The 72,089-nt window shown below is 35.2% G+C and overlaps 2 protein-coding genes, 2 long non-coding RNA genes and 1 pseudogene across 5 annotated transcripts in view; 2 read left to right on the top strand and 3 right to left on the bottom strand.

Annotated features, from left to right (window-relative positions):
* The first annotated feature begins 37,752 nt into the window (after positions 1 to 37,752).
* On the top strand, positions 37,753 to 41,521 carry LOC145005648 (O-fucosyltransferase family protein). 2 transcript variants are annotated; one of them, XM_078964763.1, is made up of 10 exons: positions 37,753 to 38,085; positions 39,141 to 39,218; positions 39,325 to 39,424; positions 39,544 to 39,614; positions 39,727 to 39,815; positions 39,920 to 40,040; positions 40,136 to 40,279; positions 40,359 to 40,699; positions 40,786 to 41,026; positions 41,138 to 41,521. In XM_078964763.1, exons 2-10 carry the CDS (start codon positions 39,174 to 39,176, stop codon positions 41,450 to 41,452), a joined length of 1,467 nt encoding a protein of 488 aa, XP_078820889.1. In that variant the 5' UTR covers positions 37,753 to 38,085; positions 39,141 to 39,173; the 3' UTR covers positions 41,453 to 41,521. The 2 variants fall into 2 exon arrangements, with proteins under 2 accessions (XP_078820889.1, XP_078820888.1); XM_078964762.1 differs by lacking the exon at positions 37,753 to 38,085 and adding an exon at positions 38,097 to 38,833.
* A 79-nt stretch (positions 41,522 to 41,600) lies between these two features.
* Positions 41,601 to 45,977, bottom strand: LOC145005649 (Xanthine/uracil permease family protein). The gene is made up of 14 exons (XM_078964764.1): positions 45,461 to 45,977; positions 45,259 to 45,356; positions 44,993 to 45,169; positions 44,788 to 44,888; positions 44,638 to 44,713; positions 44,185 to 44,244; positions 43,900 to 44,084; positions 43,718 to 43,814; positions 43,454 to 43,540; positions 43,279 to 43,337; positions 43,087 to 43,178; positions 42,918 to 42,995; positions 42,689 to 42,849; positions 41,601 to 42,027 (listed from the first exon to the last, which is right to left on the bottom strand). The coding sequence occupies exons 1-14, from the start codon at positions 45,552 to 45,554 to the stop codon at positions 41,815 to 41,817; spliced, it is 1,578 nt and encodes a 525-aa protein (XP_078820890.1). The 5' UTR covers positions 45,555 to 45,977; the 3' UTR covers positions 41,601 to 41,814.
* An 8,564-nt stretch (positions 45,978 to 54,541) lies between these two features.
* Positions 54,542 to 55,675, bottom strand: LOC145004127 (uncharacterized). The gene is made up of 3 exons (XR_013662279.1): positions 55,492 to 55,675; positions 55,220 to 55,287; positions 54,542 to 54,598 (listed from the first exon to the last, which is right to left on the bottom strand). It is a non-coding gene; the product is annotated as an uncharacterized LOC145004127 (long non-coding RNA).
* A 12,823-nt stretch (positions 55,676 to 68,498) lies between these two features.
* LOC145004969 (CBL-interacting serine/threonine-protein kinase 12 pseudogene) lies at positions 68,499 to 70,204 on the top strand (annotated as a pseudogene).
* Positions 70,205 to 71,520: 1,316 nt separating this feature from the next.
* Positions 71,521 to 72,089, bottom strand: part of LOC145004970 (uncharacterized) — a 3,868-nt gene continuing 3,299 nt past the window's right edge. Inside the window, exons 2-3 of the long non-coding RNA XR_013662474.1 lie at positions 71,777 to 72,060; positions 71,521 to 71,690 (exon numbers count right to left, since the gene is read on the bottom strand). This is a non-coding gene — a long non-coding RNA (uncharacterized LOC145004970). The remainder of the gene's footprint in view (positions 71,691 to 71,776; positions 72,061 to 72,089) is intronic.

Raw genomic sequence — 72,089 nt, 5'->3', positions numbered from 1 at the left:
TCCTCACCACTGGAGCCTCTGCCTTGCCCTGCCGGCCATCTGTGATCCGCAGGGTCACTGGAGCTAGCGCCTTTACCGGCGCTGAAGCTGTCAACTAGGGGCAATTGCCCTTCTTGTGGCCCCTCTGGTTGCAGTGGAAACACAGCAACTCCGATGTCTAAATAACTGCTGCCGGAGCAGTGCAATCCCTACTAAAGTGCCCAGTCTTGCCGTACTTGTAGCAGCCTGATGATCCCATCCTGCACACCCCCTCGTGCGGCCTGCCGCATTTCCTGCAACGGCCCAGTCCTGACTAGGCTTTCGGCCTACCATCTGATCCCTTGGGCTTCTTCCCTAAAGCCCCTCCTGCCTATCCCTCCTCTGACTCCCGTTTCCGGATATGCTCCAAATCTATCTCCCTCTCCCTTGCCCTGGCAATCATGGAGTCCAGGGTGGGGCAAGCTGAAAAACTAACGTGCTCCCGGATATCAACCCGGAGCATGTCATGATAGCGGGTCCTCCTCATGTCCTCATCAACCGCATATTGGGGCACTAACAGTGCCCTCTCTCGGAACTTGACGGTGATCTCTGCCACAGTCTCAGTCGTCTGCCTTATATCCAAAAATTCCTGGCCAGCTGTTGAAGCTCGACAGCCGGCGCAAACTCTGCCCTGAACCTGGTCACAAAGTCCGACCAGGTCATAGCCTCGATAGCTGAGGCTCCCAAAGAGTCACCTACTGACTCCCACCAATCTCAAGCTCAGTCTCGTAAACACCCTGCTGCATACCTCACCTTCCACCCCTCAGGGCAGAAGCTAGTCAACTGCGCAGACTCGATGTTTGCAATCCACCGCCTGGCAACAATGGGGTCCTTCATCCCGTGGAAATCCGGCGCACCGCTGCCCCTGAAGTCCTTAAAGGACAGCGTGCAAGATCCCGACTGGCCAGATGCCATGTCGCTCATGAACGCCCTGCGGCGATCCTCCATCAACTCGATGATCCCTTCCTTGATCGACCCGAAGATGATGGGGGTCGACTCAAGGATACCTATGGTGATCTCTGACGCGATGAACTCGCGTAGCCTCTCATCTACTGGCTCGGAACCTGATCCGGAACCCGATCCCTCTCCTGAACTGCCAACTGCTGGTCTCGGGCGTAGTACCACCATTCTGAAATACAAAGAAATAACAACCGTTAGCGACACTGATGCCCCTGGAGGGATCCCACCCACTACTAGTTCCCTAGTCTTATCTTAGCCTTCCTCGGTTCGGGTACAGATCCTCTGCTTTCACTAGTACGGGCCCATACTTCCCCAAGGACCGCCTCGACTCGACCAGGTCCCTTCCCCTACTGCTGATCACTGTTACTCATTATCCTAGGCTTACCCTAGGATACCTCTAACTCCACCCAACCCAGTCCTCAGCTACTGAAGGCCTCTTGGTGATGCCAATTAACTATTACCTGAATACAATCACATGTGCTGAGGCTCGGATAATCCTTCGAGTAAGGGAATCATCTCTACAACGGTTAAGACTCAAACAAGAGCTACACAATAGAGTCAAATCCAACACTCTGAGATTATTCAACCCTGAACATGTGACTTAAACGTATTCACCTAATAGTTAACTCCCATCACTTCAAGACCCACATCGCACAAAGCAAACAACATTTGGACGTAAGAAAACAATCTCAAGCAACTCTATCCTCGAAGAGAGAACTGAACTAGCATACAATGCTAAACTTGTACTATCAGGAATAACCTAAACAGGCTACCCTACTGCTGTCTACTCAGCTCTAGCATGCAGCTCTTTCATATACTAAAGCACATAAAGCAGGCACATAAGGCATCACTCCTAGATCCTTAGTCCTATTCTAGCATGCTGTTCTACAGAAACTGATAAACATAAATAAACTTGTATGGGTGCATTGGGGAATACTTACTTGAGCTTGGACGGTCGTGCACATCACACACATTGTTCTTTCTAAAAACCCTTTACTTAACACTTTTAGAAAACATTTTCTCTTTCCAAAATCTTTTAATCCCTCGATTTGAGTTCAAACACCCCCGAAGGTGTGTCCGAATCCCTCAAACCAAGGCTTTGATACCAACTTGTAACAACCCAATTTTCACGTCGAAAAATTTCGTTTTTAAAACATTATTTTAGAAAATGTTAATAAATAAAAACATTGTTTGAACAAACTACATCACAACATAAACCATGTTCAAAAGTCAAGTTATACAACCAATCGAAATATCAGAGTATAAATCCCAGAGAAATCTAGTAAATGCGGAAACCAGTGTGTGTGCATAATGTGCCGCTACCGAGCCAACTCCTTCCCCTTCGATGAAAAGGTACCTGAAACCAAAACTGTAAACTGTAAGCACAAAGCTTAGTGAGTTGCCCTATCGTACCACATACCATACAACACATATCATACATGCTGCCAGGCTATTCTGGGGTGCCTGACTACCCGGTACGGCTATTCTAGCGTGTCGTCCTACCCGTGTCAAGCCATTCTGGGGTGTTGACCTACCCGTGTCAAGCCATTCTGGGGTGCTGACCTACCCATGTCGAGCTATTCTGGGGTGCTGACCTACCCATGTCAAGCTATTATGGGGTGTCGACTACCCTTCGGTCCTAACAACCGAACCTCGGAGACTATTTCACCCCCTACTACTACCATCACATATATCATAACACAAACGTAATATCAGACATATCTAGGGTGTCTTAAAGGTCCAAATCCGAAAGATTTTATGCTACTAGGATGTCTTAAAGGTCTTTAAGAGGTCCCACCCTCAATAGGGACCTCAATCACCTCAACCACAAAGATTTTATGCTACTAGGATGTCTTAAAGGTCCAAATCCGAAGTCCTTGCAGAACATTAACCATAAACACATAGAGATTTAGGTTCTTAGGGCTTAAAACCTCTTCTTAGGTACAAGAAAGGGGGTTTAATGAACTAAAGGTCAAGGTAGGAACTTTTCTACCTGAATAGAAGCCCTTTACAGAGTATATTCCGGATCTTCTTCCCTTCTTGCACTCTTCAACCTTCTCTTTCTTCTCCCAAGCTCCAAACCACCTTCAAAATGCTAAAAATCACCCACAAGGACACAAAGGGGGCTAGGGTTTCGTTCTACAGATCTCTGGGAGTGTTAGGGTAGTGGAGGTTGGGTTAGATCATTTAAATAGGGTGCAAACACCCGGATTAGGGTTTTAGTCCATACTGGGTCTACTCGCCAAGTCCCACGACCCTACTCGCCGAGTAGCCAGAGTTGAACCCGAGTCTAGACCTGCTTCTACTCGGCGAGTTAGTCCTTCAACTCGCCGAGTCCAAGGTTACAATGCAATACATAAGGAGAGTTGATAATCAAGAATACATACCAGGAACCAGGTGCTACACTTCACATGATTGAGAATATAAAACTTCATTGACCGGAAGGTTTACAGAACTCATTGTATTTCCACACTTCAGAGCATCAAGTTCTTCAATTACATCAGCAAGACTAAGATGATTGAGATCTTTTGTCTTCTTGATGATAGCCACGTTCATATCCCACGATTTCGGAAGTTAATTTAGCAGCTTTTTGGTTATCTCGGACTTAGTCAAGAAGATCCCAACTATATTCATCTCAGTAGTAAGTGTAGTAAATCGCTGCAATTGAGTTTCAAGGGTTTCTCCAGGGATATAATCGAACATGTTGAATTTTTGTGTTAACATATCCTGACGACTCTCTTTCATGTTTTCAACTCCTTCGTAGACCTTAAAATCAATTAAAAAGCACAACTAAAAACCAAAATCAAACTTAAAAGTCAAACCCTTTGATTATAAACCTTAAAAGTCAAATTTAAAAAGTTAAACTCAAAAGTCAAACTTAAAAGTCAAATTTAAAAAGTTAAACTCAAAAGTCAAACGTGAAAAGTCAAACTTAAAAGTTAAACATAAAAGTCAAACTTAAAAGTCAAACCAAAAAGCTAAATTTAAAAATTTAAAAGTTAAACGAAAAAGTCAAAGTTTAAAGTCAAATATCAAACTTGGAAGTCAAAGTCAAAATTTAAGGTCACAAGTTAAAATAAAAGTAAAAAAAATTAAAATATAATTTTGTTTATTAATTTTAATTAATTAATATTTATTTATTTATTATTATTTTTTTTATTATTTTGGATGAAAAAAAATTTAGAATTAAAAGGAATTGAATTTTGGGCTGAAAGTGTAAAAAATGTGAAACTTGAAGCGAAAAAGACGGTTTATAGCTTAAATTTCGAAGGGAAGACACAAGGAATTTGTTAGCCGAGTTGGATAAGCCGCACACTTATAACCTGGAGGTTGCGGGTTCGAAACCCGCCACCCTCAAAATTGCGTCCTAAGTTTTTTTAAATGCGAAGCGAGGCTGCTGCTTGCGAGGGCTCCTTCTGTCCGCGAACCGAGGTCCTAGGTGCGAGGCCGTAAACCACTGAGGTCGAGGCCGCAAACTCCAAGCCGTGAACCTCGGGCCGCAAGCTCCGGACCGTATACTCCGATTCCGGCCGTAAGCTCCTCGGAAACCCTAGATGCTGCCGCCACCCCCTCGCTGGTTACGACTAAAAACACCATTTTTTGCTCCAAAACTCGATCAAAAACCCTTTTTTATGAAAAACACGAAGAACAAACCCCCCCCCCCCTTATTTTTCAGAGATCTGTCCAAAAATGCAAGAATATTTCGAAAATAAGATCAAATAATGCCCCAAATCTGACAAAATTGACTAAAACAACTTGGCTCTGATAATTGTAAGTCCCTAATTTGCCTGTGTATCTGACATCATCCGTTTGATTGGGATTCCGCACCATCAAACGGATTTGATTGATACACAAGCAAATTAGGGACTTACATAAACTATACATATCATAGTTTAAATGATTGTTAACGTAAAATCTTGATAAAGTAAAACCGCGTATTGAAAACTCAAACTATATCTATTATAGTTTGTATGTTATGTACTTGATTTGTATATTGTTTCTGAAAACTATGCAATTATATGTATTTGTTTAGCAGAAATTGTCTCTTATGCTCCGCATAATACAAAAGGGATAAAAAAAAAATATTTGTATATTTTGCCAAACTCGTTGGACTGTATCAATTGCATAAGTTTTAATCTTGTTTGAAAACCTTTGGTTTTTAGTTCACAAAATCATTTGTATTTGGGTTGTATCCCCCCTCCCCCCTCAAAACATATAAAACCATAAAAGCATAGGGGTATGAACTCACTGTTGTTGTGTGAAAACGTCGATGAAGATCCTTGGGTTGTTGTATGTGGCACTTAACTGAATCCTAATATCAACAAATACACAAATGCATCTAAATTAGCGATTTTGTTATATAAAGTGTTGGGAAAACACTTACTTTAGGTTAAGAAATGTTATCGGGACTTGATTGGATCGAGAAAATGAGTTTTTCACTACTTAAGAGGTGTGTCCGGCCGTGAACAGGAGTTTACGGCTGAACAGGCAATGTACGACCGTAAACAAGGTGTACGGCCGTGAACTCTTCTTTGAAGGGTATATGGCTCGTGCAATTTTGAAGGGTGTACGGTTGTACACTCAAGAACAAGAGTGTTCGATTTTGAAGAAAGCCTGTTCCAGATGCTCCCAATCGACCCCAAATGACGATTTTTGATGTTTTTCGAAAGAAAAGAGGTGCTTTTAGTGTGTACGGTCAAGGGTTCTAGAGAGAGAATAAGAGAGTTTTCGGTCAAGAGGGTCCAAATGAGGGTGGGGATCCTGTATTTATAGGCAGGGGGTATGGTCGGTGGTGGGGTCCACCTTACACCAATCGTAAACGGGTGTGCGGTCGTACACGGGTGTACGGCTGTACACAGGTGTGCAGTCGTACACTCACTTAGGCTGAAAACTGTTTTGTTTTTCAAGGACTTCGAGTTTTCACATGATTTGGTTCCGACTTACTTATATAAATTTAATCGTATAAAACTAGATGATTTCCTAAACCATGAAGTTTTGACGGAAACTTAATAAAATTCAAATTTTATTAACGGAATTTGGATAACGGAAATGGAAAAAGTTTCGGGTTGTCACAAGAACCCTCTCGACACACCTCTTAAACATCTCAATCTCTCTCTCCCTGATCGAGCTAGTCCATCCCGAGGCAGTCTTCGAAGTTACAAGCCTTAAATCTACCCTACATCAATGAATCATGCTACTAAGGTGAGTTCACGGCCCCGCTTTTACTGTTTTAAAATGTTTATGGGGTGGGAGGAATAAAAGTTATAAAACTATATAAATGATTTTTACAGAAATTGTTATTATTTTTAATATATCGGTAGTCTATACAAATGCATTAAACATTAGGATAATATTATGCCAAGTAGTTACCATGCCTAAACTTTAGGAATGATATTATGCTTAGTCGTTATACTACCCAAAACTATATTGAAAGAATATACCTAGTCGTTATGTTGATCTATACCCTATGATAACATAGTATTTAGTCATTATGCTAGCTAAACTTAAGGATAAGTATTGTACTTAGTTGTTACTCTGCCCTAATATCCTATCAAAGAATATCAACACAAATAATAATAATAATAATAATAATAATAATAATAATAATAATAATAATAATAATATATCATTGATTTACATAATCAGTCCCCGTTAATTTAATTAGTCTCTTTTGATCACTAAATTAAATCTTGATCAATACTAATTAAATAATATGCTTTCAAATTAATATCTTAGAGCTTATAATATATTAATAAATCATAAATAACCTCTTACTCAAATATCAATCCTCAAATTGTCCTGGTGACATGCAACCCGAAATTGACCAGGCTACTCTCGGGTCAAGTACATACCAATTATAGTTATGGGCTTAGACACCTAATTCAACAATCTCCTACTTGGATAACTCTAATAACTATTATAGCAAGTACGACTCCAAAATCCTGACTAGAAATCGTAACTCTTAAAAGCTGTTGTCGAACTCTAACCTAGTCAATGGCGTGTCCATTACATAAGCGATCATATATTCCTCCATTCTAGATATCGTATGAATTGAGACATGGATTATAATCATTCTCTCTGTTCATGTGTTTTTCCTGATTTCCAATTCATGACAACCGACTAATTGAACAAATCAAATCATTCCAGGTTTGGCCAAGCGCTTAGGGTTGTCATTACTAAATCATCAAGGGGCCCACATATTTCGCTTTTATCCCACATTGGGTAAAAAGAATGGATAAACTTCAATTCATATGCTTGCTCTATTTACTCATCAAATCACACACAGTGATACGTTTTATAACACTAAGTTATCGGTGTGTTTACATATCATCAATGTTCAACCAACTTGTAAACTGCAAATATATGTCTCTGTTTCAAGAATATAAGATATTATCGTCTCACAATCACTCGTGATAAAATCCATGAATTGATTCATATGAGCGTGAGTTTAATCCAATACTCGAATCTTATTCCAGGAGTACTCATGAACACTGCAACAAACTTGTGATGTGTCTAAAATACCTAGACAATCTAAAGTCAGATTCATGACAGCCTTGCCTCAATACCTACTTCCAAAGTATGATCGACTGTGGATAGTTTGAATAATCTTATTATTCTGGAATTCAAAACATGCAAAGCGAAACACATGAATAATCAAATCCAATATGGTCTCAGAACTTATGAATATAAATAAAACACATTTTATTTAATCGCCATATTGATTACACATTATTCATTGTATAATGTTTCGATTAATCAACTTAATACTTGAATTAAAACAATAGTTATCCCATGCTACAAGCATGCACACTATGTTTGCCTATGGTCATTTCTTTGTGAAATAGATCAATTGAAAACATTTCAATGATGCTCATTTCACAATTCCGAATCTTTATCCCCAGCGTAAGAATGAAATCCTTGCCACTATTAGAATGTGTTAGGTTCTAACATTTATGCAATGATCCTTTTGTAATTACAAAGTATTCCACCAGAGATTGATAACAAAACAATTCTATGGAAGCGAAGTCTCAAATTCAAAGTACATTCCTCTGAACATCCTTCTTGCATAAAAGTTTCTAACCAACACATAGATTCTTTATATCCAACTCCCATAACGACTTATTATTAATAGAACCCTATCTATTCATAATAATTTCAATATGGTCCATTCATTACCATACTTCCAACTACAGGAAACCAATCCTTAGCGAACCTTATATCGTCCTTGATAGTTGTTTAACCACTTTAGTTATATCCGGTTCTGATCCTTTTTCCTTCTTAACGGCCTAGGCATTTGGAAAATTCAGAACACATAAATATTATAGCATATGTAATCGATCCTATGCCCAAAGCATATGGGATACGATCCATAATGTCTCACATAAAGACGTGATGTTTTACCAATCTCTTGCTATAATATTTCCATATATAGAACTTCCTTATGTTGAACCATTCCAACATAACATTCATATACATCCTTGATTAAATATGATTAAAATCTCACAATCTAAGCTTTTAGATTTGAAATGAAATATAATTTCCTCTCTCTCTCTCTCTCTCTCTCTCTCTCTCTCTCTCTTAATTATAGCAAAACAACTTTTCAAACTCTACAACTTTGTGAATTGAAACTTCTGTTTTTTATTAATTAATATTGCTAACTTGCAACACTTACCATAATAATTCTGCTCCCACTAGCATAATAATTATTATCTTACTAGCATAAAACTTATGCTCCCACTAGCTTTGACATGTACCCAAAAATAAGTTGGACTTCTAGAAATCAATACTTATTGATTTCCTAACCAAACTTCATATTTCTGATACGTGGTGCTTCAAAAAGTCTTTTCCATACTTCTCAAGCTCATACAACTTTTAGATTAAATAGCACAAGTGCATGTTTGAACCTTTCAGAACTTAAACTAATAAGTCCCGAATGTTCAAACTATTTGCTAATTTCTCACAATTCAAACTATGAAAGGGGATGTCGTAATCAAACTCGAATTTGAGAATGCATTTATCACAACTGCTAACTCTAATCCTTTAAAATCTACTTAGTGAGAGTGTTTCCTCATAATCATTTTCATGAACTGGAGAGAAACCTTATGACACTTAGATTTTATGGTGTATGTGTTCCTATCCATGTGAATTTTTCATAACCATGATCACAAGACAAGGTTAGTGACAAATCCAAAGTCATATGAACTGAACTTGATCAATCTTAATTTCTTGCCACCTAGCAGTTCAAGGGCCTACCATTGCTTCCAAGTTGTTATGCAAATAATTGAGAACTCACATGCATAGTCAACTTAACTGGAATTGCCACAGAAACAAGAATATGTCAACACGATAGGTTACAAACCTTAAGTCGTGTGCTAGTGATTAATATTGGTTTACCCTTGATTAGTTCTTGAAACTTTTCAAGATCTTTAAGACTCTCACTGACCTCTTGACATATAAGATTATCTTGTTAAGAAACATTCTTGAAAAACAAATATTTAAGAGTTAGTTGGGTTTCTTATCAAGACAAACACTTTGCACAATTAGTATTAGTATGACCCTAAGATTTCTGGAACAAAGTATGACTCATCTTCTTGATTTAACCATTTCAATCAATTAATGATTCCTCTTCTTAGTCATACTTGTGCACTAATATATCCTTAGAGGATCAATTGTGATATGGTTCCATAATCACTAAGATGCTCATAAAACATGATACTCAAGTACTCTCCCTTCTATTCAAATTGGAGAAATTTTTATTGTTCTGTCTAATTTGATTCTTCTCATTCGTTCTACTATACATTGAAACTTTTTCAATTATTCAGAATTATACTTAATCTTGTAAGTATAACCATATTTACTAAACTTTTAGTAAATCATGACGAATAGTCTTATTGTTCTTTATGGTTGACCTGACCAGCACACAACCAAGTGTAACTGATCCCCTAGTCCTTCACTTGACTCACATATACATGTGACCAATGAATTAGTCTAAATTTCCCAAAGACGAAGGTTCTCATTCATCACACAATACAAGTTGCATGATACCAAGTTTCTATCCAGCTGAAACTTGGGTGATGGGAATCTTTCCTTATTTGGTAAATTATGACACTACCACAAACAAAAGAATCAAATCCATTTTCTAATATTGCTATCAGTTGAAACATATAAACAACAATTTTCACAAATTCCATTGTAAGGAAATTAAAATGAAATAAAATCAAAAATTTTCTTTTATTTATAAAACTGCGGAAAAACATTTTCTTATAATGCAAATACAAATGAAAACTATGTTGTTATTGTTGGATTAGTGTCTAAGGCTGTAACCATATTTGGTAACTACTTGACCCGGTTGTGCATGGTCCTTTTAGGTTGCCTTCACTAAAGCAACTTGACTGGAGAAATAGATGAAGAGAGAGGTTATTATGATTTATTAATATGTTATAAGAATAATATATTAAAGGAGAAATCATATTTGTTTAATTAATATTGGTCAATAATTAATTAGGAATTAATTTTGTGATCAAGTGTAATTAATTAAACTAGAGGGGCTGAATTGTAATTATGTGAAGGTTGCAAAGTAGGGCAATGATTATCCTTGTTAAAGGGTGGACGATTTCAAGGATAAGGATATCCTTAAAATCGTCCAAGGTCCAAGATCCAAGGGATAAGGGCTTTTCAAGGCTTATATTATGGTTGCTTGGTGGGCAAGTAACTAGATAAGGATAAGGACTGAAACCCTAATCCTAACCCTATATAAAGATCCCTAGGCCTTCAAGAAATCGTCCCACGTATTCTCTGGAGATACCCATGCCGATTTTGTTCCTCCTCTCTCTCTATATAGTTTCTCCAATTGCTTGTGGTGTTTGTGAGCCATTAGAGGCATTACATTTGTGGTGCTTGCTTTCAAGACAAAGGGTTTGGAGATTTTAGTTGTTATTACAATATAACAACAAGAGGTATGTGATCTAACCTTTTATGTGAATTTCGAAAATAGCATTGTACATTAGGGTTTTATTCTTGTGTTCATAATGTTGAATATCTAATAGTGAAGACATAGATCCAAAGCTAGGGTTTCATGTACAAATAGGATTGTTTGTATAAAACCCATCAGTGGTATCAGAGCCATTGGTTTACTTGTTTTCAATTAGTATATTCAAATGTATGAACTTGACAAATTAGGGTTTATAGCCAATAAACCCTAGGAGGCTATAGATTTCGAGATTAGGGTTTCCTAACACTAATTTACGAAAAATATCATGAAAGGTTTTATGAATCCTTTCCTTGATCCAAGATTTCGAAATCTAGGGTTTGCAAACCCTTAGATTTCGAAATTAACCTCCTTCCCCAAGATAAAATCCTAAATTTTAGGGATTTGGATAATCTCATATCTTGTAATTATCCTTTAATTGTTAAATATGGTAATTGAAGATTTTGCGTTATCATATCCCTATTTTCGAGATTTAGAGAGGGATTCAATGGATTAGGATATTTTCAATGTATAAATGGTAATTATCCTCATGGTTTAATAAATCCCTTGTGATATAATAATTCAAATTAATTGTTTAATTTATGGTAATTATTAAATCAAGAGAGTTTTAATATTTAAAGTTTTAATTTAAATTGTATTAAATTTCGAAAATTTTAAATTGAAGATTAAAACCCTAGTATTTTGAAATGTTTAAAATACACCCTATACTATTATATTATTACAAGTTTGATAAATATAAATATGTATAATTAAAAAATGCTAGTCTTACCGTTAGTAGGCCTCATTCACGAAGCCGGTCTATAAGGTGGGTATAAGGTTGGTGCCTATAAAATGGCGCTTAATGGGTGTACACTCACACCGACCGCTTGCTTGACTGGTGGAGGGTCGTTAGCCGAACGGGTAGGATAGGGCAACTCTATCTCCTCATTAAAAGTATAATGTTAAAATACAAAGTAACTACATGTTTTTCAAATTCCCAATCTTAGTTACTTTAGGAAAGGTGAATTGATGCGATTCCATGAAAGTTACACTTTGCACCCTTGCTAAGAAGTTAGTGGAGCGTGTGTGGTTAACCGACACACTAATTGGTTCTAAGTAAAGGTGGCAAAGGGTGATTCATTGTTTATCATATTTCGGTGGAGCGTGTGTGGTTGACCGGCACATCGAATAGGTGATCGTAACAATGAAGGCACCGTGTAGATTTGCATGGTTATTCACACCCACTTTGTGATCCTCGGCATCCCAGTCACAAACGAGCATATTGAGATTTAAACATGCCATTGAAAGGTTCAATGAATCTCCAAGAAAAATCTAGGAATTCTTAATACATTTAAAACCTAAGCCTATGTTTTTCATGATGAAGAATTAGTGAATCGTCATTCACTTACCTCCAAATTATTTGCGTATGGGATTACGGCATCCCTTTTCTAATATGTAAATAATGTTGTTGGGTCCTAGCCCTAATTTTTCATTTTGGGTGTTTAATTAGGGATTCAATTCTAATCAACTTTGTCCTTTCTATTTGTAGATGTCAAACGCAAACAACGTTGCTGCTAACTCATTCACATTAATGAGTCTTTGCCAAAAGGTGACTTTTGATGGAACGAACTTTAGCGAATGGATAAGATACATTCGCACTATTGCGCGCTACGAGGACAAAGAGTACGTCCTCGACGAAAAGCTTGAGAAGATCAATCCAGAAGTCACCACTCACGCCGAAATGACTGTCTTTGAGACCCACAAACGTGATGCAACGAAAGTACATTGCATCATGATAGCCACCATGAACCAAGAATTCCAAAAGTCCTATGAGGACATGTATCCGTATGAAATGCATCAAGACTTAATGGAGAGGTATCATCAAAGCGCGAGGCAAGAGCGCTATGAGATCATTACGAATATGATCACCGCTAAGATGGGAAGTGGAGAATCTCTTACCGTGCACTTGCAAAAGATGTAGAGATATGTCGATCGTCTTCGCAAATTAAATGTTAACTTTGGGGAGGATTTGGCTATTGAAATTGTTCTTCACTCCTTGCCTTCATGATACAACCAATTCAGGATGACCTACCACATGAACAAGGAAGAGGTCACCCTAAGCAAACTCCAAGGACTCCTAAGGACTGCTGAGAGTAACCTAAAAGACAAGTCTGTTGCACCAACTCCCAATCCATCCACTGCTCCTGTTTTGGCTATAGGGCAGGGAAGAGGCAAGAAGAGGAAGGCTCCATCAAAGAGCCACCGCAAGGGAAAGTACCAAGATGGTTCTTCTTCTAGTGGGACCAAGGTTGATCCTACTAAGACCAATCCTAACCCGAAGGAGGCAGAGTGTCATCATTGCCACAAAATAGGGCATTGGAAGAGAAGTTGCCCGGAATACCTGCAAGCCATCAAGGATGGAAAGATCAAGCCATCTTATGCAGGTATATACACCATTAAAGCTAATGATTCATCACATGCTATTTCTTGGGTTCTTGATACAGGATATGGTTACCACATTTCTTTTGATTTGCAGGGACTAGGAAGAAATAGGGATGTGGAGTGTGTAAGAATAAATCTAATCATGGGGAAAAGAAGAACGTCGGGTGTCACCAAGATTGGAGTGTATTCTTTAGTGCTTAGTAATGGATTAAATTTAGATTTGAGTAATTGTTGCTACTCGCCAGATATGGCAAGAAACATCATTTCATTTCATGGTTTATTTAGACATGGATTTAGATATTCGTTTAATAATGAGAATGGTTCTATTTATGCTTATCTAAATGGTGTATTATACTTTGAAGCAATACCTTGCAATGGAATTTATGAAACTGTTATGGTTGTAGATAACCTAGGAAATGATGTGTTGTGTATAGATTCTTCCAATAGTATGGATAAAGCATCTTTGTGGCATTGTCGTCTTGGACATGTCAAGAAGAAGCGCATAGCCCAACTCCAAAAGGATGGAGTGTTGGAGTCATTCGACCTTAAGGAAGATGACACGTGCGAATCTTGTTTGCTTGGAAAGATGACCAAGTCACCCTTCACTGGCACTTGCGCGAGGGGTGAGGGTTTATTGGATCTCATACATACCGATGTATGTGGGCCCTTTAGATCCACCACAAAGGATGGAAACCGCTTCTATGTGACTTTTACTGATAATTATAGTAGATATGGGTATATTTACTTAATCAAGCACAAGTCAGAAACGTTTGAAAAGTTCAAAGAATTCAAGCATGAAGTGGAGAATCAATTGGGCAGGAAAATCAAGATGCTTCGATCCGATCGAGGAGGAGAGTACATCAGTCTTGAATTCCACGACTATCTCAATGAATGTGGAATAGTTTCGCAATTGACGCCACCTAGGACACCGCAGCTAAATGGTGTGGCAGAAAGGCGTAATCGAACCTTTTTAGACATGGTCCGTTCTATGATGAGTCGTGCTTCACTACCTATCTCATTTTGGGGGTATGCCTTAGAGACTGCCACCCATATCCTTAACCTGGTCCCTACAAAGAAGGTTGCCAAAACACCTCACGAGATGTGGATAGGGAAGGCTCCCTCGTTGGTACATATCAAGGTTTGGGGCTGTGAGGTTTTCGTAAGACGAGAAACTCACGATAAGCTCGAGCCTCGTAGTGAGAGATGTATTTTCATCGGCTACCCACAGAGATCCTTTGGATATCTCTTCTATAGACCGAATGACAATGTTGTCTTTGTTGCGAGGAGGGGGGTTTTCCGAGAGCGAGAACTCATGAGCCAAGGAGACAGTGGGAGGCAAATCGATCTTGAAGAGATTCAAGATTCGAGTGATGAAGGAACCTCTACCGCTGGCGCTCAACCCGGGGAGGAAACTCCGTTTGAACCAATTGATGAGTCCTTACCTCTTAGACATTCCAAAAGAGTTAGAGTTCAACCCCAGTTTTATAGTTTTCATATTACTACTGAAGGGGACACATATATTAGTGATGGTACACTAATAAATTTAGATGAACCTAATAGCTATAAGGAAGCCATGGCAGGCCCAGAGTCTGAAAAATGGAAAGAGGCGATGGACAGCGAGATTCAGTCCATGTATGATAACCAAGTTTGGAATTTGGTTGACAATGTACCTGGACGTAAGACGGTTGGGTGCAAATGGATCTTCAAGAAAAATACCGATGTGGATGGGAATATACACACTTATAAGGCGCGATTGGTGGCGAAGGGCTTTACTCAAACTCCCGGAGTTGACTATGATGAGACCTTCTCACCAGTTGCGAAAATAAAGTCTATTAGGGTAATGTTAGCCATTGCTGTATTTCATGACTATGAGATATGGCAAATGGATGTCAAGACCGCTTTCCTTAATGGGAAGTTGGTTGAGGATGTTTACATGGCTCAGCCAGAGGGTTTTGTCAATACGAAGCATCCCGATAGAGTGTGCAAGCTTGAGAAGTCCATTTATGGGCTTAAGCAAGCATCTCGCAAATGGAATCTTTGCTTTGATGAGAAAGTCAAAGAGTTTGGATTTGTACGAAGCGAAGATGAATCATGTGTATATGTCAAGGCTAGTGGGAGTATAGTTAGCTTCCTCGTTTGGTATGTTGATGACATACTGCTCATAGGAAACGAGCAGTATGTGTACATGCAACCCTAAGTACCTTGGATCTATGTTTTCTCTATTATACATGCAAATATGAACATCCAAGGTATTATCCTAATCTAGCATACAAAACTATCAATATAACAAGATAGAATACATACCTCTTTGATGTAGAATGTCTTCATGAAGCTTGAGTGCCTAGTGCCCCAAGTGTGATACCTCAAATGGTTCACACAACACCAAATACACTTGGAATAACTTGAGAGAATTCTACACTTCATGAAATCGGCTAGCCCTCTCTCGAATAATACTAGTGCCGATTTTGTCAAGAATAATATCTTTATATAGTGTTACAATTAGGGCAAACCCTAATTGTCATGACTTTCCATTTCCTTGGATCCATGGGTTCAAATACACCATGGAGCATCCATGGAGCATCATATGGGTTTTGGCCCAACTAGATAATCCATGGAGCATTAGCCCACTATACAAGTATGGATTATTTACACAATCAACCCATATATTTAATTAGTCTTCTTTTGATCACTTAATTAATCCTAGATTAATTCTTGATCAATACTAATTAAATAATCTTATTATTCTTATTATTAATATACTAGAACTTATAATATATTAATAACCATAAGTGTCTTATTTCTTTCATTTTAGTCTATCCAAGTGCATGATGCCATGCAACCTAAATGGACTATGCCGGGTCGGGTCAAGTCTTACCAATTATAGTTATGGACTTAGACATTAATCCAACAATCTCCCACTTGGATAAGTCTAAAACTATTATTGCGTATGACTTCAGGAACCAACTGGCAATCGTAGCTCTCAAAAGCTTCTGTCGAACTCTGACCTTGTCGATAAACGCTGACCTTTGTCAATGATTTGTCCATTAGATAAGGGATCATATATTCCTCCATTCTAGATATCATATGGACTGAGACATGGATTATAATCATTCTCTCTGTCCATTTGTTGTTTCCCGATTTCCGATTTATGACGACTGACTAATTGAACAAATCAAATCAGTCCTGGCCCGGCCGAGCACTTCCATTTGTCATCATCAAATCATCGAGGGGCCCACAGATATCGCTTTTATCCCGAAGGTAAAAGGAATGGATAAACTTCGACTCATATGGCTTGTTCTACTACTTGTTGAATCATACACAAAGGCACGTTTTATAGCACCGAGTTACCAAATGCGGTTTCGTGCAATCAATGTACAACCAACTCATAGTAACAACTCATATCTCTAGGTTTGAAGAATATAAGATATTATCGTCTCATGATCACTCGTGATAAAATCCATGAAGTGATTCCAATAAGCGCGGGTTGAATCCAATACTCAGAACGTATGAGCACTCATGAGTGTTGTAGCCCTTTGTCCAACACCTTAGACCTCTACAAGCCAACCCATGATAGTCTTAATTCATATCTACTTCCAACATATGACCGACTATGAATGGTTTGAATAACTTAGTCATTTCGGAAGAATAACCTAGTTTATTCGGGAAGTCAAAACATGCAAAATGAAACACAAGAATAATTAAATCCAATATGGTATCAAAACCTATGAGCATAAATAAAACACCTTTTATTTATCACCATATGATTACACATTATTCATTGTATACTGTTTCAGCTATCAACTATATTCTTGAATTTAAAACAATAGTTGTCCCATGCTCCAAGCATGTACACTATGTTTTCTAAACACTAGTTATGTCATACACCAAGTATGCATACTATGTTTGTCAATGATCTTTACATTGTGAACTAGATCAATTGAACATAACTTCAATGATTCTCTTTTCACACTCCCAAATCCTTACTGCAAATACAAGAATTCCAAATTCATGTCATTTACTGAAATCTGTTAGATTCTAAACTTATATGCATTGATCGTCTTGTAACGATTGTGCACAAATTCACAAAGACTTGGAAACAATCATTACAGAGTATTCCAAAGGAGATCAACTCCTTGGAAACATCCTTCTTGCATTAAGTTTCCTTAATCTTACACAGATTGAAATTTCTGACTTTGAAACATTTCCAGATTCATTTTGACTATCACTTCTGAACAAGAGTTACCTCCTTACAGATTATGTCAATATGGTCCTTCCAAAATTATCACTATACTTCCAACTGTCCTTGAGCAACCAATATTTGGTAAACCTTAGATTGTCCTCGACAATTGTTTAATCCTTTTAGTCATATCCAGTTCTAAACCTTTTCCCTTCTTAATGCCCCAGGCATTTGGAAAATTTTAGAAAGGATGAATATAGCACATGTAATCGATCCTATATCCAAAGCATATGGGACACGATTCATGATGTCTCACATAAAGACTAAACCAGTCTTTTGCTATAACATTTCCATTTCTATTTTCCAAGTTCTCATAATTCAGATTATGACAAGGGATGCCGTAATCATAATCGAATTTAAGAACGCAAATAATGGACCCATATACAGAATTTCCTTATGTTGAGCCATTCCAACATGAAATTCATATATATCCTTGACTAAATGATTAAAACCTCACGATCTAAGCTTATAGATTTGAGGTGAAGTATAATTTCCTCTCCCTTAATTATAGCAAAACAACTTTTTCCCAATTGAAACCTTTTGTTTTCTATAATTAACGTTGCTAACTTGCAATCTTTATCATAATTATCATGCTCCCACTAACATGATGATTATTAGCATAACACTTATGCTCCCACTAGCTTTGGCATGTACTCAGAAATCAGCTGGACTTCTAGAAATCAATACTTTATTGACTTTCTTACCAAAGTTCAGATTTCTGATACTGGATTGTTTTGATAGAACTTTATCAAAATCCTACACCTTCCCTTAGATAGCACACTTGTGTGTCTAAACAATTATGAAGAGGGATGCCGTAATCATAATGGTTAGACCTTTTTGCCACTTCTCACAAGTCCAGGTTAGTGTGCCGGTAAACCACATACGCTCCACTAACGACTTTGAGAATGAAAATATCACAATTGCTATCTAACTAAAATCTACTTAGTGAAAGTTTTTCCTCAACATCATTTTCATGAATTGGAGAGAAACCTTATGACACTTAGATTTAATGGTGTATGTGTTCTTATCCATGTGAATTGTCAAAACCATAGTCACAAGACAAGGATAATGACAAATCCAAACTCATATGGACTGAACTCAATCTTAATTTCTTGCCACCTGGCAGCTCAAGGGCCTACCATTGCTTCCAAGTTGTTGTGCAACCAATTGAGAACTCTAAGAACTCATATGCAAAGCCAACTTTGATTGGAATGGGCATAGAATATGCCAACACGATAGGCTATAAACCTTAAGGCGTGTGCTAGTGAAGAACTTCAGGTTTTATTCTTGATTAGTTCTTGAGACTTTCAAGACCTTTAAGACTCCCACTTTCCTCTTGACATATAAGACTCTCTTGTCAGATATTCGAGGGATAGTGCGGATTCTTTATCAAGACAAACACTTCACATAGTTGGCCTAAGTTGGTCTTTGTTTTAACCAAAACATCACAACTTACCAATTTCAAATGTACAAGAGTAGTAAACTTTTACTCTTACATTTGACAAGCGTTTTAAACCTTCTTTAAGACATGTCACTCAAATTACAATCTTGGAGTATGACTCTAAGACTTGTATTGGAACGAAGTATGACTCATCTTCTTGATTTAACCATTTCAACAATTCAAGATCCCTTCTTCTTAGTCATAAGAATGCACTAAGACTTCCTTAGAGAACTAATTTTGATATGGTTTCTTAATCATTAAGATGATCACAAAACTGATACTAAAGTACTCTCCCATCTTTTCAGATTTGAGGAACTTTTATCCTTCTGCCTAATTTGATTCTTCTTATTCGCTCTGTCATACATTGGAACCTTTTTCCGATGTCACAGAGTTACACTTAAGCATGTAAGTATAATCATATTTACTGAGCTTTAGTAAACTATGACGAATAGCCTTATATCTTTTGTGGTGGACTTAATCAGTGCACATGACTATGTACTCGATCCCTTAGTCCATTACTTGACTCACACATCCATGTGAACAAGTAATTAGTCTTAATTTTTCCAATACTTTAAAGTTCTCATTCATCATGCTATAGAACTTGCATGATTCCAAGTCCCGGTCCAATTGAGACTTTGGTTGATGAGAATCTTTCCTTATTTGGTAAATTTAGACATTATCACAAATGAAGGAATCAATTTCATATTTCCACTCTTGCTATTAATGGAATCATATAAGCAACAATTTTTCCTCAAATGCCATTGTAAGGATATTTTAAAATAACTAAAATCAAAATTTTCTTTTATTTTAAAACTATGCGGAAAAACTTATCCTTACAATCCATATGAAAACTTGTTGTTATCTATTCCTAAGCAATACCTCATAACTCCTAAGAAGTAGCTCAAGAATCCGATCTTCAAACTACGCGATAGAAATCCATGTATGCGATCAGATTCATCATATTCTTTCTTTAAGTTCCTTCACTTTTCTTTGACTCTTAAAACATCAACATGTGACCCAGTCACATCATGTAATAAGAATCTCAAAATAGAAACTTAGCAGAGTTAGATAGTGGACTTTACCTGAAGTAGAGTCAAACTTATTGACTTTAAACTCCTTAGGTAAATTTGGCAGCTTCGCAACCAATGCCCCTTTCTTTGGCAATATAAACATATGGACTCTTTGATAATGGTACACAGCACTATTACAGACTTAGCCTTTTCTCTTTACCATTTGGTCAACCTAGTTGACTATGGTCAATCCCTTTCCTTGGGAAGAGAATGCTTTTTCTGTATTTCCAGGGTCACCATTGCCAATAAAGTTTCAGGAAGTTGATCTTAGCAAATAGATAAGATCATTAAGGGTCTTGTCATAGTCTGTTTCATAGGTGTTCCAAAAGAACTCACTATGTGACTTAGAAAGTAGTTAAACCTACAACTTTCTCAAGACTTTGACACCCAACTCTCCCGACTTGTCAATATGTGACTACATCTCCAAGATGTGATCACACCTAGACCTTGCCTTGCCAATAGGGCTTGAGTGACCTTAAACTTTTCAAGAACTTGTGGGTTAGGGAGAATAATCGAAGGAGGTGAAAGAAGTATGATTTCCATGGGACATCATCTTCATTTAGGAAAGCTTGTTTCAAGAGATTTGGGAAGATCATAAATGTCTAAACCATACATCTTTTGGGAGATATTCAAGATAGTTGATATTAAAGTCCTTAATATGACACCCAATATGAAATATTAAGGCTAGGACCCATTAAACTATTTTATAACTTAGAAGAAGAGGTATGTCGTAATCCAAGCTATAAAACAATTTGAAGGTAGGTGAATGACGATTCACCAATTTCCACCAAGATAAACGAAATGTATTATTAGGTTTTAATTGGTTTTGAAACTCCTAGATCTTTTGAGATTCATTGAACTGTTCAATGGCATGTTTCAATCTCGAGTGTGCCCTTTAGGTTTTGTGACTGGGATGCCGAGGATCACAAAACAAGGTGTGAAGTAACCATGCAAATTACTTGGTACCCTTAAGTGTTTACCCCTCAATCGATGTGCCGGTTAACCACACACGCTCCACTAACCGACTTAAACAAAGTGCAAAGTGTAATTTCATGGATTAGCACCTTATTCACATTTTCCTAAGTAACTAAGATTGGGTATTATTAAGAGCTTAGTTACTTAGTATTTATCATTAATACTTTTAATGAAGGGAGAATTACTGTCCTGTCAAACCCGTTTGGCTAACGACCCTCCACCAGTCAAGCAAGCGGTGGGTGAGAGTGGACACCCATTAAGTTGCCATTTTATAGGCAATAACCTTATACCCACCTTATAGACCGGCTTCGTGAATGAGGCGTACTAGAGGTAAGACTGACTTTACTCTTTTATATATATATATATATATATATATATATATATATATATATATATATATATATATATATATATGTATATATATATATATATTATTAACTTATAATATTATAAAGTATAAGGGTTGAATTTTAACTTTTAAAATTATAAGGGCTAACTTGGAATTAAAGTATTCATAAGAGAAAACTTTACAAATTCCAAAACTTGAGGGCAAGTTTTGAAACTATTCAAAACTAATTAATTCCATAACTTATGTGTTTAAAGTAGTTTTAATCCAAAAAACTCTTCAAGTTCCATAACTTGACGACAAGTTATGGAAGACTTTAAACTAATAAAAGAATTAACTTTTCTTTATTTTATAACTTATGGAATTAATTAAGGTTACATTTTATTATTATTATTTTTTATTTAATGAAGAGACTCTTGGTCCTCCATAACTTGAGGACAGATTATGGAGTCATAACTCCAATTAATTAGAACTAGACTCTTCATTTTTGTAACCTTTGCCAACTTTTATGAGTTTTATGAAACTTAAATGTGACTTTTCATATAACTTGAGGACAAGTTACAAAAACACATTTTAGAATCAACTCTTAGATTAATTTGGATTGAAAACAACTTTTTCACTCAACTTTTCTATTAATCTAAGCAACTCATAAGAACAAGATAATTCAAATCAAACTTTTTCATGTAATTAGTCTAAACCTTAAACTAATACAAAACATGAATCTATTGACAATTATCTTTGAAATTGGATTAACATGAACATTACCACATCAAAAACAAGTTTATAAGTTCAAAAACAACTTAGGGTAATGTTCCTAGTCCATTTCTAGCCAAAAAGGTCGAATATATGCTGTCTGGGGGTCCAACTCGTCGAGTGCACAAACCAACTCGGCGAGTTGGATGCTTTTTGCCTTGGACTCGTCGAGTCCCTTCATGGACTCGGCGAGTCTGCTGGGCAGACAGCAACAAAACTCGATTTTTCAGCTTCTATTGCAAGTATAACAAGAAAACAAGCCTTGGCTCTGATACCACTGTTGGTTTATGAGCATTCTAACACTCCTAAGTGTACATGCAACCCTAAATACCTTGGATCTATGTCTTCTCTATTATACATGCAAATATGAACATCCAAGGTATTATCCTAATCTAGCATACAAAACTATCAATATAACAAGATAGAATACATACCTCTTTGATGTAGAATGTCTTCATGAAGCTTGAGTGCCTAGTGCCCCAAGTGTGATACCTCAAATGGTTCACACAACACCAAATACACTTGGAATAACTTGAGAGAATTCTACACTTCATGAAATCGGCTAGCCCTCTCTCGAATAATACTAGTGCCGATTTTGTCAAGAATAATATCTTTATATAGTGTTACAATTAGGGCAAACCCTAATTGTCATGACTTTCCATTTCCTTGGATCCATCTGTTCAAATACACCATGGAGCATCCATGGAGCATCATATGGGTTTTGGCCCAACTAGATAATCCATGGAGCATTAGCCCACTATACAAGTATAGATTATTTACACAATCAACCCATATATTTAATTAGTCTTCTTTTGATCACTTAATTAATCCTAGATTAATTCTTGATCAATACTAATTAAATAATCTTATTATTCTTATTATTAATATAATAGAACTTATAATATATTAATAACCATAAGTGTCTTATTTCTCTCATTTTAGTCTATCCAAGTGCATGATGCCATGCAACCCAAATGGCCCATGCCGGGTCGGGTCAAGTCTTACCAATTATAGTTATGGACTTAGACATTAATCCAACAGTTAAGTTCTGGCTCGGGAAGTGCTTCACTATGAAGGGCCTTGGAGAGGCTTCCTACAATTTGGGAATAAGGATAATGAGAGAACGAAGTAAGAGACTAATAGGACTTAGTCAGAATACTTACTTGGAAAAGGTACTAAAACATTTTAGTATGGAAAACTCGAAGAATGGAGAACTACCGATACAGAGTAATGCTAAATTATGTAAGACTCAAAGTTCGAGTACCGAAGTCGAAATAGCAGAGATGAGCCGAGTACCTTACGCTTCCGCAGTTGGCTCAATCATGTATGCTATGACTTGTACTCGCCTGATGTGGTCTTTGCTTTGAGCATGGTCAGTAGATATCAAGGGAATCCTGGAAAAGCTCAATGGATTGCTATTAAGAATATACTTAAGTACCTTTGGAGGACAAAGGAATGGTTCTTAGTCCTCGGAGGGAGTGATAACTTAAAAGTGCGAGGGTATAGTGATGCCAGCTTCCAAACCGACAGAGACAACTACCGTTCGCAGTCGGGCTGGGTCTTTACTCTAAATGGTGGAGCAGTGACATGGAAAAGTTCCAAGCAGGAAACTGTAGCTGATTCAACGTGCGAATCAGAGTACATTGCAGCGAGCGAAGCGTCAAAGGAGGCAACATGGTTAAAGAACTTCATTGGTGACCTTGGAGTTGTGTCTTCCATAAAGGTGTTGGATAAGGTGTCTAAGTCCATAACTATTTCTGGTATGTACTTGACCCGACCCGGCATGGTCCATTTGGGTTGCATGGCACCATGCAATTGGATAGACTAAATGAGAGAAATAACATTTGGAGATTATTAATATATTATAAGTTCTAATATATTAATAATATTATTTGATTAGTTTGATCAAGAATTAATTTAGAATTAATTAAGTGATCAAAATATAACTAATGAAATATATGGGTTGATTATGTAAATCATCCATATCTTGTATAGTGGGTTAAGAGGCTCCATGGATTATCAAGTTGGGTTCCACCCATAGGATACTCCATCGGAGTTACAAACACATGGGTCATGGAAATGAAGAGTCATGACACATTAGGGTTTACATGGTGTAACCTTAGATGTGTCAACACTATATAAGAATCCTATTCTCCACCAAAATCAGTTACACATATGAAACAAGAGGGCTAGGCCGATTTCAAGAAGTGTGTATTCTCAAAAAAGTCTTTCCAAGAGCATTTGGTGTTGTGTGAAGCATTTGAGGCATCACACTTGGGGTTCTAGGCTCATAAGGTTTCAAGGAACATAAGCAACAACAAGGTAAGTTATTCTATCTATCATTCAAGTTAAAAATTGTTCCCCATGTATGCTAGACAGGAACATAGCCTTGGAATTCAACTTTGCATGATAATTAGACAAACATAGATCCAAGGTTATTAGGGTTGCATGTACACTTAGGAAGTGTTAGAATGCTCAAAACCCATCAAAATGATCCTATGGAAATTTTCTATGATAATGAAGGAGCGGTTGCCTTGACCAAGGGACCAAGGGATCATGGTAGATCTCGACATATCGACAGAAAATATCATTTCATTAGACATCGAGTAGAAGAAAGACACCTTGTGGTTAAGGATATCATCGGAAGATAACCCAGCATATCCGCTTACGAAGGGACTGAATAGGGTTAAGCATTTGCAGCATGCTAGGAGCATTGGACTGAGGGATGATATTAGTTTAGATTAGATAGTTTTGAAATGTGTAATAGATAAATGTAATTGACATTTGATGATTAAATAAAGGAGTATTATTTATAAGTAAAGTTACTATCTTATGTTAATTGTTTAACTATTGTTTCACTTTGCATGTTTTGACTTCCAGAATAATTGAGTTTATTAAGAATAATCGAATTATTCAAACAGCCCACAATCGTTCATATGTTGGAGGTAGATATGAATGAAGATTGTCATAAATTGGTGTGTAGATTGTCTAAATGGTATTAGACATGGCAAATGTTTGCTACAACGTTCATGAGTGCTTATGAAAAGGTTTTGAGCATTGGAATAAACCCACACTTGCTGGAATCACTTTATGGAATATGACAAAAGGTGATCGCAAGATGATAATATCATATGGTCTTATAACCTAGATATATGGTTTATTATTTGCTTATTGGTTATGCATTGATAATGCGAAACCGCATCAGTAAATTGATGTCATAAAACGCATTGTTGTATATAATTGATTAGTGAATAAGTAAATGCATATAAGTCGAAGTTTATCTGTTACTTCTACCCTAAGAGGATAAAAGTGATATCATGGCCGCTCGATGATTTGATTTGACTTATGTGCTAGGCCCGGTCAGGACTCAATTGATGTGTTCAATTAATTTCTATGTCGAATAAATCTAAGATCGAGAAACCAATTTCTAGACAATTAGTTCCATAAAATTGTCAGCACAATATTTAAACAAAGGACTGTACGATCCCTTATCTAAAGGACAAGTTACTGATAGGATAAGAGTTCAGGAGCATCTTTAAGAGATACGATTGCTAATCGAGGTGTACGTTACATTTTTGGTTACTAGACTTATCCAAGTGGGAGACTGTTGGATTAGTGTCTAAGGCTGTAACCATATTTGGTAACTACTTGACCCGGTTGTGCATGGTCCTTTTAGGTTGCCTTCACCAAAGCAACTTGACTGGAGAATAGCTGAAGAGAGAGGTTATTATGATTTATTAATATGTTATAAGAATAATATATTAAAGGAGAAATCATATTTGTTTAATTAATATTGGTCAATAATTAATTAGGAATTAATTTTGTGATCAAGTGTAATTAATTAAACTAGAGGGGCTGAATTGTAATTATGTGATGGTTGCAAAGTAGGGCAATGATTATCCTTGTTAAAGGGTGGACGATTTCAAGGATAAGGATATCCTTAAAATCGTCCAAGGTCCAAGATCCAAGGGATAAGGGCTTTTCAAGGCTTATATTATGGTTGCTTGGTGGGCAAGTAACTAGATAAGGATAAGGACTGAAACCCTAATCCTAACCCTATATAAAGACCCCTAGGCCTTCAAGAAATCGTCCCACATATTCTCTGGAGATACCCATGCCGATTTTGTTCCTCCTCTCTCTATATATAGTTTCTCCAATTGCTTGTGGTGTTTGTGAGCCATTAGAGGCATTACATTTGTGGTGCTTGCTTTCAAGACAAAGGGTTTGGAGATTTGAGTTGTTATTACAATATAACAACAAGAGATATGTGACCTAACCTTTTATGTGAATTTCGAAAATAGCATTGTACATTAGGGTTTTATTCTTGTGTTCATAATGTTGAATATCTAATAGTGAAGACATAGATCCAAAGCTAGGGTTTCATGTACACATAGGATTGTTTGTATAAAACCCATCAGTTATCTATTCCTAAGCAATCTATCATAACTCTTAAGCAGCATCTCAATATTCTGATCATCGAGCCATGCGATTGAAATCCATCTCTTCGCGATCAGAATCAGCTTACTTTTCCTTTCTTTTCTTCGATTCTACAAACATCAAAATGTAATTACATTACATCATGTATTAAGAATCTCCAAATTGGAACTTAATAGAGTTAGTTAGTGGACTTACCTAAAGTAGAGTAAAACATTTTCACTTTACCATCTCTTAGATCTCTCAGGTAGTCAGGAAAGCTTCGCTTCCAATGTCCCTCTAAATGGAAGTAGAAACAAATGGTTTCTTTTGCATCGGCACATGAGACAATCCCAGAACTGGCCTTTCTCTTAAGTTTAAACTTTTTTGACTTTGCCAATTTCTATCTCCTAGGAGAAGAAATAATTTCTGGATTTTCATGGTTGCCCATGGAAATTTCGGAAGTAGATCTTCCAATTAACTTTGCTTTACCAATGTGCCAAATCATTTCTGATTCACCAACAATAAACAAATAGGTAAGATCAATAAGGGTCATGTTGTGGTCTGTCATATAGTAGTCCTTAATGAACCCGCTATATGACTCAGGAATTAACTGGAGAAAACAGTCAATAGCCAACTTCCTCAAGACTTCGACACCCAACTCTCCCAGCCGGTCAATATGTAACTTCATCCCCAAGATGTAAGCAAATACATAATTTCCATCTTTGAGTTCGCTTGTCAATTGGGCTTGAAATACCTTGAAATTTGCAAGTGTTTGAACATGTGGGTTAGGAAGAATAATTGGAGGAGGTGGAGGAAGTGAAGTATGCTTTCCAGTCCCACTAATGCACGACAAAGGGATTAATCTTTCACCTTGATCACCATGTGGGATATCATCTTCATTAGGAAAGCTTTTTCAAAAAGAATAAGGAAGACCATAGTTGTCAGAACTAGACATCTATTTGGGAGAAATTCAAGTTAGCTGATTTAAGTCCTTAATATAACACCAAAAATGAACATACTAAGGCTAGGACGCAACACAATATTTTACAATTCAAACGAGGGATGACGTAATACAATTGCAAAATATTTGAATCTAGGTAAATGACGATTTACCAATTTCCACTATGAAAAACGAAAATGAACTTTAGGTTTTAAATGAATTGAAATTCCTAGATTCTTTGAGATTCATTGAACTTTTCAATGGCATGTTTAATCTCGATTATGCCCTTCAAGTTTGTGACTGGGATGCCGAGGATCACAAACAATGTGTGAATAACCATGCAAATTACATTGGCACTCTCGACGTCGTTTATCACCTAATCAATGTGTCGGTTAACCACACACACTCCATTGATCTATGACAAACATCGAGCTAAACTTTGCCACCCTTGTTAGTCCAAGTTAGTGTGTCGGTTAACCACACACGCTCCACTAACGACTTGGCAAGGTGCAAAGTGTAATTTCATCGATTAGCACCAAATTCACATTTTCCCTAAGTAACTAAGATTTGGAATTTGTAAGACGTTTAGTTACTTAAAATATTCATTATACTTTTAATGAGAATGCCCTATCCTACTCATTCAGCTAACGACCCTCCACCAATCAAGGAAGCGTTGGGTGAGAGTGGACACCCATTAAACCACCATTTTATAGGCAGTAACCTTATACCCCCCCCCCCCATATTATAGATTGGCTTCGTGAATGAGGCCTACTAACGGTAAGACTGACTTGTCTTATGCATATATATACAAATATTAACTTTTAATATTATTATAGTATAAGGGTGTATTTTAAACTTTTAAAATACGAGATGGTTTACTCCATTAATAAATTATACTCTTAATTTAATTAAACTTAAACTATGTCATTGTAGAATTATTAATTCTCTTTTGATTAACCACTTTAATTAATTTAATAAAGTCCATAAGCTGTAATTTGAACTATTCAAAAACATCAAGGTTCTAAATAAAAATTCACAATTAAAAACTATTTAATTAATTTTTAATTTATGAACCCAAGAGTTACACCTTTTAATTACAAGAGTTTCCTAATTTGAAACTTTTCAAATACCAAAACTTGAGGACAAGTTTTGTAACTCTTTAAAACATTTTGGTTTTCCATAACTTATGAGTTAATGTGGTTTTTATGGAAAACTTTTCATGATCCATAACTTGAGGATAAGTCCTCAAGTTATGGAGGACTTTAAAAAACATTTCAGATCAATTTTACCAAGCAAAATTATCATATAATTTTTTTATGATCTAAATTAACTCATAAGGCAAGATAATTCATATCAACAATTTACAAACTACTTTGTTTATCATATAAGCAACAATTAACTTAAAACTTTGACAATTATCTTTTAATTAGAAGAGGGTCATCATTACTAAATTAGAAAATACAATTTTTATGATTACAAAATAGTTTGTGGTAATGATCCTAGTCTAATTCTAGACAAAAACTCGAAATTCTGCAACCAGAAGCACCTACTCGACGAGTGCATGAACCTGACTCGTCGAGTTGCCCTTTTACTAAGTGGACTTGTCGAATCAGCCAGTGGACTCGGCGAGTTCATTAGTCAGAGGCCAAAAAAATCGATTTTTTTCAACTTCGAAAATTAACAAGTATCAAATATAACAGAAAACAATCCTATGCTCTGATACCTCTATTGGGTTTTGTATACTACAACATCCTATGGTGCACATACAACCCCAGTGCTTTGGATCTATGTTTTCTATAATTATACTTGCAAAAAATATCCAAAATATAAGCCTACAACTAGCATATGATTTGACACTTGAATCATACAATATAGTAAGAATAATTACCTCTTTGTTGTAGCTTGATGTATTTGGCCTTTAAGAACTTAGCACCTCAAATGTGATGCCTCAAACAGTTCACAACACACCCTTAAACAATTGGATGACTTGAGAGAGATTACTAGGCACACAAATTGGTTATGAACTCCAAGAACACTTGTTGTGACCGGTTTTAGCCATCAGGTTATGTGTGTGTGTGTGTGTGTGTGTGTGTGTATATATATATATATATATATATATATACTAGCCGATTACCCGCGCTAAGCGACGGGTGTGCATTATTTCTCCAGAGGAGATTAGTTTTTTTACGCAAATGAGAGTAAGATGTAGTGGTGAGGGTTAGGGTTTACGCAAAAGTTGTATACTCATTTTTTAAGATAAGACATCTTAAGTTATATGAGTATTGGTTCCATTACTTTAATTATTTAAATTAGTCGTTTTGCAACCAAGACAACAATTTCTAGATGCTTGAAATCATTGTTTTTCAGTAAGAGATAAAAAAATCAAAAAATAATTGTTAAACAAAAAATACCGATTAATTTGAACTGTGCGAGGTTTTTATAAGTAAACCACATCAATATCTTATGTTATATAAAATGATAACATTCAGTCTTTAAAGCAAAAATAATGAACTACTGATAAATTGTTTCCAAATTAAATGTAATAAATCAGTTTCCCATCCACTTTTAAATTAAGAATTGTAAACAATTATTTCACTTATCAAAAAACCTTTAACTTGATTTAATTTATAATAATATAGATGAACAAAATGAAAATTATTTTTGTATTATATAATTACTTGCCAATTCCAAAGAAAAATCTTTAAATTCTTATTAAATAATAATTTACAATATATAAACATTTGAAAGTAAAACTCACGATTAAAACTTAATATTTAGTTTGATAACAAAATGTTTTCTAGTTATATGTTTTTGGTTATTCTTTTGGAACGATATAGTTAATATGATTGTAATATTTAGTTTGATAACAAATCTTTTCTAATTACATTCAAACCAAAGCTCAAAACCCATAAAGTTGTAAGTACTTTAATTTATAATATATAGAATTGTTGAACCAAATACATTTCTCTAAAAAAGACAATAATATTTAATTACATTAATACTCATATTGGTATTTCTGAATTAGAAACGTCATAACATGAAAGTGAAACCAAATCTCTACCTTTGATGTACATAAATCACTAACTTCAAATAAACATTGTCTTGAGGTACACGCCAACTTCAAACATTTTGCAAAGAAACATCCGTAGTGTCGCCAAAGTAACTTTAGTAACCTATGATAGAATTTTGAAGCATTGTCAGTTTGTCTTTAGTTCTTTTGTATGTTCCAAGGTTAAATATAATTTAAGTTTCAAAGTACAATGCCTAAATTTAAAAAAAAAAAAAAAAAAAAAAAAAAAAAAAAAAAAAAAAAACTTATGTTTTAAAAAAATGAATGTAAGATGTTAAAGAATAGAAATGACAATACTGTCAAACTAAAACAAACAAAGAACATGTAATTGACATATGCAGATAAATGGTTGTAAATTGCTATTTTTTTATTCATCTTTAAAAAATAAAGGAAACAAAATGTATGGATAAAAAAAATGTAATTTTGTCTTTGTTACGATCAAAATGACGATGTTGCTTATAAAATAAGGGTTTAGAATTTAAATATACATCAAATTTAAACTATTAATCAAAATTTAAATTCCAAAACTTGAGAGCAAGTTTTGAAACCTTTTTCAAAACATTAGGGTTTCAACTATTTAGATTTCAAAACAACAAAACTTTTGGGTTCAAATTTAAACTATAAAACCTAAAGGGGAAAATATGAAACTTTTCATAACAACAAGGATCAAATAACAAATAATCTAAATTAACATTTAATCACATAATTATCCATATTTGATTTATTTAATGATTTCTTGCAAAACAATTTACCAATTTAATCAAAATAATTAATCAATTATCACATAAGGAAATAAATATTTTATTAATTGATAAATATCTTTAATTAGATCAAGAGTATACTCATATATATATATATATATATATATATATATATATATATATATATATATATATATATATATCATAAAATCGGATTTATATTGATCTAATATGATAAAGGCAAGTATTTCAAAGATAAACAACAAGAAATCCCGAAAATAGCTCCATCTGACGCTCGAACTCGCCGAGTACCCCCATGGACTCGCCGAGTAGGGGCAACTCGCCGAGTCTACAGTGGGACTCGCCGAGTCTATGATGCAGAACCACAAAAATCGAATTTTTCAACATACAAGGCATCAATACAATAGAAACCAATCTAGGTTCTGATACCACTAATGGGTTTTGGTCATAAGAACATCCTATGTGCTCATACAAACCCTAATGCTTGGATCTAGGTTTCTCTATTGTACATGTAAGTTATCCAAGACTATAAACCCTAATTCTAGCATTCAAGTAATCATATTAACATGAGAATAGGTTTAAGATCATACCTTGATTGTTATGTAGCAATAACAATCTCAATTCCTCCTTGTATTGACTTTAGAAAGCTTAGAGTCACAAATGTCACTCCTCTAATGGTTCACAAACACCAAGAGCAAGATGATGAAGAGGAGAGAGGATGGAGGCTGCCCAAAAACATGTGAAACCCTAGAAGGATGCTTCTCTCCGTTTTTGAGCCTTAAGGGTTCTATATATAGTGAGGCTATTAGGGTTATCTAACAAGGAAACCTCAATTTGGATGTTTAAGCCCTAAGCAACCCATAGACTCCTTTAATTAAGGCCTTGGACGATTTCTTTATGGGCTTCCCCATGGAATTTGTCCACTCCTGAATTTAAGACAATCCATAGCCCAAATTGCAATTATCTTATAATTACAATTCCAGTCCCTTAAGTTTAATTAATCTCTTTTAGTCACAAAACTAATTACCAATTAATTCTTGACTAATATTAATTAAACAATATGATTTCTCCTTTAATATATTATTCTCATAATACATTAATAAATCATATTTAATCCTTTCTCTCCATAATTCATCCTATCAAGTTGCTTTGGTGAAGGCAACCCAAAAGGACCATGCACCATCGGGTCAAGTACATACCAAAATAGTTATGGAATTAGACACTAATCCAACATGGGGTTCGTTATATAATTTACACATATTACAAGAGTTTGAGGTACTTGATGGATCATCCAAATCTGAATATAAGTCAGCATAGATACCTCGATGTGGTGAAGGATTATGATTGTGAGATCCTTTATCACCCTGGGAAGGCCAACATGGTGTCTAATACTCTTAGCCGCAAGGCGGCTGGTACTCCTATCATGCATGTATGTTTGAGGATGACAGTGATTACTCCACTCTTGGAGCAGATTCAAGGGGCCCAAATAAGGGTTATAAAAGAGGAGGGTTAGAAGAGCAAGCACATATTGGGTTAGGTGTCCTCTTTTAATTATGATAGCCAGGGATTGTGGACCCTACATCGGAGAGTTTGGGTTCCATATTTCAGGGGTACACGACAAATCCTTATGGATAAGGCGCATAAGTCGAATTTTTCTATATCCTTCGGGTGTAACTAAGATGTATAGAAATCTCCGACTTGATTATTGGTGGCCCTACATGAACCGAGATGTGGCCCGGTATATGGAGAGGTGCTTAACTTACAGGAAAGTCAAGGGAAATCATCAGCGACCTCACGATAAAGTGGAGCCATTGGGTATTCCCTTCTGGACATGAGAAGAGATCATCATGGACTTCATCACAAAGTTACCACGGACAATGCGAGGGGTGGATTCAATTTGGTTATCGTGGATTGATTGACGAAGAGTATGTATTTTATTCCTATTCAAGAGAGCATCTTTGTAGAGAAATTGGCAGATGTACATATACATGAGGTGGTGGCACGAGAAGGGGGCCAGTATCAGTGGTTTTTGTGACATCCCCATTTTTACGGCCATAAAAGACCGATTTTGTTTATGCTTTATAAAAATCAGAGTACCTCTTTTAATAAAAATGTTGCGGAATTTGTTCCTAGTAAAACATGATAAATACGTTATCAAAGCATTTCCAAAGAAAAGTATTTATATTCATTTTAAAACATTTGGGATGTCATCCTCAATACAGAAACATAAGCATAAACAGAACTTATATTCATTATCACTAATGATTTATATCTCCTTATTCTCTCAGTGTAATGTAACTTCATATCAACACCTATGATATAAATAAACTGTGTGGGTCAGTTTGGGAAACCTGGTGAGTACATAGGGTTTTCAACCCACAATAATATAATTATTATGTTTAATCATCAAACAATTAACCCAATTACCCATCCCCATTATCTTCTTTACTCTTAAGGATTTACCCTAAGAATTAGCTATTCCTCGTCCATTCATTCCTAAGGATCATCCTAAGGAATCGGCACGAAACCCATCGTAGCTAGGGTTGGCTCAATAGGCACTAAGTTGCATAGTAACTAGGGATTAGGCACTAAGTCTCATAGTCGCCAGGGTTTATACAAAAGGCACTACGTCACATAGTCGCTAGGGTTTAGGCACTAAGTCTCATAGTCGTCAGGGTTTATACAACAGGCACTACGTCGCATAGTCGCCAGGGTTTAGGCACTAAGTCACATAGTCGCCAGGGCTTAAAGTACACCGAGTGAACACATCGTTCACAACACCTACAGGTTGCGAGCCTGCTAGTGTTCCACTGGACTATCTAGAATAGTCTGTGGTTGTCATCCATGCTCTACTAGATGATGGGTCCATCATTTGGGTAAAAGGCTTCTCTCATTGTTCACCACTTAACCTTATCGCATGGTCTATGTCACCTCTCAAATCATCATCCATCTCATATTTCATCTACCCATGTTTTACCCAACATATTATGTAGATATAAATATGTATACAATTTAATCATATAAAACTTGTATAAAATCGTTTATCCAGCATAGATAGCAAGTATACAGATAATATGCACACATAGCATGTAGTTTATATAAAATACTTCCTATCTATGTGTAAGATGAAAGTAAGTATGCACTCACCTAAGAAGGTGGTGACTCGGCACTCGGATAGCACTTCGTTACTCTTGACACAATTTTCCTTGGCCAAAACCTAGTATCATTACCACTAGAGTTTAGTTTAATATTCACCGAGACTAATTAATACTCTAGCTATTATTACTATTATATAAGCGTTAAAAAATACTAATATAACCCATAATAATAGCCCAAATACTCCTTATAAGGTCCTAATAACATTACTATATTGAAACATAAGCTATACTAAAGATAGGTTAGGCGTAGCTCACTTACAGTGGGTTTTCTCGAAAATCGGGCTTCACTGGAGCAGCGTTCCCGAGCCGAAACACACTTTTCTCGGGGCTTCGGGAGCCTCGGGACTTTCTTCGGGTGCTAGGGGGCTTACCTAGACTTTAGGGGGCTTAAGGGAGGCTAGAGAGAAAGTATAGAAAGAAAGTGAAGTTGCAAGGTATGAGAAATGAGGGTGCCCCGACACTTATTTATAGGCTGGAAATCACCAAAACTCATCGAGTTGGCCTCCAACTCGTCGAGTTCCAGGCCAGGTGTCACCATCTGGTGGCTAGCCTTAGGGAGGAAGCAACGACTGTGATCAAGCCACGTCACCCAAACTCGCACAACACCCTCCCGACTTAGAAAAATTATAACTCTCGCATACAAGCTCTGTTTTCGATGTTCTTTATATCCACGCATAGGTAAAAACAAGATCTACAACTTTTGTTTAGGCTCTGTCGGCTAATTCTCGACCAATCTTAAATTTAACAGTAGGAGGAGATTAGAATGTTAAATGACCGCGAAGAATTCGTAACTCCTTCATACGGACTCCGTTTTTGTCTGTCTTTTTATCTTTGAGTTCCTCTTAAGGATATATTCAACTCTCATTTAGGTCGCATAGGCCAAAAACAGCTCGAACTAAAATTCGAGTTTCGGGTCGTGCAGTGCTATGTCAAATCTTATAAAATTCATAACTTCCTCATACGAAGTTAGATTTGGGCGTTCTTTTTTTTGTATGTTCTCGGTTTAACATATACTACAACTTTTGTTTAAATCACTAAAGCTAAAAAGTACTTTATCAAAAATTCACTAATTGCCTTAAAACATATGTAAATTCTTGAAAAGTAATGGTGTTATTAGAGTTTACACTAACACTAACTTTAAATGTACTTCTCGATTGGATCTTATCAACTCTTGTGCATAATCCCACACATTAACATAGCGACCACTTAATTTTCCTTCGATTAAAGACATTGTCATACATCTTGCTATGTAACAGTTTGACGAAGATCATGTAATGAAATTTACTTTGGATAATGGTTTGTATTTTCTTATTTTAATTTTGGTTTTCTAATCACCTCCTTCAGAAATTGCCTTGATATACATGTTGGATTCATAAGTGAATAAGTGATGAAATATTAAAACCCCTAACACACTTATGTTTATCAACAATTTTTTTTAACTTGAAAAGACCTTTCAGTGGTACTCATTCAGTTTGCCTTAACAATAAAGGGACACTGAATTTTGTCTTAATTACCGACAACTAGTCTCCATTGATCACATTTCTTGAAACGGATATGATAACCATTACTTATGGGGTAATTGGTTCAACATGTTTTAGTTGGTGTCGTGATTCATACCTATCTCCACATACTAGTTTTATTTTATTCCATTTTACCTTTGGATTGTGGGTATAGTACTCGAATCCAAGTCCATCTTGTTCCTCATTTACACGTGTAAATTATTTTGTATGATCTTCTTATTCATGGGTGTCATGTTTTATATCCTTTATAAAATCCCCTTCAACATTGTCCTATTCAGGGATTTATTAGGCATCATCTTGACTAATGTGTTGTTTGTTTTTTTTTTTTTTGTCTGCAGATCTTCTTAGTTTTTTTTTCTATGTGTGATGTAGACGATGCACAGACATTAAGCTTCACAGACTGTTTATTTTTTTAAAGACTGCAGACCTCAAAAGGTATGCACGTCCTCTTCTTGGCGCAGATGTGGACCAGAGTCTTCAAATCTCTTAAAACATCTTCTAATCAAAAAAACATATATATCTTTTTTTTTTTAACTTAGATTCATTATAACTTTATCTATTATAAATAACTTTTAATAAAAAAAACTACAATATTAAAAGGAAAAAGGTTTGGTGACATAATGATGACATTTTTGATAAATTTATAAATAATGATTTAATTACAATAAGGTCATTAAAGTTGTTTATATAGACATGAAGAAAAAAAAAAAAAAAAAACTTAATATTATCTTATTTTTTGTATCAAATTTTACAAAAAAAATATTTAATACAATATCATTAATTTCTTGTGAAAAATATTTATGCTCAGTTTTGAATCAATTTAGAAAAAGTAAAATGAAAATTTTCATTTAAAATCAAAAGTTTATTTGTATCCAATTTATGTGTTAAATATTTTATCTCTACTTATCATGTTTAGGTATAACATTCCAACCAAAGTTTTTTGATTTTTATCAAATAGATACGTTAATTCATACCATTTTATTGTTACCTTTATACAATAATACATAAAAAGTTGATCTACATTTGTTAATTATCTATACTAAAGCCATAAATTATTAAAACTCTTTTAGTTTTTATTAAATAAGTTTAATTATATTTTAATTTATTTTAATTGTGTGCAAATGTTAAAAAAACAAACAGTTTGACTGTAGATTTTTGTTCCATCTTTTCTAATGCAGAGATATACAGATTTAGTTGCAGACTACAGACATTTTACCTCAAAAAACAAATTAAGTGTGTTTAGAAAGTATCGTTGCATCTTTGGGTTTCTTTTTGAAGTCTTTGTCAACTTAGAAAGTATGGTTGCATCTAGGGGTTTGTTTCTTTTTGAAGTTTTCATCCAGTTGAATGTCTGTCAATATCTTCTCCATAGTCAACAGTAAACACAATAAATTGACTTTAGTGAATTAGTACCAATGATCAACAAACCAAGAAAAAGATAGATAACATGGATAATTTCACCAATTTTTACCTGCAATGTGTGGATTCCGTGGTTGTCGTTGCATCTTTGACTATTTGAGGGTAAAAAAACCAAGTAAATGAGGACCAAGAAAGGAAAGAAAGGAGTGTCAATTTTTGGCGCGAGTGTTATCTCAAAACCCTAGATTAATGAGACAATTACTTAGTATCCATGTCATCTAATTTAGGTGGAATATGATGATTTGAATAAATTACCCGGTGATCTGTAATTTTTTATAGAAAAAATAATTTTAAAACTCTTACGTTAACTTGCCTAAAATAATAATCTTCTTTATAGATTGTAGAACTGTTGAAATTGCGCAGGAGAACCCACCAAATTCCCAACGCCCAACGGATTGGCGTGATTCATCGCAACAATCAACAACAACTTCACTACAACCTCTGATGGCGATTTCTAGGGTTTTAGTTTTACACTTCCCAATTCGAAATTCTTGTTACAAAAGCTTCAACATAAGGTATCATTTTTCAATGTTCAGTCTGCTGTTCGGTGGGAAGTTGGTGCGTTGCAAATTGCAGATGTGATATTTCCCCTGCATTTGATGTTTTATATGTTTACAATCTCCATGACCAGGTCCGTTTACGCAACCTTCTCCTTTCTTCCTTTAAATATCTTATACATTACTTCATCACTATTTCTTTTTCTTTTATCCATCTATTGTTTGCCTTTCATTTTCACCTAATTTAGCTTCACTTCCAATCCAGAATTTGATGCTTCCTTTTTATCTTTTTATTCTTTTTCCACAACAAACTCTGACATTCTCATTCCAACGATTTAAAATATATGATAATAGTGAGTGAAAGGAACACATGTCATGACTTATTAGTATCCCTATATAGAAAATTCAACTCAGGCTCTCTCAAATCAGATTGTTTGGAATGATAGTATGAATTTAATGAGTATTTCATACTGTATATGAAACGTTTTTGAGAAGTGAAGCTCTTCATACATTATGGGGAAGTCAGGGTCTAAACATGGAGATGCTAATTCACCATGTGGAAAGTATCAGTTTAGGTATCAAAAAATGTTGCAAGGAAGTGATCCAACAAAGGGGAGGAGGGTGTCAGGGGGAGTCTACCAGTGGGATAAGCTTGAGTTGTTTAATGGATTAAAGAGTAACTCCATGAAATTAGGTTCTTTGAAGGGTGCTTATGTTGGGAAAAGGCATACTTGGATCCATAAACATTTTTCATCAATTGTTTTCACAATTTTATTGATGGGTTTTCTTTTTCTTTTGGATTCTTTTATGGGTTCTATCTTTGAACCTTCGGTTCTTCAAAGTAGTCCACCTCCCAAAAAATTGTCTACTGAAACTGAAATGGTATGTGTTTATGTGTTTCTTTTTTGGGTCTGCATCAGCAAAGGAAATTGACCAAAACCAAATGTCAATTAGTCTAATAACCAAATATCATATGTAAAAATGGGTTAAATGGAAGAAATAGCAATGTACTTCCATGGATTTGTTTATTATAACATTCTACTTTCATTTCTTCTTATTACAACATTTTATTTTCAAAAATCTACCAAGTTAGCAATCTCATCTGAATACAAAACATTTTTCACTTCTATAATTGGGTAGCTTTTTCAATATACAATGCCTTAACAAAGTAATGACTCTTTTCTTGAAGTTTGGAGATAAAAGTGGCAAAAATGTGGTGCAAATGTATGGTCACCTTGCAAGCATGGCTTCTAGTGCTCTTGCAGAGGTTTGATAATTACCATTTTGACCTTGCTCATTGATAAATAAATAGTTTTTGTTTTGTTTATAGTTGATACGTATTGTTATATGTTCATGAATAATTTCTAACACAGAGAGAGCTTAAACAAGAGGAATCAAGATTTTGGAAGGAATCTTATCGAAAAGCATCATTATGGAGCCCTTGTGCAGATAGAAAGGAATCAAGAAATACAGGTAAAAAAAACTGATTTCAATGGCTAGATTGATAAAATGGTGAATTTCTTTCCATAATGAAATATTAGATTATGTTTTATATGATCTTTTTCATGATTTGTCAAATGTTGTTAGGACAGGAAATTTTCAAAGCAACACTGGTTATATATTGGTTAGTGCAAATGGAGGTCTAAATCAACAACGTGTTGCTGTAAGTAACAATGTTTTCCAATATTTTATTAACCATTTTGATCATTTTTATGCATATGATTGAAGGCTTTATGGAATTTATTATATAATAAAGTTTGTTGCTTTTTATCTAGGTATGTAATGCTGTTGCTGTAGCATCATTATTAAATGCAACATTAGTTATTCCAAGGTTTCTCTACAGCAACGTATGGAAGGACCCAAGGTTTGATACTTTAACTTTCTTTTATATTTTAGTTGACTTATTTTTTCTTCTTTACATTTCTAAATTAAAAAAATACAATTTTGATGACTATGTTTGTGATTCAGCCAGTTTGGTGATATCTATCAAGAAGATTATTTCATGAAAACATTGAAAGATGAAGTTAATATAGTAAAGGATCTCCCACCTCATTTAAAATCACTAAACTTCAAAGAAATCGGTAGTCTGGTATGTTGTCTTTTATTCCCTAATTTGCCCTCCAACAAAACAAGAAATATCTTACTCCAATTCTTTTTGATACTGTTTTCACGATTGAATTTCAGATAACTGATGCAGATCTTACTAAAGAAGCAACACCATTGGAATACATCAAGAAAATTCTTCCGATTTTATCAAAAAATGGAGTTGTTCACTTTCTTGGATATGGAAATCGCCTTGGATTTGATCCTTTGCCTTCTGATCTTCAGGTTACATTACAATTATCAGATTTTCAAATTTCTTACAATATATTTTCGTTCATACTAAATCTTATTTATTTAATTTCAGAGGCTAAGATGCAAATGTAATTACCATGCTTTGAAGTTTGTGCCAAAAATCCAAGAAATCGGTTCATTGTTAATTAGAAGAATAAGAAAATACAATGAGCCAAGGAACAAATTAGACAAGGAACTACTAGGAGATTTCATCACAAAGTCAAAGTCAAAGTCAAACATTCAAGATACAGATAGAGAACCACTTAAGTATCTTGCTTTGCATTTGAGGTTTGAAGTTGACATGGTTGCCTACTCTTTATGTGATTTTGGTGGAGGAAAAGTTGAGAAAGATGAACTTCAAACATACAGAGAATCCCACTTTCCATTGCTAATGCAACGATTGAAGAAGTCAAAGTGCGTATATCAAAAAAAACTTCCCCATTTTAGTAACTGAAACTAAAACTAAAACCATTTTTCTTTCTATAATTGGGTGATTATAGGCCTATTTCACCACAAGAATTAAGGAATTCAGGAAGATGTCCATTAACACCAGAAGAAGCTGCACTTGTTTTAGCTGCTCTTGGATTCATGAGTGATACATATATTTATCTTGCTGGATCACAAATATATGGAGGAAAGTCAAGGTTACGCCCTTTGACCAATTTATATCCTAATTTGATCACAAAAGAGGATCTCCTTTCCCCTAATGAACTCGCACCTTTCAACAACTTTTCTTCTCAGGTACCTTAAATACAAGAAATAGCAACATACTTTCTCTTACTTTTATTTATTTATTTCTTATTAAAATTTTTGATGAAAGTACATTGCTATTTCGTGACTTTGGTTTTTTAGCTAGCAGCAGTGGACTTTATCGCGTGTGCAACTTCAGATGTGTTTGCAATAACAGATTCGGGAAGCCAATTATCTTCATTGGTGTTGGGTTTTAGAACATATTATGGTGGTGGACATGCTCCAACTTTGAGACCTAATAAGAAGAGACTTGCAGAAGTGTTGTCAAAGAATAATGAAAATGTAGTAAATTGGAATGATTTTGAAGCAAGAGTAAAGAATATGATAAGTGAAGCACAAAGTGTAAGATTGAGGGGTTGGGGAAGAAGTATTTATAGACAACCGAGATGCCCTGAATGTATGTGTCGTTTTCAGTAATTGTTTGTTCTTCAGCCAATCTCTTTTTGTTTTTTCTTCCGAGTTTTTAAGGTTATTGTTTCCTCATTATTGACAATGTTGCACATAAGAACGTTCTTTTGTTGTACTATATTTTTTTGAGAAACTAAACAAAGGAAAAGATAAAGGATTAACAAATGGAGAACTCTAAATTAATTCCATTTAATATGGCTAAGTAACTTGAGACAAAATTTACATGAAATTAATGAAATTTAGAACAACAACAAAGCTATCATGCTCTCATGAAAAAACAACACATCATAAACTTCCTAGCCTCGAAAAGGGATTGTGATCAGCACAATCTCTAATCTTGAAAATGACAAAACTACCCCCCGATGAAGACCTCATGATGGTGGGAAAAAGCGGTTAAGATTGAAGGGGAGAGTGTAAAACTCTTCATTTCGGCTGTCTCCTTTGAATGTTCTGAACTTGGCCCACCATGGCATCCCTCGGTCTTTTGCACTGTCTTTGAACTCGAGTGTGTTGTCAAGAAACACCGACACCATCAATGCCACCGTTGGGGAGGAGAAGAAGATGGTGTTGAGGAAATCATTGAACTGGAATCCAGACACAAAACAACGCTATTAATTGATGTGAAATGACCAAAATGCCCTTCCGGTTTTATGTATGGGTGAAAGGAATATAGATGTAAAGATATGCTAACATGTACATCGTGTGCAAAAAGATATGGGACCTTTTGTATGAAAACAAACTTGAGAACAACATGTAAAGATGTAGAGAGATGAGACCTTTTTGTATGAAAAGACCAAAATGCCCTTCAGGTTATGTGGAAGGGACCGTGGAATATTATTATAGAGATAGATGTAAAGATGCTAACATGTCCCTCGTATGCAAAAAGATATGGGACCTTTTGTATGAAAACAAACTCGAGAACAACAAAAAATGCCTTTCCAGCTATCGTATGTGAAAAGACCAAAATGCCCTTCTGGTTGTGGTTTGTGGAAGGACCATGAAAAGTAGATGTAAAAAAAAAACAGATTAAAAAGACCAAAATGCCCATCTAGCTTTGGTATGTGGATGATGATGGACCATGAAAGATATATGCCCACATACCAAAAGGTTTATTTATTGTATGTAGAAAGACAACCGTAAAAAATACAACCTTGTCGTGTATGAAAAAAGATATGGAACTCTTTGTATGAAAAGAAGCGTGAAAAAATAGTAACTTGCCCATGGAATGTGAAATGACCAACTTACCCATTCAGCTTTGGTATGCGAAGGACCATGGAGAGCACCAGCCGTGTACTCCCTAAAGTATTCGGGAATAGACAAGCCAAGGAAGAAAGACACGCCCACAATGAACAAGTTTCTCATCGAGTTCATGTTTGTGAATTGCAGGAACGACAACCCAACAGAAGCTGCCAAAACAACAAAACACCAAATCAATTATTTTTTCACACATTTCATTAACCAATCAAATGCTTACCAACAAGACCAAATAGCACACAATATGCCGCAGCAAAAATCGGGAAAGGTATCGATGCAAATAAAGCTCCAAATTTCCCTACACATTAACAAAAAAAGATGATCAAAAAATTACAATCTTTTATTCTTGATCTCTTGAAATATTGCATTAATGGGATTTGTGGGCTTACCTAAAATCGAGAAGAAGATCATGAAGCCAGCTGAGATTTGAATGACTCTTCGGCTACCTACACGTGTACTTCCTAGAAGACCGACGTTTTCCCTGTTTTGTTTGGATTTATGTTTTTAGTTTCATGTCTTTTCTTTTTTAAACAATGTGAAACGGTGAATAGAATTTGTTTGAGAATATCGGAAACACTTACACAGAAACTGTTGAACCGGTTGCAGTTCCAAAAAGTCCACTCAAAAGAATCCCGACACCCTGTGTAATGAAATATATTTCTTTTTAATTAAAACCTGAGTACATGGTGATTCTTTTTTTTTTTGGTAGATTTTTAAAAGTAATAATTTGTAATTTATAATGGATATAACACTGACCTGCCACCCAATGCCGCGACTGAGAACATGAGCAGGGGGAGGTGTCGCACTTGCTAGACGAGCTGCCGCCTTATATGCACCTGTCGACTGTGTTATAAAACGAAAATCATCAAAATGTTACAATTTACAAAAGCACAAAACCACCCAATTAAACATGTTGTATGTCATTATACAACATTTTGTCACTCCCAAAAAGGTGAAACGTTGCCCTACAAAATGGAAATGGGACCCACAACACGAGTCGACCTAAAAAATTCTATTTACCTCAACAAGGGAGACGATAACTGCAGCCATCATCCCAAAAGCATGTCCTGCTTGAAACGTTGGTGCACCCCATTGAAGTGGATACGGAAACTTTATCCTGCATCAAGTAAACTACTTTGAGAATCCACTTTATGCTTTGAAAAATCTATGAATCATAATAATTCATGACTCAAACTACTAACCATGGTGCAGAGGATATGAGATCGGCTTTATCGGTTCTGCAGTGCAATTGGGTCTGTTCTGGGTGATGTTTATATGCACCACTAGCGGTTAATAGGTGTGCATATGCCCAGATCACTGCTATCGTCAAAAGAAGAGCAAAACGTTCCAATATCGGCAGTTGTTTCGCTTGAAACTGTTTTAGGTACTGTTTTTCCACCGGAAAATCAAGAAAGGGGAAGATTAGCGTTTTCGTTCATCAAATACGACTAGTTTTAGTAAACGTAATGGGCACTAGTGATATATACCTGAGAGAACATGATGAAAAGAATCAGCATTGGTATGCCGAATTCCACGCATCTCCCGACCTTTGATTTTGAACATTTTGAATCAAATCGTCATGAACAAAGATAAAAGCTTTGATTTTTTAGTTCATACTTAGAGGTTTTTGATTCTTTCTATAAAGATTTATGCCAAGTTCTTATCATCTTGAAACCGAAAACGAGTGTAATTGACCTCCAAGAGTACTCGTCATGAAGTTGAATCCAGAGCACTTTGACTTTCTAAGGTCAAATACTTTTCTTTGCATACTAATATATGGTAAGTTTTTTATATAAAATTGAGTCCACTTTTCCTCTACGATGTGTAGTTGTTATCACTTCAATTGGGTCATCAAAATTTACTAAAAAAAATGAATGATTTGTATGAATTTCAAAGATGAAAACGAGTCTATATGACCACCAAAAGTCAATTAAGCATACCACGGGAAATCCTCTGTCGAAGAGACCAAAACCAGCCAATGCAATCACAGGAACCATTCCTACAGGGCTAAAGAATCTGAAATAAACGAAAATTTATTAGAATTCGATTACAAAATCGGATTGTTTTCTTTATAAAAATTGTAAATTTACCTTGAGCAAATGGCCCACAGCTGACTATATCCCAATATAATTTGAACGCTCGATGCTACTATAAGTGCACCTTGTATCGCTCGCATTGTAGCAAGGAATCTCTGAAATTCACAACAAACTCATTATTATATCAAACTGGTTGCTATTTCTTGCATTTAACACTTGAAAGAAAGCATCATTAGCAAGTTTGTAAGTTTAGATTTACCATATGATCGTCAACAATGGTGGCAAGAGAAGGGTCATGGATGATTGAGATTATAGGAACCATGAAAGCCCAAGATCCACCAACAACAGTTGGCAATCGAGTTCCAAAAAGTGTTTGCAGAAATGTATTAATCCCTTGAACAAATAACAATGTTTGCACCACCCTCACCTTATCATTCTGAAAATTTTTAATGTACAAGTTGTAAAGCACAGTTATACATACATGGTACAAGTATATGATGCATGTTTTGGAGGAAAAACACTCACAGATGTACCACCCATCAAAGGAACAAGGAAACTGGGAATCATTACAGCAGTTCCTAAAGACAAGATGTAATGCTGAAACCCCAAAGCTATCGCTTCCCCTGTTTTTTTTTTTTTGTTTTTTTTTTCCAGTTTTAAGCTAAAATCAGCATGGAAAGTGTGGAAATTTCGTTGATTTTAAGGAAAAGTGAAGAAATTTACTTACCCCAAGAAGGATTGGAGTCGATACAGTACTCTAAACCCTGAAGTTGGTCTGTTGGAAGATGAGTGATATCCTCTGCTTTTGGAGCTTCAGCCATGGTGGAAAAGATTTGGAAAACTTAAAACAACCCAGAAATGCTTTTGTTTTGGATGCTGAAATAAAGATTATTTTTTGTTTAGAATAAGGTTCTGGTAGTGAAAACGAATTCAAGATTCTTTCTAGCTCTAAATGTGTTTATTAATGAGTGAATCAACAGAAACAGAATCGAGATTCGTTGATTCCTTCTTCTTCCAAATGAGGTTTTTTTTGCTGAAAATGACTGAATCAGCTCAAATGGATGATTGGATTCTATGTGAGAAAAAGAAAGAAGAACATAAAAGAGAATTTGGCGGATGACCAATGAGATAGAAAGAGGAGGAAAAAGCTTATAAGGGTCAACAATGGTGGAGTTGAAAAAGCCCTAAAAGCAAAAGTTGATTGGAGAGTTGCAGGGGGGAGTCTTTTTGTTTGCTTAGTGATGTTGAATCTCTTTGCTTTAAGTAGTGATCCGTTAGATTTGAGAGTGTGTTGACAGAAATGCCCCTCGAAAATACTTCCAAAGTTTATGTTACCGTTGGTCCCTCTGTATGTATTTAATATATTGTTACCCCACTTACCAGAAAATATACTAATTTTTTTATTTTACTTAATTAATATTACTTATTTGCTCTGCAAATTTAATTAATTAATTACTGTTTTGAGCATCAAATCGTACTCAAGATGAAATGCACAAAAACAAAGAAAAATTGTGAAACTAAAGTATAAAAAAATTGTTTTTCTAGAATACTAAAAGTTATAAATCATAGTATGAGATTTTATTCCATAATTGTTTCTTAACTTTTTAAGATAAAGTTACATAAATGGTCCTTATAGTTTATAAACAGATCATATGTTGGGTTCGTAACTTTTTTTTTGGTAAATATGGTCCATGTAAATAACTAATTTAAAAATTTTGTACGGACCGCCCTTTTGTCCCACACAATTTATTTTCTGCCATTTTTTCTTATCATGTGGCCTTTAATTGAGGAGAATTTAGTCTTTTTTTTTTTTGTATTTTTTTTTCATATATATATATATATATATATATATATATATATATATATATATATATATATATATATATATATATATATGTGTGTTAGATCCATTTAGAACTTATATTTTTCCAAATATATATATATATATATATATATATATATATATATATATATATATATATATATATATGTGTGTGTGTGTGTGTGTGTTAGATCCATTTAGAACTTATATTTTTCCAAAAACCGAAAAATTAAATGTGAAACGTTAAATCAAAACGAATTCATTAAGGGCATAATTGTCATTTTATCAATCTCATTTAATGTTTAATTTTGTGTTATTAGAAATATTAATAAAAATATCTAAAAATTAACATAATAAATCAAGTTTTTTGGATTTTTTTTAAACTAATAATTTTCAATTTAAAAAAAAATGCAGATGCTTGAAGTTTTTTTTTGGAAAACAAGAATTTAAAAAAAGAAATTAAAAAACAAAACTGTAATTGTGACATCCCCAAAATCACGGCCAGAAAAGACCGGTTTTGTTTATACTTTATTTCAAAATCAGAGTTATCTTTTAATAAAAGGGTTGCGGAATTTGTCCCAAAACAATAATATGATAAAGATTTATCAAAAGCATTTCCATAGAAATGTATTTCATTAAAAGACTCGGGATGTCATGTTCGTACAGATCAAAAGTATAAACAGTACAATATAAGCCTTACTACATTATTTCATATCTACAGGCCTATATCCGTAATCCCTCGTCCAAAACATCACACCTATGCTCATGCGCCACTACCTGTAATGCATAAAACTGAGTAGGTCAGGCTTGGGAGCCTGGTGAGTACATAGGGTTTTCAACCCACAATAAATAGTTTATTAATTTCATCAATCAACAATAACCCGATTACCCGTTCCCGTTATCCTCACTTTACGTCCCTAAACACCTATCATAAGGGACCTAGCCTAAGGATCATCATCGGGACAGACACTGCTACTAAGGGGATTCCTCAGCAATAAATGTCCTAATAGGCAACCATGTGGGGGATGGAGTACATCTGGTGAGCACACAGTTCAAATAAACACACAGTTCAAATAAACACCTACAGGTTGCGAGCCTGCTAGTGTTCCACTGGACTGTCTAGAATAGTCCGTGGTCGTCATCTATACTCCGCTAGATGACTGGATCATCAATAACATCTATAACGAGGCCTCTCATTATTTTATTTTGTCACACAGCAACTATTACATCTACCCATGTTTTACCCAACACATTTTGTAGATATAAAATACATATACAGTTTAAATCTTTGAAAACATGTATAAAACGTTCATCCAGCATAGATAGCAAGTATTCAGATAATATGCACAAATAGCACGTAATTTATATTAAATACTTCATATCTATGTGTAAGTTGAAAGTAAATATGCACTCACCTGAAAAGGTGGTGATTCCGAACTCAGACAGCGCTTCGCTTCTTAAAAAGAATTTTCTTCGACGAAACCTAGTATTATTACCACTAGAGTTTAGTTTATTATTCGTCGAGACTAATTAATAGTCTAGCTATTATTATTATTATTATATAAACGTCAAAAAAATACTTATATAACACATAATAATAGCCCAAGTATTTATTATAAGTTCCTAATAACGTTACTATAATTAAATAAAAGCTATATTAAAAATAGCGTAGGCGTAGCTCACTTACAGCGGGTTTTATAGAAAACCGGGCTTTGCTTGGAGCAGCATTCCCGAGCCGAAAAGCTCTTCTTCTCGGAGCCTTCGAGCACTCCGGGGCTTCCGCCTCGTGCTAGGGAGGTTCCCTAGGCTTTTCGGGGGATTTCGGGGCTAGAGAGAGGTTCTAGAGAGAGAGAGAGAGAGTAAAGAGAAGAAAGAATGGGAAAGGTGTGAAGAAAATGAGGGTGGGAGAGGTGGTATTTATAGGGTGAAATGTGGCTGAACTTGGTGCCACATGTCACCATCTAGTGGCAAGCCTTGGGGAGAAAGCAATGGCCAAGATTGTGCCACATCACCCATTTTCGCACAGCACACTTCCGACTTCTAAAATCCGTAACTTTCACATACGGCCTCCGTTTTTGACGTTCATTATATCCACGCGTAGGTAATAATAAGATCTACAACTTTCATTTTGACACCGTCAGCTAATTCTCGACCGATCTTAAATTTAACGGTACAAGGAGATTATACTGTTAAACGTCTGCGTAAAATTAATAACTTCTACATACGGACTCTGTTTTTGTCTGTCTTTTTACCGTTGATTTCCTATTAATGAGATCTTCAACTCTCATTTACGTTGCGTAAGCCAAAAACCGCTCGAACTAAAATTCGAGTTTCAGGCCGTGCACTGCTAAGCCGAATCTTAGAAAAATCATAACTTCTTCATACGAAGTCAGATTTGGGCGTTCTTTTTATCGATGTTCTTAGTTTAACATATTCTACGACTTTTGTTTAGATTGCTAAGGCTAAAAAGTCTTCTATCGTAAATTCACTATTTACGTCTCCCGGTGTCGTGCCGGTTTTGCCGTAAAACTTCGACGGACCATAACTTCTTCGTTATAGCTCGGATTTCGGCATTCTTTATATGTACGGAAACCTTGAGACATATTCTACAACTTTATGTAGAGATATCAGGATTATCTCACACTTTAATTTTGACGCTCATTTTTATTCTTTATTAATTATACATTTATAATTAAATAATAAACACATAAACACACATAATTCACATAATACTCAAATATTTCATATTTATTACTTCAAAAAGAGTTACAATAGTTGACCTAGACTATTACATTGACAAAAATGCTTAACCCTGAAAACCCGGGCGTTACAATTCTCACCCCCTTAGGATGATTCCGTCCCGGAATCATGCATCAGCAAACAGATGTGGATAGCGACTCATCATGTCATCCTCTGTTTCCCAAGTGAGATTCGGCCCATTCGAATGTTTCCATCGGACTAGCACCAAGTCGACCATCTTGCATCGTAACTTCTTAGTCTTACGGTCAATAATTGCCTTAGGCTCTTCGATCAGCCTTTTATTCTCATCCATCCTTAATTCCGGAGATTGGAATTATGTCAGGAACATCTCCCATGAATTTCCTCAAATAACACACATGGAAGGTGTTATGAATACCATTGAGTTCTTCGGGCAATTCCAGCTTGTAAGCTTGGTTCCCAATCCTTTGAAGAACTTTGAATGGTCCAATAAACCTTGGACTCAACTTTCCTCGTTTCCCAAATCGTATAAGTCCCTTCCACGGTGAGACTTTAAGTAAAACGGAATCTCCAACTTCGAAGGTTATCGGTCGTCTTTTCTTGTCGGCATAGCTCTTCTGACGATCCTGAGCTGCTAACATTCTTTCCCTAATCACCTTCAATTTCTCAGCAGTCTCATGGACTATCTCAGGGCCCATAAACTGCTTCTCTCCGGCTTCAAGCCAACAAGACGGCGTACGACACTTCTGCCCATACAAGGCTTAATAAGGAGCCATCTTGATGCTCGAGTGAAAACTATTGTTGTAGGAAAATTCTACCAGAGGTAAGTGCTCGTCCCAATTCCCTTGGAATTCGAGGGTACATGCTCTCAGCATATCTTCCAACGTCTGAATCGTTCTTTCACTCTGACCATCAGTTTGCGGATGGTAAGCAGTACTCAAACACAACTTTGTACCCAACTCCTCTTGTAGACTCCTCCAAAACCTCGATGTGAAACGACTATCACGATCTGACACAATAGTAAGAGGGACACCGTGAAGTCTTACAATTTCCTTCACGTAAGAATTTGCGAGCTTATCCATAGACCACTTCTCGTTGGCTGCTATGAAGTGTGCACTCTTGGTGAAACGATCCACGACTACCCAAATCATGTCGTGACCATTCTTCGTTCTGGGCAGTTTAGTCACAAAATCCATGGTGATGTCTTCCCATTTTCCCATGGGTACAGGTAAGGGTTCTAAACTCCCATACGGTTTTTGATGTTGTGCCTTAACCCTCGCACATGTTACGCACTCAGCCACATACTTCGCAACATCGAGCTTCATCGTCGGCCACCAGTAGTAGGGTTTTAGGTCCCTATACATTTTAGTGCTACCGGGATGAATCGAGTACATGGTCTTGTGTGCTTCTTCCATTAGAAGATCTCTTATTCCTCCCATCTTAGGTACCCAAATTCGATCTTGGAATACCTTCAGTCCTCGACTGTTCGTACCGAACACTAACGTTTTTTCCCAAACGTTCTTCCTTTCGGTCATTCTTTTCTAAGGCTTCTTCTTGAGCTTTCCTGATACTTTCCACAATCGTCGAGACGACTTCAATTCTTAACGCTCTTGGCCTTTTTCTTTCAAGATTGACTTTCCGACTTAGAGCATCAGCAACAATATTTGCTTTACCTGGGTGGTAAAGTATCTCACAGTCGTAGTCCTTGAGAAGTTCTAGCCAGCGTCGTTGCCTCATGTTCAACTCCTTCTGATTAAAGAGATACTGGAGACTCTTATGATCAGTGAAGAGCTTGCACTTCGTGCCGTAGAGGTAATGCCTCCATATCTTTAAGGCGAATACTACCGCTGCCAACTCCAGATCATGAGTGGGGTAGTTCTTTTCGTGCTCTTTCAATTGTCGAGATGCGTATGCTATCACCTTTTCTCTTTGGGTCAGAACACAACCTAACCCGACTCCAGATACATCACTATAAACTGCGAAATCTTCGACTCCATCGGGTAGAGAAAGTATCGGTGCTTCACATAACTTCTTCTTTAGCTTCTCGAACGCCTCATCGTGTTTCTCACTCCATGTATACGTAGCTCCTTTATGGGTCAAAGCTGTTAATGGAGCAGCTATCGAAGAAAAGCCTTGGATAAATCGTCGGTAATATCCGGCTAATCCTAGAAAGCTTCGAATCTCCGTGGGATTCTTCGGACGTTCCCACTTTATTACAGCCTCGATCTTGGCGGGGTCAACCATTATTCCTTCCTGGTTAACAACATGACCCAAGAATTGGACTTCCCATATCCAAAAGTCGCATTTGGAGAACTTTGCAAAAAGCTTCTCCTTCTTTAACACCTCCAACACTTCTCGTAGATGCTTGCCATGCTCCTCCTGGCTTTTCGAGTAAATGAGAATGTCGTCGATGAACACTATCACAGATTTATCGAGGAATGGTTTACAAACCCTATTCATCAAATCCATGAATGCTGCGGGAGCATTGGTTAGTCCGAATGACATAACCAAGAACTCGTAGTGTCCATATCTTGTTCTGAATGCAGTCTTCTCAATATCCTGCTCTCTCACCTTCAGCTGATGATATCCTGACCTAAGATCGATCTTTGAGAAATAGCTCGAACCTTGCAGTTGATCGAATAGATCATCAATCCTTGGCAATGGATACTTGTTCTTCACCGTTGCCTTATTCAGCTCTCGGTAGTCTATGCACATCCTCATGCTTCCGTCCTTCTTCTTCACGAATAACACCGGAGCTCCCCAGGGTGATGAACTAGGTCGAATGAAACCGCTGTCCAACAGCTCCTGAAGTTGCGTCATGAGCTCCTTCATCTCCGTCGGTGCTAATCGGTAAGGTGCCTTTGCTATCGGTGTTGTTCCTGGTAATAAGTCTATACGAAACTCTACTTGCCTATCAGGTGGTAATCCGGGAAGATCTTCGGGAAAGACTTCCGGATAATCGCACACAACCGGTATATTCTGCACCTCTTTCTTTTCCTTCTTAGCATCGATTACGAATGCCAAGTATGATGCACATCCTTTGGACAAACATTTCCTGGCTTTCATCAGGGAGATGATTCCAAAATTTACTCTGCGTTTGTCCCCGTACACCATAAATGATTCCTTTCCGGGTGGGTTTATCCTAACTATCTTCTTTCGGCAAAATATCTCGGCATCGTTGGCGCTAAGCCAATCCATACCCAAAACGATGTCGAAACCGTTTAACTCTATGGGTAATAGTTCCTCATGGAATTCGTTTCCGTTTAGGTCAATGACGATGTTCCTAATATGATTACTAACAGGTACGAATTTGCCACTGGCAACTTCTACAATCAGGGCATTATCTAGTTTTTCTACAGGTAATGCTAATTTCGCACTAAATTTATGCGACACAAAGGAGTAATTGGCTCCGGAATCAAATAGTATATTTGCAGGCAAACCATTTACAAGAAAGGTACCTGAAGCGACGTCTGCTGCCTCCTTCGCAGCCTCGAGCGTCATCTGAAAGGCTCTCGCCTTTGGCTTTGGTGGTATGTTGGGCCTTCCCGCATCTTTCTTCCTTGGGCAATCATTAGCAATATGCCCTTCTTCACGACACTCGTAGCACACCTTCTTGTTGGTGGTGCACTCATTGGCATAGTGCCCTGTTTTCCCACACTTGTAGCAGGTTACTTCATCGCCACATTTTCCCGAGTGCTTCTTCTTGCACTTCTCGCACCATTTAAATTCGTTTTCTCCCCCGAATTTTTTTGAACCGAACTTGCTCTTCTTTTTGTTGGGTTTAGCAGACCCTTCAAATTTCCTCTTCTCGCCAACCTCGATTTTGCTGGCAGCTCTTCCCTTAATCATGTCCTCCACAGACTTGACAGCCCAGATAGCTGCCTCCAAAGTAGGTGCCTGACGTACTGGCACCGCGTATTCCCATGGAAGTCCCTTTGCGTACTTATCAATTTTCGTCAGCTCATCCGGAACAAGACGCAAGGCAAACTCCATCTTTTCTGTGAAGTTGTTCGTGTATTCATCGATTGACATGCTTCCCTTCTTCAGGGTTAGAAACTGGTTCTCTAACTCTAGCAGGTTTTGAGCCGAGCAGTATTTTCTTTTGAATTGCACCAGAAATTCTGCCCATGTCAGTTGCAGGGGCTTGTTGGGGCTTAAAGTCTTCCCCAAGGTATTCCACCAACGTACAGCGCCTCCTCGAAACTGACGTACTGCGAATGTGGTTTGTAGCTTTCCTCTGCAACCGCACGTCATGAAAGCTAACTCCATCTCCGAGATCCAATCCATGACCCCGATTGGATCCTCTTTTCCCGTGAAAGTTGATGGCTTGCAAGTCAGAAAATCCTTGTACTTGCATCCATTCCTCTCGACTTCGTCACCTTGGTTGTTTTGTTGAACTATTGGTGGGTTGGCTTGACCAACGGTTCCATTGTAGTCTCCTTCCTCAGTCTGCCCTTCGTTCAACTCGGGCTGTTCGATTTGAATAGTTGCTTCCTCTCGATTTTGCTGGAGTAAACGCCTGGTTTCCTCCATTTGACGATCCAACATTGCCTGGATCATCGCTTGCACTCCGGCCATCGTTATTGGTCCGGCAGCGGCTTCCACAACTGGTATTTGCTCGATCACGGGGGGTTGGTGTCCGTTTCCATTTGCGTTTACGTTTCCGCTACGGGTCCTTACCATCTTGATCTATACACCGAATAAGGTGAATTCAGATCTTTATTTAGGAGAGACGTTTTAAATCGTCCTTATCACTCCGAAACGTTTACATGCTAGTTCTAATAGCGTAGTCGTACGTTTAGAATCCTAAACACATAAGGTTTCCAGATCCGGTTGGCAACAGACCATAGATCCGAACAAAATAACAGCATATCATGCATAAAGCATTTAGCACATAAAAGCATTCTAGGCACAATTCCTAAAATAAACTAGTGCTCACACCTCACAATCATCGCTTAGCATTCTATGTTTAAGTCTAGAAATCCTACAAATTCCTAGTTCGCTTAAACTAATGCTCTGATACCAACTGTGACATCCCCAAAATCACGGCCAGAAAAGACCGGTTTTGTTTATACTTTATTTCAAAATCAGAGTTATCTTTTAATAAAAGGGTTGCGGAATTTGTCCCAAAACAATAATATGATAAAGATCTATCAAAAGCATTTCCATATAAATGTATTTCATTAAAAGACTCGGGATGTCATGTTCGTACAGATCAAAAGTATAAACAGTACAATATAAGCCTTACTACATTATTTCATATCTACAGGCCTATATCCGTAATCCCTCGTCCAAAACATCACACCTATGCTCATGCGCCACTACCTGTAATGCATAAAACTGAGTAGGTCAGGCTTAGGAGCCTGGTGAGTACATAGGGTTTTCAACCCACAATAAATAGTTTATTAATTTCATCAATCAACAATAACCCGATTACCCGTTCCCGTTATCCTCACTTTACGTCCCTAAACACCTATCATAAGGGACCTAGCCTAAGGATCATCATCGGGACGGACACTGCTACTAAGGGGATTCCTCAGCAATAAATGTCCTAATAGGCAACCATGTGGGGGATGGAGTACATCTGGTGAGCACACAGTTCAAATAAACACCTACAGGTTACGAGCCTGCTAGTGTTCCACTGGACTGTCTAGAATAGTCCGTGGTCGTCATCTATACTCCGCTAGATGACTGGATCATCAATAACATCTATAACGAGGCCTCTCATTATTTTATTTTGTCACACAGCAACTATTACATCTACCCATGTTTTACCCAACACATTTTGTAGATATAAAATACATATACAGTTTAAATCTTTGAAAACATGTATAAAACGTTCATCCAACATAGATAGCAAGTATTCAGATAATATGCACAAATAGCACGTAATTTATATTAAATACTTCATATCTATGTGTAAGTTGAAAGTAAATATGCACTCACCTGAAAAGGTGGTGATTCCGAACTCAGACAGCGCTTCGCTTCTTAAAAAGAATTTTCTTCGACGAAACCTAGTATTATTACCACTAGAGTTTAGTTTATTATTCGTCGAGACTAATTAATAGTCTAGCTATTATTATTATTATTATATAAGCGTCAAAAAAATACTTATATAACACATAATAATAGCCCAAGTATTTATTATAAGTTCCTAATAACGTTACTATAATTAAATAAAAGCTATATTAAAAATAGCGTAGGCGTAGCTCACTTACAGCGGGTTTTATAGAAAACCGGGCTTTGCTTGGAGCAGCATTCCCGAGCCGAAAAGCTCTTCTTCTCGGAGCCTTCGAGCACTCCGGGGCTTCCGCCTCGTGCTAGGGAGGTTCCCTAGGCTTTTCGGGGGATTTCGGGGCTAGAGAGAGGTTCTAGAGAGAGAGAGAGAGAGTAAAGAGAAGAAAGAATGGGAAAGGTGTGAAGAAAATGAGGGTGGGAGAGGTGGTATTTATAGGGTGAAATGTGGCTGAACTTGGTGCCACATGTCACCATCTAGTGGCAAGCCTTGGGGAGAAAGCAATGGCCAAGATTGTGCCACATCACCCATTTTCGCACAGCACACTTCCGACTTCTAAAATCCGTAACTTTCACATACGGCCTCCGTTTTTGACGTTCATTATATCCACGCGTAGGTAATAATAAGATCTACAACTTTCATTTTGACACCGTCAGCTAATTCTCGACCGATCTTAAATTTAACGGTACAAGGAGATTATACTGTTAAACGTCTGCGTAAAATTAATAACTTCTACATACGGACTCTGTTTTTGTCTGTCTTTTTACCGTTGATTTCCTATTAATGAGATCTTCAACTCTCATTTACGTTGCGTAAGCCAAAAACCGCTCGAACTAAAATTCGAGTTTCAGGCCGTGCACTGCTAAGCCGAATCTTAGAAAAATCATAACTTCTTCATACGAAGTCAGATTTGGGCGTTCTTTTTATCGATGTTCTTAGTTTAACATATTCTACGAATTTTGTTTAGATTGCTAAGGCTAAAAAGTCTTCTATCGTAAATTCACTATTTACGTCTCCCGGTGTCGTGCCGGTTTTGCCGTAAAACTTCGGCGGACCATAACTTCTTCGTTATAGCTCGGATTTCGGCATTCTTTATATGTACGGAAACCTTGAGACATATTCTACAACTTTATGTAGAGATATCAGGATTATCTCACACTTTAATTTTGACGCTCATTTTTATTCTTTATTAATTATACATTTATAATTAAATAATAAACACATAAACACACATAATTCACATAATACTCAAATATTTCATATTTATTACTTCAAAAAGAGTTACAATAGTTGACCTAGACTATTACATTGACAAAAATGCTTAGCCCTGAAAACCCGGGCGTTACAGTAATTTTTTAAGAACAGTAAATTTTTAAAAATCAGTAAATTTAAAACATTAAAATTAAAATTTAAAATTAAAAAAAAAAAAAAAAACTGAAATATTTAAAAAAATAGCCAAAAAATCAACATTTTAGATGTATATATACATATTTTTTCAAGTGCATATATGCATATTTCTTATACTATAATATTCGTAAGTAATTAAAAAAAACACATTTTTATTTAGTAATCTATAAACACAATAGTACAAGTATTTTATTCGATATAAAATAAAATATAAAAAACAGAATATGTTACAAAATTTCAAAACGTTTTCATGTTTTCATGTCAAAATTTCTATATTTTCTTCAATTTATCACTTTTCACATCTTCAATATTTTTCACGAATTCTTCGAAATCTATAAGAATTTTTTTTTATAAAAAATAGACATAATTCACCTATGATTTACATGTGAATTACATATGATTTATATGCAAATTACATGTGAATGAGATGTAATTCATATGTGATTCAATTGTAATTGATTGTTAAATGAAACAAGTTAAAATAAACTATATATTTAGAAAAAATAAATAATTAAGATGATTTATATGTAAATTACATATGATTCATATGTGAATTATATGTGAATCACATCTGATTTACATGTAATTTACATTTAATGTATATGTTATTCACTTGTTATTTAACTAGAATTCAAAAATGACAAATAAGTCATTTAACACATGTGGTATGTGTATATCCTTGGTTATTATGGCAAATGTCCAAATCATAAATTTTTATTCACATTATACATTACTCCATTAATTTAATTGAACCTTTAAAGTTCATCCAATTGACTCAAACCAATCATTAGTTTCCAAGTCTGAATAATTAGCAAATATTCATATATGGATATATCATGTAATATCACATGTAACTATATCATGTAATTTTCACATGTGGATATACCATGTACTATTCATATATGAGTAATTAACCAAATAACAGACTTTCAAACGCTTAGATCCAAACCTGTATTTGACATATTAGATTATAAGTAAATTCATAAACAAGTTAATGATCTTTATGTAGATACAAATACATCTACATGATATAAGGACCATACACATATTAGATTAATATAATAATATGATGATAAGAGTATATGAAGTGGAAAATGAACATAACCTCCCTGTAACTTTCTTGTTTTCTATAGATATAAGAACTTGCATAACGAGTTGATTACACCATAAGATTAATTGGTGCTTCATTGATAGCGATAAATTCTTCATGCGCGTACTACTAATCATAAAACGATGAGTAGATGGGACAATACCATCAACTGATTCTAGCTTTGACCTTACCTACATACAATGAGAAGAACACATCTTTTACTTTGGGTCTAGGGTTCTTTTAGGGTTTATACAAGTGATTGATGTTAAATAATCATGCCTGATAATCACTAGCACCACCAGAAATGGAGACAACAATCACTCAAGATATATATATATATATATATATATATATATATATATATATATATATATATAAGGAATGGTTCAAATGAGAACCAAAAAAAGTTAAGAACCCTCAAAACATTTATTGTGAGCAATATTAAATATTTTAAAGTCCCGATTTTTATCTTTTTGGTAGGAAAATGGCAAAATCGTAATTTTTATAGTCTAATATATTTATATATACATTCATTTATATTTTAACAAAAAAATTATATGAAATGCAAATTTATATAGTCAATGTATAGGTTAATACACAAAATTCACAACTTAATATAATCCATTTTACTTAAATTTACAAATTTAGAGAAGTTAAACTCAAACTCTACCACTACCACCACCACATGCCGCCACCAACCTGTACCAACTTAGCGACCATATTTCTTTTCGATAACATATCTATACATAAAGTCATACATTAATAGGTTAAATACTATATTCACAATTTAATAAACTTATTAATTAATTCATTTTGAATTTAATGCAAAAAATATAAAAACTAATGCATTCTTATATACTTATACACATAAAAAGTAAATATATTCATAAGAAACTAATACAAAAAATATAAAAAAATCATTCATATTTTAACACGAAATTTACAGAAAATTCACAACAAATAAAATCAGTTCACAACTTAATACAATGAATTATCATTTAATACATAAAATTCACAGATTAATCTAATAAACTAATAATTCAATACACGTAATTTTATATTTTTAACTTCAAACTTACATTTATACTTTTAGATCTAAAGGTTAGTGCTTATTTCAAAGTTTAATTTACATAATAGTCATAGTTTTAATTTTATATAATTTATTTAAATTTCAGAAAATCATATATGTATATAATGTTTCTTTCTTCTCAAAGAAGTAAACACAATATTCATAAAATATTCACAGGTTAATATAATAAATTCAACTTTTAATACATAAAATTCACAGTTTAATACAATAAATTCACAGTTTAATACATAAAAATTATATATTCACAACCATATTATCAACTAAAACTTACATTAATACGTTCATATCTAGAGACATTTATGTGTTTTAACTTGTGAATTTCTTATATTAAGATGTAAATAAAATTCATAACTTAATACAGAAAATTCACGATTTAATACAATACATTCAAAAATCTTTTACAAGTATAATATCATATTTCAGTGTACTAAAGAGCTCATTCACAAATTAATACATGCATAAACTATCTTATATTTTAGAAGCCAACATCAAAAGAAAAACATATACATGAATCATAAAAGGGGATAACTTATCTAAAATCAACGAAGAAGATGAGTGAGAACTAGAAATATCTTTACTTTACCACCGCCAGTAGCATTAATACCGGTAACTACCATACACCACCACCAACCACCAGAACAAACAACGCCAACATCATTCCCTCAAAAACTAGATCTGGATAAAAAAAGAATTAGAATTAATAATTTAATACAATATTTCAGACACTAAATCATAACTTAATTTAATATTTCAGACATTAATTCACAATTTAGTTCATCAAAAAAGTACACATTCATAGCCTAATAAGTTAGATATTCACAAATTAATACATTAAAACATATAATCACAATTTAATAACTTATCAAATTTGGTTGAGACATTTCATCAAACACTTTGTATGCCCACATAAATTAGATCCATAATCACCATAAACATCAGATTTGATCTGATATATAAGGCAATGTTATATTAACATTTTATACATTCATTTATAGCCTAATTTAGCATGTTTAATGTTTAAACTCTAAAAATACTTCTCTGTAACATTCACAGCTAAATCCAGAACTTAATAACTTACCTAATTCCATTTAGGCATTTCATCAAGCACCTCGTGTGCATCTTTTTTTTGGCAGAACTTTCTTATGTAAGCACCATCATCGAAGACCAAATCTAATGCGGTGGTGGAACTGCTGTTGTCCATCATGAAATACCACAGACACAAACACCATATCTAACCTGAAAATACATAAACACATCAGATCTGATGACGATCAGGTGATGTTTGAATAGAAATCAGAGAAAAACATATAAATATGAGTTAGAGAAAAGGGGAAAGTGGTCACGAAAACAGATCTGTTAAGGATGCGACTGAGATTTCTCCGGTGATGGAAATACTAGAGAAAAAAAACGAGTTCAAGAGTTCTGGAACAAAAAAAAGAGTGTATTAGCATCTAAAAATGCAACAAATACATCAGACCATACCAGATCTGGTGTTTTAGCGGTGATAGTTGCAGTTCATAACAGATCTGAAGGTGAAGAAGGTCAGATCTAGCTTAAAATCATTGGAAGTTCCAGATCTGAAGGTGTAATATACCAGATTTGGCTTAGAGTTGCCGGAAATTCTAGATCTGAGATTAACATGCTAGAGCTTAGATTTTTCGAAGGTTGGGATTCATAGATCGAAGATCGTTGGTGGCGATTTTGGATGACGGTAGGAGGCAGCGGATAGCGGTAACGACGATAATAAGGTAGCTGCGAGTGGCGGTGACAGGGTGGACGCTGGTGGTAGTTGGAGGAGATAGTGGTAAAGTTTTTATATATGTTCCTGAAAGTTTTTGAGAAAGTTTGAGGAGTGTGTAAGAAAGTTTGAGGGGAAGAAATCACCATATCTTACTTTTGTAAATGATGTTAGTGTTTTAATGTTAAAGATTCAAAATGACCATATTGTCCCCTATTGCTTTTGGCATTTATAAAAAAAAAAATAATTAAAAAAAAACAAAAATAAATTAAAAATAAGTGTTTCTTAGGATTCTTAACCTTTAGTGGTTCTCATTTGAACCTTTATATATATATATATATATATATATATATATATATATATATATATATATATATATATATATATATAGAGAGAGAGAGAGAGAGAGAGAATGTTTTTTTTACTATCTATTGTGTGTTTGTAGAATTGATTCTGGACTAATAATTATTTTAAAAAAGTAATTTTACTTAATCAAACACTTACAAATTCAACTAAGCCCCACTAGTATGAATTTATGTGAAAACAAACCATAAAATTGAAATTTTGGACAAAATTAATCTTCTTGGTGAAATTAAATATATCTCATAAAATAAAGTACATGGTTATAGCAGAAGCAATAACTTGCTTGATGTGTAGTTTAAGAAGAAATAGGGAAAAACTCAAAAGACATTTGTTTTTCTGATTTGCCTCATTGAGATTAAATATATTTATTTTCGTGATTTTCGTTGTTATTTAAATTATCCTTCTCCTTATATATTGATCACGTCTTCCTCTCCTCCCTTTTCGCTTCTACCCATATTTTTACAATTTACATAAGAGATATACTGAAAGTTTTGGGGTCCCTTATAACTTTAAGCACTGGGCAGTCGCCTAAGGAGCCCCTTCTCTTGGGTCGACCGTCAACCCCACTTGAAGCATATCATTAATATTAGGGGTGTAAGTGAGCCGAGCTACTCGTGAGCTACTCGGGATCGACTCGTTAAAAGCTCGACTCGAGATCGAATTAAACGAGCCCGAGCCGAGCTCGAGCCTAAATATGAGGCTCGTTTATTAAATGAGCTCGAGCCGAGCTTCAATTAATGGGCTCGCGAGCCTAAACGAGCTTAAACGAGCTTCTATATATATATATATATATATATATATATATATATATATATATATATATATATACACACACACATACATACATACATACACACACACACACACATATATATATATATATATATATATACACACACACACACACACACACATAGAGGCTCGTTTAGGCTCGATTAGGCTCGTGAGCCCACTAAATTATTCATGAGCCGAGCTCGAGCTTCATTTTAAGGCTCGAATCGAGCTCGAGCTTCCTCAAATTAAACGAGCCGAGCTCGAGCTTTGTCAGGCTCGGGCTCGGCTCGGCTCGTTTACACCCCTAATTAATATCGTGTATTGAAAAAATATTGATAGTAACGTAATATATGAAAGACACACTACCATCTATGTATATCCTTCATGGATACTTAGTAAACATGCCTCCATTAACTATTTTCAATACAGAAAAAAAAAACTTACAATTTTATTCAAAAAGTTATTGAATTTCTTTCCCAAAGTTGGGTGGTTGAGTGTATATATTTGCCACATACATTCCATAACGTTAAAACCATTGTGTGCAATAGGGGTGATAATTTATGACACGACATGATAAAAATACATGATACGAAACGAAATTGGGACGAAACTGAAATTTGAATTCGTGTTGGTATCGCGTTCGTGTTAACTGTTAAAAACACGATGTCGTGTGTTGTGTTTAAAATTCGACAGAAAATTGACACGATTTAATAGTTATTCATCGTGTTTTTCATGTTTGTCATGTTTGTCGTGTCATATTTGTTAAAGTATTCATTAAATAAACTAGTTTTTATATATGTAATATTTTTCGTGTCATGTCGTGTTTGTCATTTTTTAATTCATTCGTTTTCGTGTTAGTTAAAAAAAACACGACATTGTGTCGTGTTCGTGTTACATAAAATATTGTCGTGTCGTATCATGTCAGAAAGAAACACGAAACGATAGCACGATTTGTCACCCTAGTGTGCAATACATGTATATACAAAAACCCTAAATTTCAAATGAGAATTCTTTGTGCATTGCGTATGTTAATTGAAAAGAGACATAAAAAGAAGATGAAGATTGAGTTTTTTTTGGGATGACTATGAATATGATTAAATACATTTTATGGATTAATAGTATAAGCACATTTCACAAATATATGAATAGTTGATGTATAGTTGTATATTTCACTATAAATATATAACTATGTATTAGTTGGATATTTTTAAGTTTTTATTATAAGTACATAACTAGTTGTAATATACATGTGATGTTAAAATATTGTTAATTGTATATAACAATATATCGATATTGACTTCTAATTTTCTATTTGTAAAAAGAAAAAATTATGAATTTAGCATATATTAAACTTTTTTAGATAAAAATAAAGTGTCTAAATCATAAAATATCATCATCTTTAAATTGACGTACTTAAAAATATTGTCCTGTACATATTTAGTCTTTGTTTTTCTTTTCAACAAAATATGCTTCACTTAGGTAAGTTGGTTAAAACGAAATCATCTTCGTTAAATAGCAAGTTAGCAACATAATATATTTGCAAATGTATAGGATGAACGTTGTATAATTTTGATTGATAAATAATGATATTTCATGGTTTAATATTATTGTATTAAACCAAAATTTTGACGAGATAACTCAAAAAATCGAAATAATTGTATATTTATCAAATGGTCTAAATGAAAGACTGTTAAAATACACCATGATTAGGAATGAATGAAAAAAACAATAATCTCAATGTACTAAATAAAAAATGATATTATTTTATGATATTATCCCTTAACAACTTTATGTATATAACTTTAATTATGTAAAACTTTCACATGCAAAAAAGTACAATTAAAGAAAACATGAATGCCTCAAAAAGACAGTCCCAAAGAAAAGCACAAACTTAAAAACAGTATAAAGTACGACTTAAAGTTTGCTATACATGAACTATATAAATTAAATAAAAAAACAAAACCAAAGATCCACTATTCAATGCATGCAACGTTACAAGTACTAACACTAATTGTACAATATACATCCTTGTTAAAAAGTTGCTCAAATGATTAAAGGTGCCAAAATCAACAAGTTTTGTAATGTCATAACAAGTTAAAATGCTTAGTTTTTGTATGGGTTAACATGATTTGTGTTGGGATGACCGTTTTGATGTATATGCATTTTTTAATCAAATAAATATTTAGTAAGTGAAGTTTAATTACAAAATTATATTCTTAAGAAAACAATCTACTTTTTTAATAAATGTTTTATGATGTTGTATAATTAACCTAAGTGAAACATTTTAAAAAATCAATGCACGCCGAACTACAAGTATCACAGTAAATTACTTTGATTAATTATTTAATTTGTGAATCAACTAATTTTGTTTCAGGATTAATTTGTTTATGATTTTGGTTAATTTTGTGCGCTTCAAAGTACTTACATGTTAATTTCAAATTATTTACAAGTTGATTATAATTTTGATTAGTTTATTGTTTTTGAATATTTGATTAATGGTTATTGTTTTATATTTTGTTTTTTTATTTTAGTTTTTGGTTTTTGATCTACCGAGAAAATATACGAGTAGAACTTTCTGGTATAGTTTGATCACTCGTGATATTCTCGTTTTGACTACTATTTTCACTTTTACTACAAATGGAACTAGAAATGTAATCGTTAATGGAAACCTTCTCTTTCAAAATGAATGGAAGGTAAAAAAAAGAGGAACTACCTATAGATAAGTATATAAACATGTCCTTAGATAGACGCACTAGAAAGTTAAACAGGAAAGTTGAGATTGGCTTGTTCATGAGGCTAGTTCGGGAATTAAGGTTTTCTAGTTTCAATCTATAATTACCATTTAGCCCTCACTTGCCGGTGGGCTCACAACACTTGCTTTGTTGATTGAATCGATCGGGATGCCTTAGACAGAGAGGTCACATCATAGGGAATGTTTGATAGTTGTTGATTGAGTCAGATTCAATTGAATTAACCAACTCATACACAATCTCAAATCGAAACGAGTAAGATATATATATATATATATATATATATATATATATATATATATATATATATATATATATATATATATATATATATATATATATATATATGAATGAGTTCTATGGAAAACAAATAACTAGGGCAACATCTACCAGAACCAATGATCAAATGACACATGTCAATTTTTTTCTTCACAATTAATGTATTGTGGAAATTATTGTGGAAATGATGTGTTGTCATGTTTTCATTGGTTCAAATATGTGTTGCCATAATCATTCATTTTCCATATAACTCTTCCATATATATATATATATATATATATATATATATATATATATATATATATATAAAAGAAGAGTCATGATATTAAAATTTGTTGATTGGGGAAACCTGAACGCTTAGTCCCCAAGTAAATTTTTTAACTTGAACGTTCCATAATATTAAAATTTGTAACTCGCTTGGTCTTTGCTACATTTGCAATGATTTTATTGCCCTTATTTATTTATTTTTTCTTTTTCTGATTTATTATTATATAAAATAAATATAAAAATTCAAAAAAAAAAAAAATCCTAAACCACCTTATCTCTACCTCCCCCTTCTCTGATTAGAGCTCTCTCGCCACTATGCCACTGTCTGTTTCCTTCCATCACATATGCTGATGAAATCAAATAGCCATGGTACAAATCAAGAAAAAAAGACGTAGAGAAACTCTGGAAAAAACCCAAAGGAATCGATTCAAAACCCTAGAAATCCCCAAATAAAACACAGATCCCCGCCACTATGCCACTATCTGTAATTCTTCTTCATCCCCTATCACAAATATGAAGAACACCACACACCACCATCATGGGGTCGATTGTGAACGGAAGGAAGTAAGAAAGAATCGATTTGTGAAATCTGTTTGGATCTAAGGATATCGATTGAAGGTGGAGGTAAAAGACCGAGTGAAAAGGAAACCATCCAAAAAAAACACATGAATGCTTCAAATTTTTGGCTTTAAAATGTAGGTGACTTTTGATTTGGTTTCGAAAAACACAAGTGGATTTTGATTTGGTGCTTCTTTTGTCTTTAAATGTTCGCTTTGTTTAATGTTTGGGTTTGATGTGGATTAGTCTCAATTTCATTATTGGTAGAGGATTTGATTTCAAAATTTCATCAGATTCTTATTGGGATATGTAGGGAAGAAGTTAAAGGACTTCAGATGGTGGAGGATAGAGGGAGATATGAGGATTTGGGTTGATTTCAGTCATATGGTGGTGCTAAGGGATTTCCACACCTTCATTTATCGATTTATTTCTCATAAAAAGCCATGACAATCATCAACAGGAATTAGGGTTTCTATACCTTTGTTTTTTTGTTACTGTTCATAGGAAAAAACATGACATCAATGAAGATGGTTATCGATGGATTGAGGCGGGCTACTGGTTACCGGTGGCGGCGACATCCAGAGGTTTCAAGCTATGGTAGCAATGGTGTTGATCAAACTTAGAGAAAGAGATGCTGAAGAAGGAAACATAAATGTAGAAAAACATGGGGTTTGGGATATAGTATGGTGGGTTTTGGGGTTTTTTATTTTTTAAAATATAAACAATTAATAAATAAATAATAAACTGTTTTTTTTTTAAGTACAAGGGTAATACAGTCATTTCAGATGTAACAGAGACTAGGCGGGTTACAAATTCTAATACTAGGGATCGTCCGAGTTAGAAATCTTGCTCAAGGACTAAACGTGCAAGTTTACCCAAACCACAGAGACCATCCGTGTAATTTACCAAAAAATTAAAGGGATAATGACGTGAAAGGGTAACGAACTTTCGACTTTTGTCACATTTAGTCACTAAACTTTTTTTCGTTATCTATTTGCCATTGAACTATTGAAATTGTTCACATTTTACCCTTATGACCGGCTGTTACCGGTCATAAGGGTAAAATGTGAACGGTTTCAATAGTTTAGTGGCAAATAGATAACGAAAAAAAGTTTAGTGACTAAATATGAACAAAATCGAAAGTTTGTTTCCCTCTAAAAAGTTCAATGACTAAATGTGAACAAACTTCCTCTTGTATTATGTTTTAGCAAATTATTATTTTTGTTAAATTGTAACAACATTTGTTGATGAAGAAATCTATGAAATTAAAAAAAAAACAAAACAAAACAAAACAAAACCCTGAAAATATATTTAAAAAAAAAACAAACAAAAAACCAAAACCGATATAAAAAACCAATGGTTTGATATTTTCCAAAATAAAAAATCAAAATTTCCAATATGATTTTGGTTTTACAAAAAGATGAACCATTCTCACTGATGTGAATTATGACCATTGGTTTGGCATGCGGAATTTGTGACATCCCATGAATATGTGGTTACAACATCGTCTGAACTCGTAATTCATAGTAAGGAGTTAGAGTATCATCGCATGAATACGTAGTTACAACATCGCCTGAACTCGTAATTCATCACCTACAGGTTATGGGTCTGCTGGTGTTTCCACTGGGTTGTCTAGAATAGTCCATGGTTGCCATCTATACTCTAGTAGATGACTACATCACCACATTGCCGGTTAAGGTTATGGTATCTCCTTTCATCCTACATCACATATTCATCATCGTCTATTTACCTAATTATCATCACCTATCTCTCATCATTTTATTTCATCACACACCAACTATTTCATCTACCCATGTTTCATCCGCAACATATTTGTAGATATAAAATAAATATACCGTTTTAATCTTTTAAAACATGTATAAAATCATTCATCCAGAATAGACAGCAAGTATTCAAATAATATGCACACATAACACGTAATTTATATAAAATACTTCATATCTATGTAAGATGAAAGTAACTATATATACCATAAAAATCCCATAAATGGTTCCTAACTTCGAACCCCAAGGTTTACTCTATTAAAGCTTCATATTCTTGGCTCTCTGGACCTAGAAGGGTCCAGATCTATCACACCAAAAAGCTCAATATAGCTCTTCCTCTCACTCTACACACTCAAGCTCGCTAGGGTTCTCACTTATGGGAAAAGTAGTCGCAATTGAAGGCCATAAGTGCCTTTAAATATGGCTTGGGCCCAAAGATTTAGGGTTTCTGCCAACAGCGCGGACTCGGTGAGTCGCCTCACCTACTCGTCGAGTCCATTCATTAATCTGAGTCATCAGTCGCGACCTTACTCGACGAGTTGAGGCGTCAACTCGTCGAGTCGCTCTTCTTAACACAAAAGAAAATTACTTAAATTATGATACCTGAAAATCCGGATGTTACATTTTGTTTTTTTATTTCATAGATTTCTTCATCAACAAATGTTGCTACAATTAAACAAAAATAAATAATTTGCTAAAACATAATACAATAGGAAGTTTGTTCACATTTAGTCATTGAACTTTTTAGAGGGAAACGAACTTTCGATTTTGTTCACATTTAATCACTAAACTTTTTTTCGTTATTTATTTGCCACTAAACTATTGAAACTGTTCACATTTTACCCTTATGACCGGTAACAGCCGGTCATAAGGGTAAAATGTGGACAGTTTCAATAGTTCAATGGCAAATAGATAACGAAAAAAAATTTAGTGACTAAATGTGAACAAAGTTAAAAGTTCGTTACCCTTTCAAATCATTATCCCAAAATTAAATTTACAAGTTGAAATTGTTTTGAACTAATTGCAAACAGGAGGGATATTTTTGCAGTTTTTTTTTTATTGTTATATTAGGATGGCCCATAAATGACCAACCAAACTCCTCAATCGGTTGCTTCTCCTCTGCTCTACACCAACAAACATCATCATCAAAATCAAAACTTAAATCTTTGGAACGTTAATCCAAATCCCATTTCGCATTACCATTTCTAATTTTCCAATTCTCTAACCCCCAAAATCCCTCCCATCATGCCATCAACCACGCCCTCCCCCACCACAAGAAAAGAAGCCCTCCTCCTCCGCCGCTACGAGATCGGCCATGTCCTCGGCCAAGGCAGTTTCGGCAAAGTCTACGTCGCTCGCAACGTCAAAACCAACGAACAAGTCGCCATTAAAGTCATCGACAAAGAGAAGATTTTGAAAGGCGGTTTAATCGCTCACATCAAACGCGAAATCTCCATCCTCCGCCGTGTCCGACACCCCAACATCGTCCAACTCTTCGAGGTAATGGCTACAAAAACCAAAATTTTCTTCGTCATGGAATACGTAAAGGGAGGTGAATTGTTTGGTAAAGTCGCTAAAGGTAGATTAAAAGAAGAAATGGCCCGAAAATATTTTCAACAACTAATTTCCGCAGTAGGGTTTTGTCATTCACGAGGCGTTTTTCATAGAGATTTAAAACCTGAAAATATATTATTAGACGACAATGGTGACCTAAAGGTTTCCGATTTCGGGCTTAGTGCAATCTCCGAACAAATTTGCGGTGATGGTTTATTCTACACATTTTGTGGAACTCCGGCGTACGTCGCGCCGGAGATTTTGGGCCGAAAAGGTTACGAAGCAGCAAAAGTCGATATCTGGTCTTGTGGGGTCATCTTATTCGTTTTAATGGCAGGTTATTTACCATTTCGTGATCAAAACATAATGATTATGTATAAAAAGATTTACAGAGGAGAATTCCGGCGACCAAGATGGTTTTCACCGGAGCTAACACGTTTGTTAAAACGATTACTTGATACAAACCCAGAAACCAGAATCACCATATCGGAAATAAAGGAAGATAAGTGGTTCAAAAAAGGGTTTAAACACACGAAATTTTACTTCGAAGATGACAAGATCTTTAGCTTAAAAGATGAAGAAATTGACGATGATTGCATAGCGTATGCTTCTGATCAATCTGCTACCGAATCTGAAAGTGAATCAGATGGTAAAAGACGATCTAGACCCACAAGTTTAAATGCATTTGATTTGATTTCATTTTCACCTGGATTTAGTCTTTCTGGGCTATTTGAAGATGGAAGTGAAGAATCAAGATTTGTCACTGGAGCTCCGGTTTATAAAATTGTTTCAAAGTTGGAGGAGATAGCAAAAGTGGTTAGTTTTTCAGTGAGAAAAAAGGATTGTAGGATTAGTTTAGAAGGGTCAAGGGAAGGTGTTAAAGGCCCATTAACAATTACAGTTGAAATATTTGAATTAACCCCAACTTTAAGAGTTGTAGAAGTTAAAAAGAAAGCAGGGGATAAAGGCGAATATGAAGAGTTTTGTGAGCGGGAATTAAGGCCCGGATTGCGACCATTGATGCTGCCCGGGACTTGTGGACCTAAAAGGACGGTTTCTGCTCCCGAATGAAGAAAGAAAGAAGGGGTAAAACCGTAAAACAGTAAAATGGTATGGTGTTATTGTGTTATTTTACCTCTTTGCTCTTGTTAATTATCTGTTTCTTGATGCTAAAATGCTAATTTTTAAAGTAAAAGTTCTTTGATCTTTTGATCTTTTGTTATTGGTCATAAGGTTAAATGGGATCCAATGGTTTTATCTATGCGTTCTTGCAACTTGGTATTTTTGAATGCAATTTGATTAGTTATTCGGGTGATAGAGTTTGTGAATCTTTGTTAGGATCTACCATATTTCAGGTAGATTCTTAATCAATCTTTCATAGCATATAGAATTCAATACTTTTGTTGAAACGTTGCATTTTTAACATTGGATTTGACAAACATTCTAGGGCTATCTTCGATGACAAGGATGGGTAGATTCTAAATCAATCTTTCATAGCATATAGAATTCAATACTTTTGTTGAAATGTTGCATTTTTAACATTGGACTTGACAAACTTTATAGGTTTATCTTCGATGATAGGGATGAGGAAGGCATTAACGTCTTTTTAGTAAAAATCTTGGTATAACTTCTTTCATCCTTTGTCCACTGCGTGCTTGGGCCTTACAGCAAAAACTAAAGAATTAAACCGTTATACAACATTGACATAGTTCATAACATGATTTCTTTAGGCAAACCAAATTACTTATATAAAAACAAAAACTAGCACAAGGCTAGGAACGAGAACCAATTGCAAATTATTTAGAGGGTTTTTTTAACCGGTTAACCCAACGAACACAACACAATCTATTTCTATAAGAAAACCATAGAAAAGAAAATTCTCTAATGGACTAAAAATGCTATCTTTTCTAATCTTTCCTACACCTAAAAACTTTGTCATTTCTAAACTTTCATAAGTACCAAACTATAACACACACACACACTCCTCTTCTTATCTGTGCATCGGAAATTATCAATGAAGAACAAATCAGCCACCGAATTACACCCAACCATGTTCACGTTTAACCATTTAAAAACTGCATTCCAAGTTCTAGCCGCTACTTCATATCTAACAAAAAAATGATCAAGTTATCATGTCTCTAAAGAACAAATTGGGCATAAGATAGACAGAATGTGTAGACCTCGCAAACTAAGGTTCAGGTTAGTAGGGAGTTTATCCAATAAAACACACCAGATTAAAATGTTTACCCTCCTAGGAATGAAATGATTCCAATGGGTTTGTGTATCAATAACTGGAACCGGAAGGACTTTATCATCAATCCATCTTTTAGTATCTCCAACATAAAAGTTTCTACAGTTACTAATATCTCACCAACATCTATCTTTATCACTATTAAGCTTAACAACTTACAACAAATGACACAGATTAGAGAATTGCAATCCCCATCTATCTTTATCGCTATTAAGCTTAACAACTTACAACAAATGACACAGATTAGAGAATTGCAACGCTTCCTCCCCTCCTTTAATTGTCCTACCGTAACAACACAAAAAACCAAGATAAAATTTTCATTTTTAAATATAAGTTACAGTCATTAAATTGTTTCAAAAGCCATTACATAGTAACAATGTCAAATCATCAGAGTAACAATATCTAAAAGTGCGGAAAATGGTGAGGGGATAATAATGTGCCATCACGCCGGACCATTTCCCTTAGTACCGGATGTACCTAAAACCATAAATATAAACTGTAAACAAAAGATTAGTGAGTTTCCTCAAGTACCATATACCAAACATAAATAATTTAGTGATATGGACCAAACCATAGTCTTACAAGTAATTTCCTGCCGAGGGCCAAATCCCGATCTTCCATACAGTTGCCAGGGGCCAGATCCTGGTCTTTCATACAGATGCCATGGGTCACATTCTGGTCTTTCATACAATTGTCAGAGGTCAAATTTTGGTCTTTCATACACATATCATAAATATAGCTAACATCTTATATCACAAATAATGGGTCGTCCTTGGTGCCTTCAACCCATTAATACAGTGAGAAAAGTCACATCAGTCCGCTGATAAATAACTATATGCTCGGCTGCAGAACTGGAAGATCCCACACTAACACAAAAAGCAACCCTAATCAAAAT

This window comes from Lactuca saligna, chromosome 7 (assembly GCF_052625555.1).
Source record: "Lactuca saligna cultivar CGN05327 chromosome 7, ASM5262555v1, whole genome shotgun sequence".
In the NCBI taxonomy this organism is placed as follows: domain Eukaryota; kingdom Viridiplantae; phylum Streptophyta; class Magnoliopsida; order Asterales; family Asteraceae; genus Lactuca; species Lactuca saligna.
The sequence above is the reverse complement of the archived record's forward strand: the minus strand, read 5'-3'. Positions and strand labels throughout refer to the sequence as shown.

Bases quoted from the DNA above. Each gene is read 5' to 3' on its own strand.
- LOC145005649 (XM_078964764.1), bottom strand. From the start codon at position 45,554: ATGGCTGAAGCTCCAAAAGCAGAGGATATCACTCATCTTCCAACAGAC. The intron at 45,170-45,258 runs GTGAGTGTTTTT...AAAAATTTTCAG, and splicing joins CTTTGATGGGTGGTACATCT to AATGATAAGGTGAGGGTGGT. The intron at 43,179-43,278 runs GTAAGTGTTTCC...CAAACAAAACAG, and splicing joins ACCGGTTCAACAGTTTCTGT to GGAAAACGTCGGTCTTCTAG.
- LOC145005648 (XM_078964762.1), top strand. From the start codon at position 38,465: ATGGGGAAGTCAGGGTCTAAACATGGAGATGCTAATTCACCATGTGGA. The intron at 39,219-39,324 runs GTTTGATAATTA...TTTCTAACACAG, and splicing joins CTTCTAGTGCTCTTGCAGAG to AGAGAGCTTAAACAAGAGGA. The intron at 39,816-39,919 runs GTTTGATACTTT...TTTGTGATTCAG, and splicing joins AACGTATGGAAGGACCCAAG to CCAGTTTGGTGATATCTATC.